Below are 70,636 nucleotides of genomic sequence, written 5' to 3' on the forward strand. Positions count from 1 at the left end.
TACGTGTATTGTATGTATATACATGTATTTGTACTATTAATANGAGGAGACCAAATATAATGCGAATAGCCTACCAAACGTAAGATTTGGCAAATGTAAATTGCTAAGAGTGCGACTCTTGTAGATCGCAAATAATTATTGGGTATTTGTGATCTATTACGTAATATTTCATCTATTATTATATGAAAATAAATGCATCAATAAATAATCATGTATCAAATTCTGCCTTTAAAATTTTAATATTTCATGAAAATGTATTTATTTTCATGAAATATAAAAAATTTAAGAGCACATTTATATATAATTGTTCGCGTTTTACATTTATCAATATAATTGTTACTTTTTTGCGTGATCCATTATGATAGTATTATATATATTATAATAATACACTAAACTATGTTTAATAATTATAAAAATATCTCACGATAGATTATAAAAGAATTAATATGCCACCAACAAAAAAAACTCTTGTAAGATCATCTCGAACCACTGCTAGCTTAGCACATACTTTAATCACCCCTCGTCTAAAATTAGGTTCTAAATTTTGATATAAAGCGCCTGATTGATGCAAACCGGACCCATAACGAAAGTGATAAAATCCTAATTGTAATTATTAATAAATGAATAGTCGCCAATTACGAATCAAATTCAAAGTAAGAGAAAGCACGTGCTTCATAAACCGGTTCTCATGTCTGGTGGGCTGACCAATAATATCATTTAGGTCCAAAAATTCGATGAAACAAAGATTACAAGCATATTAAAGTTAGGTAGCTTTTTGCCATAGATGAACTCCATAATTGCATTATTAAGGAAGTACAGGCATGTCGAAGATTCATCATAACGCAAACTAAAGGACATCGACCTTTTCTTTAGTAGTTGCAATATTTTCGATTCATATCTTCATCAGAGAGATTAAATACACGAACAGAAGTATTGATTTAATCTTGCTTGTGATCGTTCATGCCTTCCGGCTCGTGTGCTGGATCTGAAGGGGTAAGGTTGGGCTCACTGGTAACCTTTTAGTCAAAGAAGGGATGGTTATTGAGGAATCCAAACAAAAGGTGAAACTTAAAGTTAAAAAAAGGTACTAAACATGAACAAACTAACAGCAGAAGGAATCAACGATGCCCATAGCTCAAAAAAGAGGAGTTAATTATCCCAAATTCAGTTAGCTTGCAGTAGGAAGTGTTTATCTGTTATGAACATGAAGAAACTACTATTGATAAAAGCATCGAAATAAGTATCTAAAATCCTAAGATTTACGGTGTTAATTTTCATGCTGGCTGAAGTCCATCTATATTTGTTGTTCTTTTAAAGTTTACAAGGACTAGCGTCCGGCTGCAAACATTTGCGTGTTTGTAATTATTTTATGGAAAATTTGTCTTTGAGTTAATTCAATGTAATATAAAAGTTTGATAAATATTAAAATTGGCAAAAGGTAAAATATTGATTATAAAATTGTCGGGGGCTAAACAACAATTATCAAAATGCATAGGGAGTCAATGCAATCAACAAAAAGCCATACCACCGATCATTACCATGCTTATGCTTAATATAGTTATTACAGATTATAGATTTTAATCAGGGACTTCTAAGATTTTGTAACTTAAACTGCTTAAACTAACCAATGTCAGAAAGCAAAGAGAGGTAGGGGAGGCAAATAAACAATATCTGAAGACCTTGCTTTTACAATACAACGGAAAAGATTTGAAAAACACAGGAAACATATCGCTTTGGAAGTATACTTGCTAAAATTCTTCCAGCGCATTTTGTTCAACGAAATCCATTTTAGTTCAACTTTCACAGAATAAAACCAAATAAATAAACTTAATTATGATAATTATTCTTTTCAAAAACACGATGCTTAGTTTCTTTTGACCTTTGCTTAAAGACCTCCAGTAGTCTTATAAAACTCAAGAATCATCTCGATTACTGCACCAGGCAACGGTTCCTTAATTCATCAAATCACTTACGTTTTCGACTATAGTAGAGAACTTTTTAATGCAGATAATTACCATAAAGTGTGCCAGAAATTGTAATGCAATCTCAAAAAAAATATTATTTTTTTGTTTCCAAAACTAGAACGTAAGATCTTTTACATGTGAGCTAAAGCCTGGAAGACAGAATCAGTAAATGAGCTTCTGGAGGGAGATTTCACAGTTAATACTGCGAATGGGCTAATCATGAACAAATATCACTTGCATTTTGAAACAGCATGCACCAAACATTTAAATTTCAAAAATAAAAAAATACGAACTAAAAGCATAAAAGATTTTATGTAGACCTCATGCATGTCCGGTGCATTTTCTTCACGTAGTCATCGCATTACTTGATAACTTACAAAGGGGTTACGGTAAAAAGGTGTTACAGACTGGGAATTGGGCTTAGAAGGGCAAAATTGGATAGAAGCCAATTAACAGAAATGCTTACTCTAGAAGGTTTGGGTAATGCCCATGGGGAAATAAACGTGCAGGATGGGAGAACGGTTAGACATCTGGTTATTTTGTTTTCTTGAGTCAGAGTACTAGTATAGGCTAGAGAAAAGAGAGTGAAATCTCTTTGTACAGAGGATCTCCTCTGGGAACTATATTTCCAGTTTATCATATTAATTGCAGCTTCATTTCTTCTTTGTTTTGTTGAATACGGTTGATATATTGAAAGAAACTTATGGTTCTAAAAAGAGGTTGGTGTTCATGCTCACTAAAACAAAAACACATAGTCGACTGGAAAAGCAACAAGACGTATCCGAAGTCGCATACTCAAACAGCTTGGCAGTACCTCTCACAATACACCAACCGTAATGTTTTGAGTCTCTTATGGACAAATGTACATAGAACTTTTCCCCACCCGGCTATATCAGATTGAACTAATTTGAATCATTAGATGGGAAGCCATTGGTTCCAATTATTTAGCCCGAAATCTACCAAAGTCGTGATTTCACTTTGTTATAAAAAGCTTCATTATTTTCAAAACAGCATAATCTTAGACAATTGGCATACATCACGCATCTAGAAATTTCATGGACCCGAAACTTATCAAGCCAATATCAGAAAGTATAAATGCTCCACAGATATTTCAACTTTTGTGCATTATCCTTATCAGATTCTAAAGTCTAAAGTGTTTCTCATCATCATACTTCAAAGCATTTTTATCCAAAAACGTTTTTTTTTAATCTGAACAAATTTTCCAGTCACGGGAATTATCTCAAAGTGAAATTAGTGAATGATATGCTTCATTAATCGCTGGGATACTAAACAATAACAAAAACAATACTACGCAAAAAAAAAAAATTCAAAACAAGCAATGACTTACTGAATTATTAGCTTTGATGTTAGCAGATGGATTATAAGGGCAAGCAGGGGGAGCCCTCTCCGGCTTCCGAAATTCCCACCCGAACAATCTATATATCTTCGCCTGAAATAATTGTTCAACAGAAAATCGTCAATCAAGACACGACTAAAATCTCTCTACCTATACAAAAAAACAGCAACCACTTATTCAGATCTCGGAATCATACAAACCATAATGTAATCGAAGAGGATGGGTAATAAATTGACGATCGGGACGAGAAAAAGTGGCAACAAACACGCCAAACAAACCTGCCAAAAATTAGAAGAAATTATAGAATTAGAAACAATATATATAATAAATCGAAACGACGGAGGGATTTGGATATTCACCATCTTTCACTTTTCCGTCGGCAGCCGGATGGGTTTGATTTCTCGGACCAGTGAGCGTGTAAACGACGATGTTCCCCGTGTTGCGACTTTATATATTCCGTTCGATCAACAAATTGGGCTGGGCTTTTCGGCCCATCTATTATTCCATTTTAGAGTTACTGTTATTGTTTTGTTTTACCATACATCTAAGTACTATGGATGAAACCTAAATGAAATCACAAAAATTCTTGTTGGATGAAACAAGTTAATTTTACGAGATAAATATCATATTTATATTAGTTATTAAAATATTAATTTTATTGAAAATATGAGAATAATTGACTCATTTTATGAATAAAGTTCCGTGAAACTATCTACATCTACTCAAATTAAAATTACAATTGTATACCGTTCAAAAAAAAAAAAGTACAATTGTATATATACATATAATCTATACTGTCTATACTAACTGAAAATACACCAACCCTTAGATTAACTACTTTGGTAATTTAATTTAATAGATGTACATAAATAACCCAACTTTCATAAAAAAAAAGTTGTTAAGAAATTTAAAATAATTAAATTATTTATAATTTATCGATAATTACACTATATCTATGATTTTTAAAAATTTTAAATTATTAAATATTATTTTATATTTATTTTAAAATTTTAAATATTTTTTATATTTAGCTAAATTAAATTTCTAAATATTTAATTTATTGTATTATTAATTCATAAAAGTACGTACGCAGGCACACTGACCACCCGGACATAAATTTCAGATAGCCCGAAACCCTAGATCCCGAATTATTTCTCTCACCATTTGCAAATGTGGGATCCCGACTACATGAATTATGTATTGAACTACCATGCTGACCGAGGAATTGAACTTCCACTCTCATATTTCGATCACATGGACGTATTGCTAGAAACGGAAGAAGGGGGAGACGAGGAGGATAGCGAAGCAGAGGAAACCGACGACGGTGCTGGCTCGGAAGACCGCTATGGCGTGTCGACGACGGGTCGGGGTTTACATGATGACCATGGTTCCGTCACGGCTGACTCATTTCACGAAGCAGTGAATTTTAACGGTCATGGTTCTGAGAATTCTGTTGGAGTGATAGGGGATGGTGAGCGTGGAAGTAGTGGCCAGAGAAGGAATAATGCTGAGAGTAAAGAGGGTGAAGCGGCGTCTTTGGAGGGTGAGTTTAATAGCGAAGAAAGCAACAAAGCAGTGTTCGATATGGGTGAAATAGAGGGATTGTACTGTCCCATTTGCTTTGAGGCTTGGTCTTCCGGGGGAGATCACCATGTTAGGTGTGCTTTTATTCGTTCTCTATTATCACCTATGAATGTAACGATTTTTTTTTCCTTTCATTTTTATGTTATATTTGATCAATTCAATCGTGTTTTTTCATCAATTTTTTTTTTTCTAAATTTTCTGTCAAAAAATTAGTTGTTTGCCATGTGGGCATGTATACGGGTTGTCTTGTATCAAGAAATGGTTGCTTCGTCGAGGCTCAAGTAAGGTATTTTTTTAACTGCTTTATGTCACATGTTTTCTTTAGGAATTATTCGTGATTTTACTAAGTTATATCATGTTTTTATCGTGTTTATTTTCTTGAATTTTTCAATACTACAGTGTCCTCAATGTAAAAAGAAATGTGGGATAAAGGACATACGACTACTTTATGCATCTCAAATTGTTGCTATCGATGGAGAGCTACAAAAGGTGGTACTCCGGCCTTGGCTGCAAAGAAATTATCATCAGTTGAGGTCTTAGATAGTTAAATTTGATTTTTATTTGGTTTTGTGTTAAATATGCAGAAAGTTCAGTCTCTTGAGGTTAAATGTGTTTCTATCGAGAAAAAGGTGAGAGGAAACATGAATGATTTCATTCTTTTTTTAGTTCCTGGTATTCCTGGTTTATTATTATTGACTGTTGCCAAGAGCGTGTAAAAAAGAAAATAGAGATGTGGATAGCATGGCAATTGAAAGAAGTTAATAAGATGAAATTCTGCCAGGATGTTTGAGTTTTTCACGTCATCACTAAGTGTTTCCTGCTTCTTATTTACATCTACTTGTAGAATTCTGACTTGTTAAAGAAGGAAACTGAATGGAAGAAGAGAGAAGCCGATTTGTGCGATCAAGTGAAGCAACTCAAAAGGGTACCTATTTGCATGAGATAGCAGATTTGTTATCTCTTAAAGTCTTACCTGTTACTTCTGTTACCTGAATGTTGCATATCTGGACAGCTAGGAAGTTATAAATATCGATTATCGATTTTACATAGACCTGTTACCTGTAAAGGTTATATGCTTTGAGTACATTGACCTGTTACCTGTAAAGGTTATATGCTTTGAGTACATTGACATATAAACTACAAAATGGGGTCCATCATTTTGATAGAAAAACAGATGGTTCTTGCTTGATTCTCTTCTGATCTACTGTATCATGTGATAAAATGAATTTGCTTATTTTATTGTTTTTTTTTTTGCATTAAAAAGATTGGTTTTTGAAGTTTCTTGGGTTTGATTTAATTTACTCTCAATAAAGTTATTTTCATTAGTTTTTTTTATATATCTTATTATTATACTGATCAAATCTCATTCCGATGAAAAAAGATGTCTCTACGCGAGGGTCCAAGGCTTCATGCCTTGACATCTAACACTTTTTTGTCAATATCCCTTTATTTATGTGACTGTCTGAATTATTTGGCTGCCTTCACTCCTTACAGTGTGTTTGGAATGAGGAGAGAAACGGGATTTGGAATTAGAAATTCCATTTCAAGTGTTTGGTCACATGGGATCTAAAAATGGGATTGGAATTTGATGGGATTTGGTTTAACGAAATTAAATCTCGTTGTTAAATATTAATTTTGTATCATAGTTGTCAAGGGCGCAAGGCGCACCGAGGCGCACAAGGGCTCTGGAGCCTGAGGCGCAAGGCGAGGCGCAAGGCGAGGCGCGCGCCTTACCGAAGCAAGGCGCACATTTTTTATTTTTTTAAAAAATATATTTATCTTAGAATAATATATTAAAATATGAAATAATTAAGTCACAATGTCACACAAAACAACAAATAATTAATAAGTTCATAATAATAAGTAACACAATTAAAATTCTTCAATCATCTAAATCAAGTTCATCTTCTTCCACCGAATCATCAGAGTCCCTAGAACTTTCTGTTGCAGTCTGCACACTTCTGCTCTTGTCGCCTTCTGTAATTATGTTATTTAATTTGTGAACTGGGCTGATAGGGTTTGGGTTTAGGTTTGGGTTTGGGGTTGGGGTTGGGGTTGGGGTTGGGCTGGGCCTTTTACATTGTTACTGAATTTAAAAAAAAAAAAAACAATCTCAGGCGCGCCTAAGGTGCGCCCGAGAGTCTTTCCAAGGCGAGCCCAAGCGCGCGCCTGGGCTCGCCTTTGTGAATCATTGCGCCTGTGGCGGCGCAACGCCCACGCGGCGAGAGGCGCTCGCCTTTGACAACTATGTTTTGTATATCTAACTCATAAATTTTATATTATTTTTTCTTACTTAATAATATATGATATTCCTAAAATTATGTATAATTCACACTTTATTATAGATATTCAATATTTTGTTAAATTTATGTAAAAATCTAATAAAAATATTTTATTATATACTTAAAAATTTCTATAAGTTTAAAAACCTCCATTATTTTTAATATTAAAAGTTTAATTCGTCAAATTTTGATTAAAACTCCATAATGATTTTTTTTGCAATTCTTAGCTATTTAATAACGATATGGTTTGTTTGTTACTTTCAAAAATAATTTTCTTTCATATCTCATTATAAACAATATATGAATATTTACATAAATGTTATTGATACACGATATTTAAAAAATAGGCGATGTATAAATTTTTTTATGTCAAATTATATTTTTACTAACTGTCGAATCTAATTCTTAAATAACATTTTAACTTTTATGCCAAACACTAAAATGAGATTATAAATCCATGGATTCTAAATCTATGGATTTAAAATCCAATTCCAAATCCATATCCAAATCCCATTTTTATTCGTCCTAACATAGTGTTGGTCTCAGTTCTCCATTTTTATGACTGACTTTATTGCTTAATCTCAAAATTTTACTCTTGTAGAGGACATGTGACTTAGAGAATCTACTTACAGAAGTGGAAAACAGGGCTTCAGGGTCATCAGCGTCCAATTGGAACTTTCGAGGAGAATCTCCTATTGGTAATCTTGCATTATATAATTTGTTAATTTATGCCATGTATCTATGTTTAGATTTAGATTTTTGAACCCTGAGAGCAGAATTCCATTCTACTTCCCTGCAGGACTTAATGTTACGCCTATGTTTCCCATCCAAGGATGTTCAAAAAAATTTACAATGGAGGTTTGAACTCATCGAGAACTTTTAAATTTTTTATCAAACTATAGTTGAAGAGCTTTGTTACTGGAGTAATAAAGTGGTACCAGGTAAACATTTGTATTTAAAATAATGATTTTGCCTGAGGAAGGTTTTCATATTAGCCTAGTTTTTGTTTTCTTCAATTTTTACTTTCCCTGTTCCAAGAATATTCTCGACTTTCGCTAATATTTCTGTTTAGTTGGAATTTACCTCAACAATACAATTGCTTTTTTCCATTGATAATTTGGCTGTTGGCACTACCCTGCTCAAAGTAACTTTTGGAAATATTTTTTGATTTGTGAATAACATTTGATATTGTGAAGATTATAATAAATATGTTACATTGATGAGTGAAGGTTACTTCTTCCAATTGATTTCTCGAGATAATTTCTCAGTTACAGAAAAAGATTATTATTGTTGTACCTTAATTTGAATGTGTATGCACCCCACAATTTTCCGACCAAACAATTTTATTTTAAATTATCTGAGAACAATAAATTTTTTAGTCGATTTGTCATTAATTCATAGCAGGCCTTGTGGTCAATTTATATTATTCCTTTCTCTTGTTTTCACGCTCTCTTATAATTATTCAAATTTGAACGTGGTAGAAGAAGGGGTTGCCCTGCTTAAATTTTCTGCAAAATTCATTCCATGCATCCCCTAATACTCGTGGTTTTCCATTTTATAGTTGCATGATGGTCATTCCGTGCAATTTACAATTTAAAATGTCTACGCAAAATACTTCATCACATTGTTACGATTTGTTATTTTGGATCTATTTCTGCTAGACATGGTGGTAATTACCCTCCACAAGTGTGGGATTGTGACCTCATTCATATCAACATCTCTATGATGTTAATTTGATGGGGAGCGTAGGAAGTTATCGTTGATCTGCAGAAATCATACTTGATATTACTAAAATTATGAAAATTTTAATTTTATTATTATAATTTGGTTAGATTGATATATTTTATCATTTTATGTCAAGAATTTTTTCTCCTTTATAAGGTGTCATGATGATTGTGCTAATAAAATAAGAGATAATAGGCGTTCACATTTTGTGCATATGCCTGTGAATGTAGATGCTAACCTGCACATTTTTTTCAGTTCGGATATTTTATTATTATATTCAAAATGTGACAAAATTTGATATTAGGTTCCTAACCAATGTTTATATTTTTGTAGAGAGATCGTCAAGTCATTGGTGCTCGCTTCTTTGACATTGATTCTTCCAGTAAAGTTTATGTAATTGCTCGAAGGCTGTCAGGATTGGGAGGATTGCATGTGTTGACAAAAGTAAAGTTTTCATGTCTTCTGGAATTTGAATTTCTTTTCTAGTGTATATTTTTGGCTATTTGTAAGAAAATCTAGTAGTTGCCTCGATATGCTTGTTCTATACGACACATGGAGTATTTTGAGCCAAAGTATGTGCTAATTTTATTAGTTGCCCCTTAAATTTTCAGATGAGCTTATCATCATGTAATTATGACATGGAGGACATCCAGCTCCCAGGGGACACAAAAGCTGTCAAGGACTTGCAGGTTTCTCCTCATTCTGGACTTGTGCTTTTAGCTTCCTTGGGGAAAAAACTGTCTATTCTTAGGTAGAGGTCTCTCCGTCATCTTTCAACCTAGTAAAACTATCATTGTACACTTTGCAGTTTCTTCTCTGAAGGATATTTTTCATCTATTTTGATTTGTCTTTTCAGCACAGAAAGCAATAATACTATTCTCACCTATAATTTACCGGTAATAACATTCACCATTTTGTTTAGTCTTACTTTTTTCAGTTTAGGATTATTATTATTATTAAATTGGTAGGTTCTCTGTTATAAAATTTTGCCAGTTGAAGTGTTTATTGATTTTGAATCCTCAGACAGCTGCCTGGTCTTGTTCATGGGATGTGTGCAGTCAACATTACGTCTATGTGGGCTTGCAGGTTCTTAAAATTTTCTGTCTTATCTGCTATCCTATTATTTTGCATCAATCCAACTCACTTTTTTATCTCCTAGAATGGCACCGTGTTGCAATTTGACACACGCCACACCTCTAGACATGTGGAATCCTTGACTGGATTGACAGGAAACCCGATTCACACAGTCCAGTCTCTTTCACCTGATCCAATTCTCGGTTCCGGTGTCAGAAGTGTTCTCAGTGCATCTTCACTTGGCTTGTGTCATTGGAACTTTGGTTCAAATGAAGAAAGGTATCTTTCATAAATAACTTTGTAGGGTGCTAAATCACTGCATTTCCGTTTTGTAGAACGTCTTACAGATTAATTATAATTCTATGGGAGAATAAATTCTTGAGATTCTATTGATTATTGATAACATATCAATTTTTGGATGTACTCAGCCTGTAGTTTTTGGGGAAGTATGTGATTATCTGAGATTCTGTTATAAAGTATTTGATCTCTCCTACATAGCGTTTTGTTTTTCATTAAATGTCTACAGTATTTGTAATATAATCACGTATTTGTTCTTTTATTTATTTCAGATGTCATATATTACATACGAGATCAAGTTTTATACCGCGATGTCCTAATTGATTGGATTCGATCTCAGATAATATCAATTTTTTTGTAGGCCTTATTTAATTCCTGAATCCAAGGAGCAAGGAGTTTGTATATCTCTTGCTTATTGTTCTGCTACAGAAGATGTCGTCGCATCATTTCGTCCCAAAGTTGAGGTATCCGGTGAACTCGTGATCTCTCAACCAGTACTCACTGCATCTTCTTCTTTTGCCGCCGGACAAGGAGTACGGGGAAGTCATGTCCATTTCAAGAAAACAGGTTCGACATACCAAACATTAGGGGTAACTTGTGCCAATGTGAGTGATATTCGACTGCCTAAATCTGCAATCATAGATGTGGTCTCCGAGAACCCCATGTTTGCTTCTGGGGATGAGGAGACATGTGAACTCGTGCTGCAAAATTTACCATACTTTACTGCTGCCCAACATCATAAGCCTCGAAAATATCCTATTCGTGATGTCAGGTTCACCCGTGCCTTATGTTCGGGTCTGCTTGGCTGTTTGAGCGAGGATTCATTGCAGATATTCACTTCCAGACCATCCTAGAGGACTATCGTTAACTTTTTTGCTAATTTTGTGTTTATGCCTTTAAGATTACTGTGCTTCGTATGTAGATTACCAGCTGGTTCCTTTATCTATCTATGGCTTTATTTTTTCTTTAGTTTATTTTTCAGGCTTTTTTAAGAGTTACGAAGTTTGAATTTCTCGGTTGAGTTCATGTTAACTTAAGGATCTAAAATTGTCTTGTCCATAAAATTATATGGAACTCACGTAACTAAATTATTAGAATTAATAATTAGATCTTAGTGATGTTATTATTATGATTATTATTATTATTATTTAAACACATTTAAAAATGCTTTATTTACAATAATAAAAGGACATTTATAAAAAAATTACCTTAAAACGACAAGTGTTGTATTAGTGGAAACGTTTCATTTTAATGTTTGCGTAACGCAAGTTTCTTGGACTAGTCATCTCTTTTTCTTAGGTCGACGATGGAATTTCGAATATCATTTTGTGGATTGTTTGGATTGATTAAATGTAAGCGAATTTAATTGTATTAATGTGAACGTTTCGTTATATTGATTTAATTGACGAGACATTTTACAATTATCCCTTTGGTGGCTTGAATATTATAATATCAAATATTTAATGACCAAAAACAACTTTATATTTTTAAATATCTAATTCGTTTTCAGTGATATATTCCATAAATTAAACAAAAATACCATTGTGCTTCTCATTTTATACTATAAAATCATAAGCCTTGAAGAGTTCTTGCGCCTCGAAATCTCTATTTAATTACATACTTTATTTTTTTTAATAGAAAATATGGGTGATAATAATTTTTACTATATTATAATGAGTTCATCCCTCATTTTCCTAAGTTTGGTCTTTTTATTATGGCCAACCTAAAACTCAATTTCAATCTCTTTCACTCCATCCCTCATTTTCCTAAGTTTGGTCCACCTCGCATGTTCTGTTACACGAAAAGGCCCCTAAACCCTCAATTTACATGTTCCATAAGTTTCTCTTTTCATTTTTCTAATTTCGATTTTTGTTGTTAGGAAATTTTTACGTAGGATAATAATATCAATATGAATAGTCTAAAGAAAATGAGCAGAGGGTATATGAAATATTAATTTTTATTTATTTTCTATCAAAAGTTTAAAAAGAAAAAAAAAGTTAGACTAGTAACTATCCCATATTGTAAAATGGGAATTATTCCTACTTTATTATTTGTTTTTATATATAAAAAAAAACAACTTATCTTTTGTTTGACTATTAATTTGGTAGTTTTCGAAAGTCTTTTTAGAAAATTGCTAAAAAAATTAAATATTTTATCTTAGAAAATTGCAAAAAAATAAAAATAAAAAAAACATATTTTATCTTATAAAATTGCTAAAAAAAATACATATTTTATCCAAGAGAGTATCTATTTGGATTCCATGGATAAACGGCATTAGAGACGAGACAATGCGATATATGTGGTGTGCCCAATTGGAATATATCCTTCCAACGATCCATGCCAAGGAAAAAAAAATTTGATCTCTATATGGAAATCCTTCGAGCATAAAATCAACTAAAGATTTTTTATATACAATTTTCTCTAGACTTTATTTCTAGAAGTTGTTCCGCCGAGTTCCCATTTCTTGTTTTCCTAAAGCCCAACGAAAAAGAAATTCCATTGCTGAACTTCTCAAAGGTAAAACCATCTTTATTGATTTTATAAAAAAGGTTTTTTTTTTTAAATTGGTACTGTTGCTTTATTCATTTACTGTCATTGAAAATTATGGATCCCGATTGTTTTCTACCTCGAAGGAATGTGGATTTGATTGTTGACTGCGTATCACAGTGCTTGTGCGTGTGTATGTGTGTTTTCTCGAGGCCGGTTTCGAAATTACGTTGTTAAAGTCTTCAGTTGTAAGTGTGTTACTCCTTGTTCTTCATTTGGCATAAAGTTCGAATCTTTAATTGAACGTGTTAATTGTCATTAAAATTCACAGTGCCCATTCATTTTTACCTCAGAAGGTAGGTGAATTTATCGGTTATCTGGAAGTTTTTCACGAATTCACCATAAGCATATATTTATCTTCTAGTTCTTTACATTTATTAAATTTTATCTTGAATTTTAATCGGCCCACGATTTGAATATTCAGCACTTCTGATTGTCCCCGTGTTTTTTTCTAGTTTCTTGACTTTAAGCGGCTGCGGCTAAAGAAAATAGTTTTGTTTGGTATTTCTTTTTTGACTAGCAGTAAAAAATGGAGATCGATGAAGCAATGAGAGAAATCGATGATAGAAGGCTGAAGACAAAGTACAACAACGCCATCTTTGTTATCCAAAGAGCTCTTGCTCTATACTCGTATACGCCATTTCCTTTTGCTTTTAAATATAGAATCTGTAACGAATTTTCTTGTGTATCACTGTTTCTTGCTGGGAAGGAATTATTTTTTTGACGTGTGGATGAATGAACTTCAATTTTTATACGTTCAATTGGGTTTTGTTTATCAGTCCTTTGGAGGGTTTAGCTGTTAGACATTGGTACTGATTTGATGGTGGCTGTGTCAAAATGCTGTGTGAAATTGATACGCTTACATTTGGTTTTGTGGATAAAAGTTTCATTATTTTTGTTTAAAGAAGAAAACTGTTTTGAGAAATGGGATATTTTGTGTTTGAGGTCATTTCATCTTTGGGATGATTAATGGGAGTGCCCAACTGCTGTTGAATCTATTTTTCGTATATATTCAAATGCTTTTTCTATTAAAAATACCTAAAGGAAATAAGCCACATGCCAAAAATTGAAATTTGTGTAGTGATTCCGATTTATTATGTTTAAAGTTCATTTCACTGCAACATGGTAACGGTCTGGTTTGTGTCTCCTACGACCGGAATGTGGAGCACAAAACACGTGTCAATAGTCAGAATATTATTTTTCAGACTGGAGACAGTGTCGTTTGTTTAGCTTATCGTCAGTTTACCGTCTTTTCAATATTCCAAGAATCATCTTGTTCTTCGTGACCTTCATTAGTTTTTGGAATCTCAAGTTCTTGTTAACTGAGTTTGCTGTAATGAAACAGTTTCGTTTAGAATTGCGCGAATTTTCATTTATGAAACTATGTACAGTCAATCATATCTCTGTTCACTAGTGAGCTAAGTGAAACTAAAGAACGAAAGGCCCCGATTGAGATATTTCTTTAGTTGGTAACTTTCAAAGAAAACTAAGCACTAAAGTATCACATTTAACAGTTTTGAAGAGGTTGCCTTCAGCTTCAATGGAGGAAAAGATTCTACCGTAAGTTGTTTTACACTCTTGTGCCCTTTCTGCCACCCAATTCTGAAATATTTTTGCTTACTTAATACTAGAAATAAACACATCATATTTATGTTTGNATAGGGTTTGGGTTTAGGTTTGGGTTTGGGGTTGGGGTTGGGGTTGGGGTTGGGCTGGGCCTTTTACATTGTTACTGAATTTAAAAAAAAAAAAAACAATCTCAGGCGCGCCTAAGGTGCGCCCGAGAGTCTTTCCAAGGCGAGCCCAAGCGCGCGCCTGGGCTCGCCTTTGTGAATCATTGCGCCTGTGGCGGCGCAACGCCCACGCGGCGAGAGGCGCTCGCCTTTGACAACTATGTTTTGTATATCTAACTCATAAATTTTATATTATTTTTTCTTACTTAATAATATATGATATTCCTAAAATTATGTATAATTCACACTTTATTATAGATATTCAATATTTTGTTAAATTTATGTAAAAATCTAATAAAAATATTTTATTATATACTTAAAAATTTCTATAAGTTTAAAAACCTCCATTATTTTTAATATTAAAAGTTTAATTCGTCAAATTTTGATTAAAACTCCATAATGATTTTTTTTGCAATTCTTAGCTATTTAATAACGATATGGTTTGTTTGTTACTTTCAAAAATAATTTTCTTTCATATCTCATTATAAACAATATATGAATATTTACATAAATGTTATTGATACACGATATTTAAAAAATAGGCGATGTATAAATTTTTTTATGTCAAATTATATTTTTACTAACTGTCGAATCTAATTCTTAAATAACATTTTAACTTTTATGCCAAACACTAAAATGAGATTATAAATCCATGGATTCTAAATCTATGGATTTAAAATCCAATTCCAAATCCATATCCAAATCCCATTTTTATTCGTCCTAACATAGTGTTGGTCTCAGTTCTCCATTTTTATGACTGACTTTATTGCTTAATCTCAAAATTTTACTCTTGTAGAGGACATGTGACTTAGAGAATCTACTTACAGAAGTGGAAAACAGGGCTTCAGGGTCATCAGCGTCCAATTGGAACTTTCGAGGAGAATCTCCTATTGGTAATCTTGCATTATATAATTTGTTAATTTATGCCATGTATCTATGTTTAGATTTAGATTTTTGAACCCTGAGAGCAGAATTCCATTCTACTTCCCTGCAGGACTTAATGTTACGCCTATGTTTCCCATCCAAGGATGTTCAAAAAAATTTACAATGGAGGTTTGAACTCATCGAGAACTTTTAAATTTTTTATCAAACTATAGTTGAAGAGCTTTGTTACTGGAGTAATAAAGTGGTACCAGGTAAACATTTGTATTTAAAATAATGATTTTGCCTGAGGAAGGTTTTCATATTAGCCTAGTTTTTGTTTTCTTCAATTTTTACTTTCCCTGTTCCAAGAATATTCTCGACTTTCGCTAATATTTCTGTTTAGTTGGAATTTACCTCAACAATACAATTGCTTTTTTCCATTGATAATTTGGCTGTTGGCACTACCCTGCTCAAAGTAACTTTTGGAAATATTTTTTGATTTGTGAATAACATTTGATATTGTGAAGATTATAATAAATATGTTACATTGATGAGTGAAGGTTACTTCTTCCAATTGATTTCTCGAGATAATTTCTCAGTTACAGAAAAAGATTATTATTGTTGTACCTTAATTTGAATGTGTATGCACCCCACAATTTTCCGACCAAACAATTTTATTTTAAATTATCTGAGAACAATAAATTTTTTAGTCGATTTGTCATTAATTCATAGCAGGCCTTGTGGTCAATTTATATTATTCCTTTCTCTTGTTTTCACGCTCTCTTATAATTATTCAAATTTGAACGTGGTAGAAGAAGGGGTTGCCCTGCTTAAATTTTCTGCAAAATTCATTCCATGCATCCCCTAATACTCGTGGTTTTCCATTTTATAGTTGCATGATGGTCATTCCGTGCAATTTACAATTTAAAATGTCTACGCAAAATACTTCATCACATTGTTACGATTTGTTATTTTGGATCTATTTCTGCTAGACATGGTGGTAATTACCCTCCACAAGTGTGGGATTGTGACCTCATTCATATCAACATCTCTATGATGTTAATTTGATGGGGAGCGTAGGAAGTTATCGTTGATCTGCAGAAATCATACTTGATATTACTAAAATTATGAAAATTTTAATTTTATTATTATAATTTGGTTAGATTGATATATTTTATCATTTTATGTCAAGAATTTTTTCTCCTTTATAAGGTGTCATGATGATTGTGCTAATAAAATAAGAGATAATAGGCGTTCACATTTTGTGCATATGCCTGTGAATGTAGATGCTAACCTGCACATTTTTTTCAGTTCGGATATTTTATTATTATATTCAAAATGTGACAAAATTTGATATTAGGTTCCTAACCAATGTTTATATTTTTGTAGAGAGATCGTCAAGTCATTGGTGCTCGCTTCTTTGACATTGATTCTTCCAGTAAAGTTTATGTAATTGCTCGAAGGCTGTCAGGATTGGGAGGATTGCATGTGTTGACAAAAGTAAAGTTTTCATGTCTTCTGGAATTTGAATTTCTTTTCTAGTGTATATTTTTGGCTATTTGTAAGAAAATCTAGTAGTTGCCTCGATATGCTTGTTCTATACGACACATGGAGTATTTTGAGCCAAAGTATGTGCTAATTTTATTAGTTGCCCCTTAAATTTTCAGATGAGCTTATCATCATGTAATTATGACATGGAGGACATCCAGCTCCCAGGGGACACAAAAGCTGTCAAGGACTTGCAGGTTTCTCCTCATTCTGGACTTGTGCTTTTAGCTTCCTTGGGGAAAAAACTGTCTATTCTTAGGTAGAGGTCTCTCCGTCATCTTTCAACCTAGTAAAACTATCATTGTACACTTTGCAGTTTCTTCTCTGAAGGATATTTTTCATCTATTTTGATTTGTCTTTTCAGCACAGAAAGCAATAATACTATTCTCACCTATAATTTACCGGTAATAACATTCACCATTTTGTTTAGTCTTACTTTTTTCAGTTTAGGATTATTATTATTATTAAATTGGTAGGTTCTCTGTTATAAAATTTTGCCAGTTGAAGTGTTTATTGATTTTGAATCCTCAGACAGCTGCCTGGTCTTGTTCATGGGATGTGTGCAGTCAACATTACGTCTATGTGGGCTTGCAGGTTCTTAAAATTTTCTGTCTTATCTGCTATCCTATTATTTTGCATCAATCCAACTCACTTTTTTATCTCCTAGAATGGCACCGTGTTGCAATTTGACACACGCCACACCTCTAGACATGTGGAATCCTTGACTGGATTGACAGGAAACCCGATTCACACAGTCCAGTCTCTTTCACCTGATCCAATTCTCGGTTCCGGTGTCAGAAGTGTTCTCAGTGCATCTTCACTTGGCTTGTGTCATTGGAACTTTGGTTCAAATGAAGAAAGGTATCTTTCATAAATAACTTTGTAGGGTGCTAAATCACTGCATTTCCGTTTTGTAGAACGTCTTACAGATTAATTATAATTCTATGGGAGAATAAATTCTTGAGATTCTATTGATTATTGATAACATATCAATTTTTGGATGTACTCAGCCTGTAGTTTTTGGGGAAGTATGTGATTATCTGAGATTCTGTTATAAAGTATTTGATCTCTCCTACATAGCGTTTTGTTTTTCATTAAATGTCTACAGTATTTGTAATATAATCACGTATTTGTTCTTTTATTTATTTCAGATGTCATATATTACATACGAGATCAAGTTTTATACCGCGATGTCCTAATTGATTGGATTCGATCTCAGATAATATCAATTTTTTTGTAGGCCTTATTTAATTCCTGAATCCAAGGAGCAAGGAGTTTGTATATCTCTTGCTTATTGTTCTGCTACAGAAGATGTCGTCGCATCATTTCGTCCCAAAGTTGAGGTATCCGGTGAACTCGTGATCTCTCAACCAGTACTCACTGCATCTTCTTCTTTTGCCGCCGGACAAGGAGTACGGGGAAGTCATGTCCATTTCAAGAAAACAGGTTCGACATACCAAACATTAGGGGTAACTTGTGCCAATGTGAGTGATATTCGACTGCCTAAATCTGCAATCATAGATGTGGTCTCCGAGAACCCCATGTTTGCTTCTGGGGATGAGGAGACATGTGAACTCGTGCTGCAAAATTTACCATACTTTACTGCTGCCCAACATCATAAGCCTCGAAAATATCCTATTCGTGATGTCAGGTTCACCCGTGCCTTATGTTCGGGTCTGCTTGGCTGTTTGAGCGAGGATTCATTGCAGATATTCACTTCCAGACCATCCTAGAGGACTATCGTTAACTTTTTTGCTAATTTTGTGTTTATGCCTTTAAGATTACTGTGCTTCGTATGTAGATTACCAGCTGGTTCCTTTATCTATCTATGGCTTTATTTTTTCTTTAGTTTATTTTTCAGGCTTTTTTAAGAGTTACGAAGTTTGAATTTCTCGGTTGAGTTCATGTTAACTTAAGGATCTAAAATTGTCTTGTCCATAAAATTATATGGAACTCACGTAACTAAATTATTAGAATTAATAATTAGATCTTAGTGATGTTATTATTATGATTATTATTATTATTATTTAAACACATTTAAAAATGCTTTATTTACAATAATAAAAGGACATTTATAAAAAAATTACCTTAAAACGACAAGTGTTGTATTAGTGGAAACGTTTCATTTTAATGTTTGCGTAACGCAAGTTTCTTGGACTAGTCATCTCTTTTTCTTAGGTCGACGATGGAATTTCGAATATCATTTTGTGGATTGTTTGGATTGATTAAATGTAAGCGAATTTAATTGTATTAATGTGAACGTTTCGTTATATTGATTTAATTGACGAGACATTTTACAATTATCCCTTTGGTGGCTTGAATATTATAATATCAAATATTTAATGACCAAAAACAACTTTATATTTTTAAATATCTAATTCGTTTTCAGTGATATATTCCATAAATTAAACAAAAATACCATTGTGCTTCTCATTTTATACTATAAAATCATAAGCCTTGAAGAGTTCTTGCGCCTCGAAATCTCTATTTAATTACATACTTTATTTTTTTTAATAGAAAATATGGGTGATAATAATTTTTACTATATTATAATGAGTTCATCCCTCATTTTCCTAAGTTTGGTCTTTTTATTATGGCCAACCTAAAACTCAATTTCAATCTCTTTCACTCCATCCCTCATTTTCCTAAGTTTGGTCCACCTCGCATGTTCTGTTACACGAAAAGGCCCCTAAACCCTCAATTTACATGTTCCATAAGTTTCTCTTTTCATTTTTCTAATTTCGATTTTTGTTGTTAGGAAATTTTTACGTAGGATAATAATATCAATATGAATAGTCTAAAGAAAATGAGCAGAGGGTATATGAAATATTAATTTTTATTTATTTTCTATCAAAAGTTTAAAAAGAAAAAAAAAGTTAGACTAGTAACTATCCCATATTGTAAAATGGGAATTATTCCTACTTTATTATTTGTTTTTATATATAAAAAAAAACAACTTATCTTTTGTTTGACTATTAATTTGGTAGTTTTCGAAAGTCTTTTTAGAAAATTGCTAAAAAAATTAAATATTTTATCTTAGAAAATTGCAAAAAAATAAAAATAAAAAAAACATATTTTATCTTATAAAATTGCTAAAAAAAATACATATTTTATCCAAGAGAGTATCTATTTGGATTCCATGGATAAACGGCATTAGAGACGAGACAATGCGATATATGTGGTGTGCCCAATTGGAATATATCCTTCCAACGATCCATGCCAAGGAAAAAAAAATTTGATCTCTATATGGAAATCCTTCGAGCATAAAATCAACTAAAGATTTTTTATATACAATTTTCTCTAGACTTTATTTCTAGAAGTTGTTCCGCCGAGTTCCCATTTCTTGTTTTCCTAAAGCCCAACGAAAAAGAAATTCCATTGCTGAACTTCTCAAAGGTAAAACCATCTTTATTGATTTTATAAAAAAGGTTTTTTTTTTTAAATTGGTACTGTTGCTTTATTCATTTACTGTCATTGAAAATTATGGATCCCGATTGTTTTCTACCTCGAAGGAATGTGGATTTGATTGTTGACTGCGTATCACAGTGCTTGTGCGTGTGTATGTGTGTTTTCTCGAGGCCGGTTTCGAAATTACGTTGTTAAAGTCTTCAGTTGTAAGTGTGTTACTCCTTGTTCTTCATTTGGCATAAAGTTCGAATCTTTAATTGAACGTGTTAATTGTCATTAAAATTCACAGTGCCCATTCATTTTTACCTCAGAAGGTAGGTGAATTTATCGGTTATCTGGAAGTTTTTCACGAATTCACCATAAGCATATATTTATCTTCTAGTTCTTTACATTTATTAAATTTTATCTTGAATTTTAATCGGCCCACGATTTGAATATTCAGCACTTCTGATTGTCCCCGTGTTTTTTTCTAGTTTCTTGACTTTAAGCGGCTGCGGCTAAAGAAAATAGTTTTGTTTGGTATTTCTTTTTTGACTAGCAGTAAAAAATGGAGATCGATGAAGCAATGAGAGAAATCGATGATAGAAGGCTGAAGACAAAGTACAACAACGCCATCTTTGTTATCCAAAGAGCTCTTGCTCTATACTCGTATACGCCATTTCCTTTTGCTTTTAAATATAGAATCTGTAACGAATTTTCTTGTGTATCACTGTTTCTTGCTGGGAAGGAATTATTTTTTTGACGTGTGGATGAATGAACTTCAATTTTTATACGTTCAATTGGGTTTTGTTTATCAGTCCTTTGGAGGGTTTAGCTGTTAGACATTGGTACTGATTTGATGGTGGCTGTGTCAAAATGCTGTGTGAAATTGATACGCTTACATTTGGTTTTGTGGATAAAAGTTTCATTATTTTTGTTTAAAGAAGAAAACTGTTTTGAGAAATGGGATATTTTGTGTTTGAGGTCATTTCATCTTTGGGATGATTAATGGGAGTGCCCAACTGCTGTTGAATCTATTTTTCGTATATATTCAAATGCTTTTTCTATTAAAAATACCTAAAGGAAATAAGCCACATGCCAAAAATTGAAATTTGTGTAGTGATTCCGATTTATTATGTTTAAAGTTCATTTCACTGCAACATGGTAACGGTCTGGTTTGTGTCTCCTACGACCGGAATGTGGAGCACAAAACACGTGTCAATAGTCAGAATATTATTTTTCAGACTGGAGACAGTGTCGTTTGTTTAGCTTATCGTCAGTTTACCGTCTTTTCAATATTCCAAGAATCATCTTGTTCTTCGTGACCTTCATTAGTTTTTGGAATCTCAAGTTCTTGTTAACTGAGTTTGCTGTAATGAAACAGTTTCGTTTAGAATTGCGCGAATTTTCATTTATGAAACTATGTACAGTCAATCATATCTCTGTTCACTAGTGAGCTAAGTGAAACTAAAGAACGAAAGGCCCCGATTGAGATATTTCTTTAGTTGGTAACTTTCAAAGAAAACTAAGCACTAAAGTATCACATTTAACAGTTTTGAAGAGGTTGCCTTCAGCTTCAATGGAGGAAAAGATTCTACCGTAAGTTGTTTTACACTCTTGTGCCCTTTCTGCCACCCAATTCTGAAATATTTTTGCTTACTTAATACTAGAAATAAACACATCATATTTATGTTTGTAGGTTTTATTGCACCTTCTTAGGGCAGGCTATTTTTTGCACAAGGCTGGAAAGAATATGTCCACTGGAGACAGCAGAGATGCTGAAATCACATTTCCAATACGGACAATTTATTTTGAAAGCCCGTCTACTTTTCACGAAATAAACTCATTCACCTATGACACTGCGCTAGCGTATGTGATTATTTCCCTTTTTAATATAATTAGTTTTATTTTTTTCTCCTTTTCCGCTCGATCCCTGTCTCTCCTTCATGGTTATGTCTGTGTTACACTGAATTTATAACATGTATTACATACTGTTGGATGTAGATTTATTCTTTCAACTAGATTCTGTGGAGAACTGATGATTGATGATTTTGGTTCTACTTTGGCAGTTACAAATTGCAAATGGACATAATTCGCCAAGACTTCAAGTCCGGTTTAGAAGCTCTTTTAAAAGCTAACCCTGTTAGAGCTATTTTTCTTGGTGTCAGAATTGGTGATCCTACTGCGGTAGATATAGAACTTCTTTATTACCAGATTTCCAATCTAAACACGAACAAGTTAAAAGTACGGGCAGAGAGATTACACTTTGTCTTATTATAATTTTCAGATAGGGCAAGATCAGTTCTCCCCTAGCTCACCTGGATGGCCACCTTTCATGAGAGTGAATCCCATCTTAGATTGGTCATACAGGTTTGTTTCCTGTATTGAAGTTGTATACATGCTTTTGAGATCATTGTGCATCTGTATTTTCTTGATACAAGTCACAAGAGTTTTTAAAGTGGTGTTTCTTTCCTATTGAATTCAGTGGTCTTACCTTTCACTGTTTATACAGAGATGTTTGGGCTTTTCTCCTGACCTGCAAGATTCAATACTGCAGCCTGTATGATAAAGGGTAAACTACGCCAAATCCCTTTCCAGAAGCTTATTATGAAATGTGTGATTCTTGCACTTTTTCTGTCAAACATTTTCTAAATTTTACCTGTGTTTCTTTCAATAATTCTTTGGGTCTAATCTGAGATTTAATTTTTAACTTCCCATATTTTGTGTCATATGGTATTTGATGTCTATATAATTGGTGACATGGTGTATTGTTATGAAATGTTGCAGCTACACTTCAATTGGTAGCATTCATGACACTATGCCTAATGCACAGTTGTGCCATGGAAAGTCGAGCAATAGTGAAGAAAGGTTCAAACCTGCCTATCTGCTCCAGGACGGAAGATTGGAAAGAGCAGGGAGAGTCAAAAAATTTACTTGCCAGCCATTATCGGCTGCTAGCAATGGCTTGAAATGTGAGAATTCACATTGGAAAAGCTTGCTCACAGCCTCAGTTATTGCTGTAGGAGATGAAATTCTGTAAGTTATCGTTGATATATTTTTTCATTTGTTCATTTTTCAAAGCCATATGATATTTGTGATACCTTTTTTGTTGTCTTGAAGGTCGTCATTAGATAGGCTTTGTAATAGTTGTCAAAAGTCAAGTAGGCTGAATCCACTCTTGCTTTTTCTATTTGTCTGCTCATTGCTCGTGCTCTCCCAGTACTATCATTTGATGATAATTTACGCTCAATGAGTCAATGAAATATGTTTTGTTCTTCAAATTTATTTTTCCCTTCCATCAAGACACTTATTTTTTTAAAAACCCAAGTGTCACGTTGGATGCTATTAATTGCGTTCAGCTGTTGAACAAAGTATTGATTGGCAACCTTATCAATGACCATTTTAAAGAAATAAATATAAAATACCAGTGCTACACTATCCTCTTTCATCTCTCTGCTTACGAGTCTCCTCGTAGATTCTTTTTGCTTCATCATTGGACTCTTATGATGCATGTATGACTTGTAAACCTCAAGTCTTTGGGTGTAGTGGTCCTTTTGATGTGACAAATTTTGATTTAAAAAAGCAAGTTTACTTTGCATTCCTATTGGAAAAAAATATGTTTTAACCGAATTAGTTATCTAGATTTACCTCTACTACCAATTTGATTCCTGTCATTTTGTAAATAATATTTTCTGTTGGCTCCATAGCTCAGGTTTGGCTCTGTTGAGGATCATTTGAGTACACTATTGTGTCGAAAGCTTCATTCCATAGGTTGGGCTGTTTCACATGTTGCTGTCACCCGAAATGATGTAAATTCTTGTTAATTTTAACATTTATTATTGATGCATGTGAAGCTTTGAATCCTTCTGCCGTTGACATTTTCATTCATATTTGTAGAATAGATAGGATGCATCTGATATGAAATAGAATTCTCTGTTTGATTTTTATTAATATTAGTACGAAAGGCATAAACTATGCAATTGGCTATTTGACTTAGCTTTTTTATGTTAGAGCACTTAAGCCATGCTGAAAATCGTTCAGTGATGTTCTGTATCTCTATTTTTTATGTAAGAAAAACGTGACTCATTTTGTAAATATAGTAGGTACAATTGAAGTTTAAATCATCCTTTTGACCAACCTTTTGAAATATAGATTGATAACCGAATTTACATACCTAGTCTCGACACCAACTAATTATCTTGTGATGTTCTGCATCCTATTACATATCCCTTCATGGTTCTAAAAAAAAATTGAGATATAGAAAAATGTGAAGATTCCGTTATGTTGCCTCATGCTGCGTGCTTTGACTTATTCCCACTGTTCTAGATTGATTCTGTTGCCGATGAGGTTGAGAGATGGAAGTCTACTAATGATATGGTAAGCATTTTGCATTGTAGTTAGTTGTTTGTGCCTTTGGTTTATATTGAGGTGGGGTAGTATGAAGGGGTGGTTCTACAATGGGGACAAGAAGGGGCGAATCGTCCTCCAAAATTGAAATTTTTTTGAATTCCGTTTATCTAAGTTTCATGCCCAACTCTCCTTGATCTGCCACTGGCAATGTGTTGTGTGGTAGCATTCAGATTTGTGATTCAACTTTAAATGTCATGAAGCATGATATGGTTGCTGCAGGTTTTCATATATGGAGGGTTTGGTCCGTTACTTTCAGATGTCACTGTTGCTGGTGTTGCTAAAGCATTTGGTGTCCGTATGGTACATTTTTTCCACTGCCAAGATTTTCAACTCGTCAGATTTACGCGAGAAACTTTATATATTTTTCTCACCTTTATTTGCATCATCATTTCTTGAAGGCCCCTGATGAAGAATTTGAAGAATATTTAAGGCATCTAATAGGTGAAAGTTGTTCTGGAGATAGAAATGAGGTAATACAATTTAAAGTTTGATGGGAAGTGAAGGGCACATTATCTTTTCCTATCCATTGTTCACTATTAACCTCGTCTGTTTTTGTCTTCCAGATGGCTCAGTTGCCTGAAGGCATCACTGAGTTGGTGTGTCACGAGAAATTGAAAGTACCATTGGTACGTTGAATCTTGTTCTTTGAATAAATACCATAACTCTAGAATGTTTTGAGTATCGTGATGCCATATGGATTAGCGTACTCTATTTATTTTAGCTTGGGAAATATCTTGTTTTCACTACTTTTATCTGGTTAGTAGGTCGCTATGTATAATTTTTAACCTACTCTTTCCAAATTCAATTGCTCCTTCATATGTTTTCGTAGGTAAAATGCCAAAACGTGATTATTCTTACTGCGACAAATGTGGTCGAGCTGGACTGTGAATGGAATTGTTTGATTGAATTGATGACATCTAATGGGCTTTCAGTCACAGAAAAGTTTTTGTCAAAGAAACTGGCAACTGCTCTTTCTGACGTGAGTAGCTTCTCTCTTTTTAAAAGAGGATCGAGCTGATTCTTCGACCTCTAACTCGAACCCCTATGATCAGTGAAGTATTGCGTACAAGGTTGTCACATAGATGAATGAAATCATGTTATTGTGTAATAACAAGTACCCTGCCCTGCATGCTTGCTTATGAAGCACAATGATTTAAACACCACATCCTAGATTTGAATAATTGAGCTGCTTTTGTTACTATGAATTATGGCTTTTTTGGTACGACGATGCACTCTGTCTCCCAATATTCTTGAAGCGATGACATTTTAGCTTAGCATATGACTGGCAAATCATCTCTGATGCAGGTGGAAATTTCTCAACCACTTTCAAAAATTTGCATGGAATTTCCCGACCTATACATCGGTAAGAATCAATTACTTTCAAATTACGTCTTCTTCATGCGAACTCTGCAATTACATATTGCTGATTATCTTTTCCGGTTTCTTGGGACTTGAAGGGGCATATCGTGAATCAAGAGAAGGCCCTCTGATCATCACCCTTGAAGGAAAGGCAAGGATTTCTATTTGTGTTCAAAATACCGAACCCTTTTAAGAAATAGATCATACGGTAAACGATGTATAAAAAATATACCACCTTATCATCATCATCTGCAGGATGAAGCAAGAATCATGGCAGCTGTAGAAGCATTACACGAGAAGTTTAAACCACGGGCGCTGTCTGAACTTGACCGAGCAACAGACTGACTTTTATTCAGGTTGTACACCGACGAACCTCCATATTATAGCCAGGGGGAGTACATACGGCACCGGCGTTAACTCATGTAGGGAAGAATTTTGCATGATCATTGTTAAAGGCTAAGGCAAGTGGCCTTGCAAAACGACTGGGAAAAATGGATCCTCATATATGATCAGGAGGACAATTAAACTTATTTATGAATATAAACAACATAAAGACCATTTAATATGTGTACCATGATGCAACATTTTCAAGAATATGCGAATGAATTGAGTTCATTTTCAATTTTATTGACATGTGTAATAATTCTTGGCATGTCTGCATAGTTAGCATACAGATCAGATCATCTACATTTGTTTATTAGTATTATTATTTAGTTTTTGAACATCTAAATAAGAGTTAAAAAAATTATTTAAAATATCCCATGAAAATATTTTCATAACTAAAAAAATCATATAAAATACTATTTTTTTCCCAAATAAAAGCACCCCTCGCAGAAAAAAGGTAATCAAGCAAACTTGGTAAATTTATGCACAAGTTGCCCTTGCTGATTAAAGTCCTAGAATTTAATAGAAATATAATCATATTGACAAAAAAAGTTCTGTATTATCAAATGATTCAATTATTTTCAAATTAAATAAATAATTTGTACATACTTACATTATTATCTTAAAATAAACATAATTAAATAAAAATGTATGAAGATATATTTCTAATAAAACTAAATTATTTGCTACTGAATAATAATACTTTTTAACAGTACAATTATAATTCATCATTTTATATATATGTATATGTATATGTACACACACACACACACACTAGTGTACATGTGTATATAATATAAATATTATTTAATTTATATGATTTAAAATCAATATATATAAATAGGGATGTGTAATTCATTGTAGAACCAAGAACCAAAGTGTCCAGAAATTCCCAAGCTTCATATATTCTTCACGGTTCGCATTCAATTTTATTTATATCATACTGTCTATAATCAATCTATCATGGAGACCAAGCATCACTTCGATTTTCAGATGCATTTCCCGAGGCCGAAAATCTCCAATGAAACCAAGGGAAGAGATCGTGCCTGCGATCATGAAGATCAGCGATGCAAAAAAATCGAGTTCCTGAAAACTTCAAGAATGAGACCGAATATGGGAGAGCCGACGAGTATGAAGTGTTGAACGAGATCGGTAAGGGTATATACGGCATGGTTTACCGAGTCCGGGAGAAGAAAACTGACCAAATTGCGGCGATGAAGAAAGAAGTCCATGGATTATGTAGATATCATTGAGAGAAATGGATATCCTACCGTCCCTCGTTGGTCGCCCGTAGTTTGTTGAGTTTAAACAAGTTGCTGTGGACGAATATGACGGCGTTTACGTAGTGATGGAGTACATGGAAAACGACCTCAAAGGGTTTATGGATGGAATTATTGGGACTTTCATACTATGGGAAGTCAAGTTCCACCACGAAAACGGGATCATGCATAGAGATTTCAAGCCCTCGAACATATTTTTGTGCGGAGCAATGGAAAACTGAAAATAAGGGATTTTGGGTTGTCTAAACGGTTTTAAAGAAAGTTTGATTGCCATTCTCATCGTGTGGGCTCTTTATGGTTTAGCGCCCCGGAGCTGCTTACTGAAGCGAAGAGATATTCGTGCGCCATAGATATGTGGTCAGTGGGGCTGAACCAAGTCCATGCATTTCCGAGGGGATTCTAAGAATGTGTGCAGCTGCAGAAAAAAACCAAGGTGATGACCAAGCCCGTATTTGATAAGAAATTTTCTGTGCTTTCTCAAAAGGGACTTCATCGGCTGGAAAGGTTTCTAACTTACAATCCTCACAGCAGAATAACAGCCGGTGAATCACTCAAATCATGATTGGTTCAGAGAAATCTGAATTCCCAAATTAGAAATTCCTCAATTTCAAACAAATCACTTTTTCTTTTTATGTATGTCATGTAAAGTTTAGCTATCATCGTTGAATGATAATAAAAATGCCGTAATTTGAACTCTCCTTTCACTTTACTAGTCTCAATCTTATAACATATATATGAATGATTGTAACGAAAAGTTATTTATAATTTATATATATTATGAAGAACAATTAAAATGTCTACTATTTTGGGTTGAAACATTTTCAAGAATATGCGAAATGAGGAAGTCAAGAAATCACCTCAAACCTTTATCGTCTTTACTCGACTTCTTGTCGCTCTCACGTTTCTTTATACTCAGTATAGCTGTTTCATAATTTATTTTGGAGTTCTTGTTGTGATTAAATTTCTAGTGGTTGGTTATGTTATACTTTTGGCCACTTGGATTTTTCTTTTGTGAACTATTTTGTGTGTTGAAACATTGAAATTTTGGTGATAACCACCAATATCGTAAAAATTCAGAAGCAACAAAATTCGACAACGTTAGCATAAATCATAAGCAAATAAATTCAGTACTCTGGTCAGAATCGATCGTAAGGACTACCGATTATTTTGGAACACCGATTTTTTTATAAAACTATTGATCATTTAAAAGGTCATAAATGATAAAACATTTACTCAGTAGACCAAATATTCAAAAGAATGTTTGGTACGCTAAATGAGGAAGTTATTCTGACTACAATTGACAAGTTCGTATCACAAGCATTAAATGTCACATTCTATTTCAGATTCTACCGTTGGAGATCAACTATAAAATGCCATAAACATCTTTCAGTAAAGACATACAACATTCACATACAATCAATTATCTTATACTCAGAAGCACTGATAAAAATAAATATTAGAAGCACACATTCAAAAATGTATCAGATTCTCTAGAGATCAGCATGTGCTATTGAAACACTCACTGTAATTCGTATATCTTTATCAAGTGTGAGTTGTTGTAAACTGATAGTAGTACTTCTAATGAGACTTATGTGAGAAATCTATTATTGCACTAAGAGGTTCGATGGAACATTGTTAAGTCTTACTGAAGTGGGTAGTTACAAAATACTATGATATCAATGAATACATTCTGAAAACAAAATAAGACGAGACGTAAAATGATTCAGCCTTCGAACTTCCAGAAACAATTTCTCATGTTTTATTTTATACGAGACTGAACTACGTTGTTCACAAAGTCTCGACAGACTTCTTCCGTATTGAATATCAATTGTCTATTAAGCTTTGACGGTCAAGAATCAAGACTTTCGTTGCTAATTCCAGTAGAAGTCATCTGAATACAAATCTAACGAAACCGATGAGGTGTTTATTCATCCCCTCTAAATCACTTCCGTCGATCCTAACATTGTGGATGAACATACAAAAGTAAACGACATAAAAAATGTGCCGGATGGAACAGTTTTGGAGGGCTTCATCGTCATGCAAAACCTTCAAAGAGATTTTTAAACAGGAAGAAATATTAGTTGGATAGATTTGATTTTGGACTAGTATTCTCTTTCCATGAGGGTTTTCACTCAAACGAATTGAATTTGAATTCACGTTCTCGACTCTACTACGTCAAGAGATTCTTTAATAGTTACTTTCATTGAAACCCACAATGAGCTAGCATATCTCCAAAAAAATGAGAGGACCCGAGAGAAAAACCATTAAACAAGTGGTAGAACTGTGAAATGTTACGGTGTCATAACGTGACTTATTTTCAATGCCAATAGAAAGTGGCTCATCTAAGAGTAGTTACACAAAGAAGTGTCAAATAAAATGTGTCTCATGCCGAAATATCACAAATATTCTCTCGTCCCAAGCCATCGCAGCCCAATCATTCCAAATAATTCATGCATATACATACATATATATGTGTTATCGCAGCCGCTGACAAAGTTGATTTTAAATTCCTAGAATTTACATAGAAATATGACTGATAAAATATCGGCACATATTTTTCTATATAATAAAATGATTCAATTATTTTCAAATTATACTTCATCATTTAGTTCTCAATTAAATAAAAAATAATTTGGTTTGTAAATTGTACACACACACACACAGAGAGATATATATATATATATATATATATGGACTTTTGTAGGAAAAAAATTGTTAAAATTATAACAAAATATCAAAAATAATATAATGGTTTACATGACCTAAAAATTAATTGCAAGTCAACTTTAGATATGCAACCTCTTTTATTACAGTTTTGGCTAATCTTCCCACGATTTATCTTATCTTTAGATACATAGATTTTATTAGAGTTTTAGATAATCTTCCCACAATTTTGTCTCATCTGTAGATACATAGAGTTGAGAGAAATCGATATCCTACAATCCCTTGTTGGTCGGCCCGTGGTTTGTTGAGTTCAAACAAGTCTTGGTGGATGAAAATGGTGGTGTTTACGTGGTGACGGAGGACAAGGAAAACGACCTCAAAAAGAATCAAATAGTGGTGCTAATCACAAAAAGCACATCATAAGTAAAATTTTGAAAATTTAGAACTCGAACAACCATCTCAGCCGATCGAGCAGCAGAATTGCTATGCATGTAATAGATGATTGTATGATACATGATCAACTTTCACAAATAAATATTCACCAATCAACTTTTACTAAGGACGAGTACACAATTTTATAAAAAAAAAATTGAAACAAACGTATGAGTGTTTCAAAGTACACAGGAACATACAACTTTCAAATGACAACAACCGAAGAAACAACACAGAAAAAATGAAAACACGAATCCACATTTTCTCATGGTTTCACTATCGCTCGGCTTAAAGACAAAAAAATAAGAGTTCCCAGGAATCCTACGAAAAAGAATAATATTGTTACTATATCCTTCCAATCGTTTATTTGTCTGCAAACTGTATCGTTGTAGAAGTGTCATTAAGCTGCATCCCATGAACTCAAGCCTTAGGCTTCAGAATCTTGACAGTTTCCCAGGTGAAGTCCGTATCATCACGACCAAAATGACCATAAGCAGCAGTCTTCTGGTACCTGAAGTTGCCACCTCTCTTCAAGTCGAGGTTAATGGCAATCATTCCAGGCCTGAAGTCGAAGCTCTCCTTAATAAGAGCGAGTATATCCTTGTCTGGAATCTTCCCCGTCTTGTAGGTGTCAACGAACACTGAAAGTGGTTCTGCTACACCAATTGCGTAGGAAACTTGGACAATGCAACGGCGAGCAAGTCCTGAAGCCACCACACTCTTTGCTGCCTGCCTAACGACATAAGCACCGCTCCTGTCCACCTTGGTTGGATCCTTTCCAGAGAAAGCACCACCACCATGAGCACCCCAGCCACCATAGGTGTCGATGATGATTTTCCTACCAGTGAGTCCTGCATCTCCATGGGGGCCACCGATGACAAATCGGCCAGATGGGTTGAGGTGGAAGATTGTGTTTTCATCGAGATACTGGGAAGGAATCACAGGCTTGATAACATGCTTTTTCAAATCGCTTGCAATCTGATCGTTTGTCACAGTCTCGTCATGTTGGGTTGAGATGAGGACAGTGTGGACTCTGAGAGGAACCATGGCACCACCATCATTCCTGTACTCAACAGTAACTTGTGTCTTACCATCGGGTCTCAACCATGGACAAGTCTTGTTCTTTCTCACTTCGGTAAGCTTGGCTCCAAGCTTGGTGGCAAGGACATGTGTGAGTGGCATGAGCTCTGGTGTTTCATCAGTGGCATAGCCAAACATGTGGCCTTGATCACCAGCTCCGATTTCCTCTGGTTTCTTGGTGAGATGACCGTGAACTCCCTGGGCAATGTCAGGACTTTGCTGTTCGATATTGACAAGGACCTTGCAGTGGTCAGCATCGAGACCAACATCTGGAGATGTGAACCCAATGCCTCTGCAGGTATCCCGAACTATCTTTTCGTAGTTTACATTAGCCTTGGTTGTGATCTCACCAAAGACCATCACCATATTGGTCTTTGTGCATGTTTCACATGCAACTTTACTTTCTGGATCCTGCTCTAGGCAAGCATCAAGAATTGCATCTGAGACTTGGTCGCAGAGCTTGTCGGGGTGACCTTCATTGACAGACTCAGAGGTGAACAAGAAGGTATCCATATAGCGCCTGAAAAACATTTGGAATCACAAACAAGCTTCTGCTATGCTTCAGTCAGTTTTAATAACTATGAAACACAAAATGTTTCTTTTTCCAAAGTGACTCCGATATAAGTCTAAAGGGAACAACGAAACATTTAGTGGAAGTGATAGTTCTTGAAAGTGTAGCTACTGATAGCTATAATCATTATTACACACAAAAGCTATAAAGAGGACAATCTGCAGTAAACTAGGTGACAATCCTTTGGATCTTCACAAATATATATAAAAAAACTACAAATGCTCAAGTCAGAGAGGTCACCTCTGGATCCATAGATACTCAAAAACCAAAAAGGAAATTGAATCTGAACGAAATTCATAGATCAGTACCTTTGCTGAATGGATGAACATAGCATGCTAAATAGCGAAGAGACGTTAAATCTAATGGAGAAGATTACTTTTGACAGCAGATGTTTCGAAAAATAAACTTTTCCAATGATTATACAACATTTGTCGTATTAATCGGCAACACGCTTCATTAGAATATGAAATGCAGAAATCCTACGACGCCAAACTCGTGATAATAACAATATCCATCAAATGTCCCATAATTTGCCATAAATGCAACGCTCCACAAGATCCGCATCTCAGAAGCAAGAACACAACAATCACAATTCACAAAATCTGACGACATCCTCCAATTTAAATAACTCTAAACAATAATCGAAGGAAAACAAATTCAAATCAATCCGAAAGCACGACACCACAATTCATTGACACAGAAATGAGAAACGGGTTCAGATCTAACCAATAACAAAAGCATCATCAGCAGATCTAATCGAAAAGAATTCGCACCTTTTTGAGAAAATAATAATTGAAGCCTCAGATCTGCAGAGAGAGAGAGAGATATTGAAGCGCAAATGAGAATGGCTTTCGTGGGTGCAAACGAGGTGATATATATATATATATATGCATCCGAAGACAAAGGGGTGCGGCTGATTCGCTCCCACTTTCTCTCTCTAGTTTTCATTAAGGCCCCACTTTCAAGCGGTTAGTTAAAAATTGACATTTACTTATTGTGAATAAAATATATTATATATAAATAAACATCTGACTAATATTCAATAATTCGATTCTGATTGTCGATATTTTTTAAGATGAATTTGTCATACATTATTTGTTTAATATAATTTATTTAATTGACATGATTTACATGTTATTATATTAATTAAAATATTTAACCAATGTACATCAAAAAATAACGTATGTGAGTTGTATCCTCGTCATAAAAAAAACATGGGATCAGCATCCACCATCCTCAGACAAGTAGATAGACTTGGGAAATGACAGTGGAAATAAGTAGGTGTCAATTCGGATGGGTTAGTTCGGGTTGAACATTAGTATTATTCAAAAATTGTTCAACCCGAACCCGAGTCAACTCGATCAACCCGATTTTGAATTTTTTTTAAATAAAATTAAAAAAATAATTAAACACATAATAACTAAATATTCATCGTATATATGATTTAAATTTGAAAATCTAATTGTAGCAAAAAATAACATATATTTACTAAATCAAATAAACAATTGTTTAAAAAATAAAAAAATGTTCAAAATAAATATTAAATTATGAAAATTTATGATAAAAATACAGAATAAATATTTTTTCAGACATACAATATATAAAAATATAGACAATATTTATTAATTATATTTTTTTAAAAAAAAATTAAAATTTTCAGGTCAACCCCCGAACTCAACCCAATCCAACCCAACCCGATTATTTTTTTCGGGTCAAATATCGGGTCCAACTCGATCTGACTCGAATCCGAAAATTTTAAACTCATACATAATTTTTTTCGAGTTGAACCGGGACGTAAGAGCTAAACCTATCGATCTGGTCGAGGCGGGACTAACATCTATTAAACACTCCTAAGTGGAAAGGTGGATCAACTTGTGTGGGTTTGGTAACTGTCAGTTAGGATAACAATTCTTTGAGCACTTGTACTACGTGAAGCACCAGTTGTACGTCAATTGAGTGGAGGAAGAGGTCTTCTCCATGGAAACTGGAAATTTAAATCCCGTGTTCATTTTTGTGTGTGTAGGCTGGAAATTTAAATCCCGTGTTCATTTTCGTGTGTGTACACACACATATATGTATATTCATGTATTTTCCTAAATCATGTTACAAATGTTTCGGTCATTTTAAATGTGCGATTAAATTGCCACCCTCTAAATACAATTATTACATGGTATTTTACACTTGTTTATTATTATTTATTTATTTATGGTAGTACGACACTATTTTATTAGATAATTAGTGAATATTAGTATTCGGACGTACGCGCTGCATGCTCGTATAATTTTTTATTTTTTCAAAAAAAAAATTTGGAGTTCAGTTTTTTTGTTAATTAATTTGATTTATATCAAAAAAAGAATAATATTATGATTATAAAAATTGATGAATTGCAATTTTATTTGAGGACAAATTACAATTTAATAAAGGTAGTGGTTATTATGATACCCAAATTTTTAATAAGATAGTTTTATATAAGCAAATCATGAATTAATAAAATTCGCGATTGGGATGTGAACTATTACGTTATACGTACATACTGTAATTATCTGTATTTCTTAATAATATTTGATTTATGGTTTTTTGGTGTGTGCTTTTAATTGTTATCTCTTGTTCATAATTGGAAATTATTTTAATAAAGTTAAAATACGTGCTAATTTAATTAGAGAGTGACATTTTTATACTTGCCTTTTTAGGACACGAAAACTTCAGGAAATCTAGGGTTTAAAAGTTATTTTGTGTAGATTCAATTTTTTTTTAATAAGATATGGTTATATTAGTTAAGAAAAACCACAAATCGTATGTGTTAAACCATGTTTCACAAAAACTCTTAAAAAACTGTCTCACAAATCAATTTTATGAAACAACTCGCATATTCAATCTGACACATGAAAATATGATTATTAAACCAAAAATATTACATTTCACTGCAAATATGGATCGGGATTCAACCAACTCATGGAAATAGACCCGTAAGATTGTATCACAGGAGACATATTCAATATATTTTTATCACAAAAATTTATAACTCAATGCAAAATTGTTTTAAACCAAAAAAGAAGAAGTAAAGTTATAATATTGACTTGTGTTTTCTTTTAATAGTTTGTTGTGCTTACACAAAAATTAATATGAGATGGTCTCAGATGTCAATTGTGTGAGGTGAATCTCCAACACGACCCAATCTTTGAAAGCGTACAATTTTTTGTGTAAAAAATCTGCATATATAGACCGAATCTACTCATTTCACAAATATATATAATAAACGTACTCATGTACTTAATAATAAGATAATGCATGCGCATTTTCAAAACGCATACTTCATGGACCAGACATGTTAACAACTTAACTCCATCCAATTGGTAGGAAGTAATAGAAAACATGCAATTTTATTGATTTTTTTCTAAATACATTTTGTTTATGAATTATTGAAAGTTTGTAAGATCTAAGTTCTTAACTCCATCCAATTGGGTGAAACTTGCATTTAATGAATTTACATGCACGTGATTTGCAAGTTGTCCAAAAATTAATTAGTCTTTAATTTCGCTACAATATAAGACGAGAATTAGTGCTTAGAAAGTAGTCGTGCATGTGCATCTCACTCACGATCAAGCACTAACCGAAATAAAATTATATTATCATATTATAAAAAATTAATAAAATATGATTTTATTCTAAAATCGTACAAAACTTTGCTAAAATAAACACATGAATGTGACTTGGATGCATGGCCATATATTCATGATAAATCACTTATAATTTAAATATTGGGGAAAAAAAAAGAGAGAAGAAAAATTCATTTTTTTCCCCGAATGGACGTGACTCACGCACATGTACTTTTCCGTACATATATGAAACAAAAAAATAAATTAGGAAAAAAATTAATCAAAAGGAAAAACTATGAAAATTTTGGGCATCAAACCAGTTGACCGACCTTGAAGAAAGCCCAAATAAGTAAGGACACTATGTCCATCTATGGATCATATATGAATAATGGGCCGTTTTTCACGTTTGTGGGCCCAAATGGGCTTTATTTACTTTTAGAATGGACTGTTTTAACTAGAAGAAGAGTTATTTAACCTAATTAATCTTTTTTATAAGCAATTTTAGATGTTTCCCATTGAATTTTTCCCTCTTGTAACTTGTTTGAAATGTTTTTTTTATTTAGAAGAGAATAATCAATTGAGAGAGGATATTGTGTAAACTTGGATATGTTTAAACACAAAAACTCTTGTGAGACGGTCTCACGGATCAATTTCGNAAAATACAGAATAAATATTTTTTCAGACATACAATATATAAAAATATAGACAATATTTATTAATTATATTTTTTTAAAAAAAAATTAAAATTTTCAGGTCAACCCCCGAACTCAACCCAATCCAACCCAACCCGATTATTTTTTTCGGGTCAAATATCGGGTCCAACTCGATCTGACTCGAATCCGAAAATTTTAAACTCATACATAATTTTTTTCGAGTTGAACCGGGACGTAAGAGCTAAACCTATCGATCTGGTCGAGGCGGGACTAACATCTATTAAACACTCCTAAGTGGAAAGGTGGATCAACTTGTGTGGGTTTGGTAACTGTCAGTTAGGATAACAATTCTTTGAGCACTTGTACTACGTGAAGCACCAGTTGTACGTCAATTGAGTGGAGGAAGAGGTCTTCTCCATGGAAACTGGAAATTTAAATCCCGTGTTCATTTTTGTGTGTGTAGGCTGGAAATTTAAATCCCGTGTTCATTTTCGTGTGTGTACACACACATATATGTATATTCATGTATTTTCCTAAATCATGTTACAAATGTTTCGGTCATTTTAAATGTGCGATTAAATTGCCACCCTCTAAATACAATTATTACATGGTATTTTACACTTGTTTATTATTATTTATTTATTTATGGTAGTACGACACTATTTTATTAGATAATTAGTGAATATTAGTATTCGGACGTACGCGCTGCATGCTCGTATAATTTTTTATTTTTTCAAAAAAAAAATTTGGAGTTCAGTTTTTTTGTTAATTAATTTGATTTATATCAAAAAAAGAATAATATTATGATTATAAAAATTGATGAATTGCAATTTTATTTGAGGACAAATTACAATTTAATAAAGGTAGTGGTTATTATGATACCCAAATTTTTAATAAGATAGTTTTATATAAGCAAATCATGAATTAATAAAATTCGCGATTGGGATGTGAACTATTACGTTATACGTACATACTGTAATTATCTGTATTTCTTAATAATATTTGATTTATGGTTTTTTGGTGTGTGCTTTTAATTGTTATCTCTTGTTCATAATTGGAAATTATTTTAATAAAGTTAAAATACGTGCTAATTTAATTAGAGAGTGACATTTTTATACTTGCCTTTTTAGGACACGAAAACTTCAGGAAATCTAGGGTTTAAAAGTTATTTTGTGTAGATTCAATTTTTTTTTAATAAGATATGGTTATATTAGTTAAGAAAAACCACAAATCGTATGTGTTAAACCATGTTTCACAAAAACTCTTAAAAAACTGTCTCACAAATCAATTTTATGAAACAACTCGCATATTCAATCTGACACATGAAAATATGATTATTAAACCAAAAATATTACATTTCACTGCAAATATGGATCGGGATTCAACCAACTCATGGAAATAGACCCGTAAGATTGTATCACAGGAGACATATTCAATATATTTTTATCACAAAAATTTATAACTCAATGCAAAATTGTTTTAAACCAAAAAAGAAGAAGTAAAGTTATAATATTGACTTGTGTTTTCTTTTAATAGTTTGTTGTGCTTACACAAAAATTAATATGAGATGGTCTCAGATGTCAATTGTGTGAGGTGAATCTCCAACACGACCCAATCTTTGAAAGCGTACAATTTTTTGTGTAAAAAATCTGCATATATAGACCGAATCTACTCATTTCACAAATATATATAATAAACGTACTCATGTACTTAATAATAAGATAATGCATGCGCATTTTCAAAACGCATACTTCATGGACCAGACATGTTAACAACTTAACTCCATCCAATTGGTAGGAAGTAATAGAAAACATGCAATTTTATTGATTTTTTTCTAAATACATTTTGTTTATGAATTATTGAAAGTTTGTAAGATCTAAGTTCTTAACTCCATCCAATTGGGTGAAACTTGCATTTAATGAATTTACATGCACGTGATTTGCAAGTTGTCCAAAAATTAATTAGTCTTTAATTTCGCTACAATATAAGACGAGAATTAGTGCTTAGAAAGTAGTCGTGCATGTGCATCTCACTCACGATCAAGCACTAACCGAAATAAAATTATATTATCATATTATAAAAAATTAATAAAATATGATTTTATTCTAAAATCGTACAAAACTTTGCTAAAATAAACACATGAATGTGACTTGGATGCATGGCCATATATTCATGATAAATCACTTATAATTTAAATATTGGGGAAAAAAAAAGAGAGAAGAAAAATTCATTTTTTTCCCCGAATGGACGTGACTCACGCACATGTACTTTTCCGTACATATATGAAACAAAAAAATAAATTAGGAAAAAAATTAATCAAAAGGAAAAACTATGAAAATTTTGGGCATCAAACCAGTTGACCGACCTTGAAGAAAGCCCAAATAAGTAAGGACACTATGTCCATCTATGGATCATATATGAATAATGGGCCGTTTTTCACGTTTGTGGGCCCAAATGGGCTTTATTTACTTTTAGAATGGACTGTTTTAACTAGAAGAAGAGTTATTTAACCTAATTAATCTTTTTTATAAGCAATTTTAGATGTTTCCCATTGAATTTTTCCCTCTTGTAACTTGTTTGAAATGTTTTTTTTATTTAGAAGAGAATAATCAATTGAGAGAGGATATTGTGTAAACTTGGATATGTTTAAACACAAAAACTCTTGTGAGACGGTCTCACGGATCAATTTCGTGGGTCGAATATCTTATTTAGGTCATTAATGAAAAAAATATTACTTTTTTTGCTAAGAGTATTACTTTTTATTGTGAATATCGGTAGGGTTGACCAGTCTCACAGATAAAGATTCGTGAGACCGTCTCACAAGAAACCTACTCAAGTTTAAAATAGAACTAAAAACGTATTGATTGTTATTATTAAATTTCATTTCAAACATTAAAATATAATTAATTTATTTGTGATTAATTATTTAAAAACGTGAAAAAATAATTAATTAACGCATATGCACGTTTCTTTCCTCTATACATTTTCCAGACTGGAAAGGATGTTCGGTTCTCCATTTGCATGATTTTCTTGCATTGAACTATTTTAGGCCACAAAGGGTTGGATCGAAGATGGTCTTGATACCTCTTTGCTAGAAATGTGGAAGTACAATGCGTGGAACTTGCAATTCTAGAGCAAGTGTGATCTTTTTTTAATGAGCTTCACTTGAAATGTTTTCTCAATCTTAGGAATAAAAGAAGCATTGATTGCCCATCCATTGTTTTAGAGTATCTCAAAATCTGAATCGTATGCATCATCTTGGTATATTTGATATCGTGATTTTCTAGCATTTCTTGATTAAACCAGTGAGAAAATAATAAAAAATTATTCTATAATTACTGGTGCATTGTGTGATACAATGACTAAATTGTGTCGTTTGATATTTGGTTAAGTATGTATGAGTAAGAGTGGTATTGAGATGAGTGATCTCCTAGAAATTTATCGTGCGTCAAGGTACTAATATTGTGCCGCTTGATCTGGTTGGCTAGGTGGACCGTAAAAGAGTGGCAGCGTCATGTCGTAATTGGGTAATATTTTCTCTGCTATTGATAGGGCTAAACAGTAAATAAAAGTTAAGACCGCTCTCTAGAAGATATGAGACAACACCATTAGATAGACATACACCTCCTCAGACTCATGGACCTAACAGACGACCAATTAACATCCAAGTAGGTGCACTTTACGTTGCCACGATTATAAATAAATGAAATTGTTTATTGATTAACAGGTATAGTTTTTGGCCTAATATGGTAATCGATTGATCATGACAATTGGTATTAGAGTGAGATCATATATTCAAGTCTCACAAGGACTATTATTTCTTGGGAAGATATTGTCGAGTTAAACTTATATGAGTGAGAGTAATACTGGGATGAGAGACTTCCTGAGAAGTTCTCATGCGTCAAGCTGCCGACGTTGCGCTGTGATATGGTTGGCTAGGTGGGTCGTAAAAAAATGATGTCACATCTTAACGGGTAATATAATCGTTGTTGGGGACATAGTCGACGATAGAGAAATAGTAAGATCAGCAGATAGATACGCACCTCCTCTGAATCATGGGCTTAACAGTCCGACTCATTAGCACTCAAGTATATGCATTTTCTGCAAGCCACAAATACAAGAAAATAAAATTACGTTTTGACTAATAGATATAATTTTTCGCGGTGCTTAATCCTAACATTTGACAATTCACATATTTTGAATCACATGCATGACTTCTATAAATCATGATTTACGATACAATTACAAACGCTCGGTTCTATAATTTTAGAAAATAAATATTGGCTCTCGTCATGTGACTCAACAACATGGCTACTTAAAGGTGAAGACCGATTCATCGAATCATGTGTGCGAAAACGTCAGGAATCAATGGAGAGCAGCCGATCGACACGGAGGTGAACATGGTTGATGGACAACATAACAAAACTATATATGTTATGGCTGGTTAATAAAGAAATTAAGCATAATACTATTATCCTTTGTCGAATGATATCTACAGCTTGTTGAATGTAAAAAAAAATGTCGAGTTTGTCACCGACCCTCAAGATTTTTAAAAAACAATTTAAATAATTAATTAATTGCTGAAGCCTTTTGCTCTACTTTGATGCAAGTCAATGCAAGCTAAGAAATTTGTCTTGTTTCAAGCTTTTAGGTGGATGCCCATTATTTAAGCTAGTCGCTGGCACACAAGTTAGTTGAAAAATGTTGTGAAGGAATCAAAAAATTAAAAATACAATAAATAATATTACTTTTAATACCCTATTAATTAGAATAATTGACAAAAAAAAGTCAAATTATAATTATAGTTCTTTTAAAAAATAATAATAATAATNTCAAATAAAGATTCCTTGGCAAACAGATTAAGACACAACAAGATATCAATAATGAAACCTAATTTGTGCCAACTTTGTTGTGAATTGTTAGTCAGTTTCGTGTCAAGATTCTTTTCATTTTACATAACATATTGGTATTCTCGTTAATAATTAAATCATATAAAATTATATCAATTTTGATAACGAATAAATTTAGTTATATAATTGTAAGAAAAAAAACTATGCATGTGTATTAAAAAAACCTTAATATATAATAGTCATTAGAAGACATTTTTGGTAATATCATTACAAAGATAACGGACTAAAACTCATCGTTTGGTCCCATAAATATTTAAAATTTCATCTTAACCGAACAAGTTATAAGATGGTTTTAATTCACTTTTAGCCCTTTTCTCTCGGAGCACTGATGGACATATCCGAACCGGAAAAATAAAAATCAAAAATTGAAAAACAAAAGATCGACATATTGGACTAGCGTCAAAATTTGACGAATTACTATACCAAAACTTACACGATGAACTTTGTAATTTTGATCCTTACGTGACGAAATTTATATTTTTGCCTTTGTATACATATAACTTTTTTGTTCATACTTGTGTTTTCTGGCAAATGAATTAGTTCATGCATTGAGTGTGCGTGTTGAGGAGATGATCAATATATGTTAGTTGTCCCACATCGGTTGGATAAAATAACTGAGAGTTGTATATATGGGCTTAGACAATCCTCCCCGCTTGAGCTAGCTTTTGGGGTTGAGTTAGGTCCAAGTTCCAATCTTAACATGGTATCAGATCTCAGGTTCCACCGTTATGTGTTGGACCACCCGTTCTGCCCATAGTTGGGTCATTTGTAAACTTCACGCTCCAAATGTTCATTCTTGGACGTGTTCTGCCCATAGTTGGGTCATTTGTAAACTTCACGCTCCAGATGTTCATTCTTGGACGTGAGGGGGTGTGTTAGTTGTCCCACATCGGTTGAATAAAATAACTGAGAGTTGTATATATGGGCTTGGACAATCCTCCCCTCTTGAGCTAGCTTTTGGGGTTGAATTAAGTCCAAATTCCGATCGTAACAATATCAATAAGACGATTTGCATGCATCACCAAATATCTGGTTTGCTTTAAATTGTTACGTTCTTTTGGACACAGTCTAACGTGGAGAAGCTGATTGAGGTAAACATTTGGACTTATAAGTAATTTCTGTTTGGGAATTTTATTAATTGAGTAATTTAATTTAAGCATATGAAATAATAGCTACGATGACAAGTCTAGCTAGAGTAATAAACAAGTGAGTGATCACAATTATTTCTTAATTATTTAGTTTCCTTTCGGTGGTTTATAAGTAGTTCCTAATTTCCATGTGGATTATATTTTTAATCATTTGCTATCATTGTTTAATGAACGTAATTCATCTAAATGCATGTGACACCAATTTAGCTACCTTTTTAATAATAATTTTAAACAATATATCTTTGTCTCTATATGTTCTTGATAAAGTTTTGAATTGAGAAAATTGTTTTTTTCGTCTTGTATATTTGTTTTTTTTTGTGTTTTGATCTTCTACGTTATCAAATTTCAATTTTAATCCGTTATTCTATGTTAGCAGATCGAACAAATAAATTAAGTATAATTATGTTAGCCTATCGAACAAAGGTCAAATTTTTTTATAAAAATCAATGCCATCACTATTTGACCGTCCAGAATTAATCATTATAATAATTTTTAATACTTTAGTACTATATGTGGAACATGCATGCTATTATAATTTATCATAAAATAACTTTATAATTTATATTATTAATTAAACATTAATCGAATGATTGGATATGTCTGTCTACTATTGATTTCAAGCTATTGCCAATCTTGTTACGTATGATTAATGTTTTGTGATTTCAATATTTTATGTTATCAAATTTATTAATCTTATTCATTGATATATCTTTTTATTTTTGGTAAGTTCGGTTTTTTTTTTCACGGTAATATTGATATGATACTGCAAACATCAATCTCGTTTTGAAATCACATCAGCATCGCAACGTCAAAAAAACTAAAATTGAGGAAAAAAATATAATGAACTAAGATTAAAATTTGAGAACATTAATTGATGTCATAACGAGATAAATACAGAAGACCAAAAATTCAATTTTTTTCTCAAAAAAAAATGATAAACTTTCAAAAAGCTCATGATCTCAAAATTATTTGTAAAATGTTTTTAAATTCTATTTATATTAATATATTTACAGCGAACATAAAATTATTATATAAAACTAATAGTTTTAATAATTGCATCCATTTTTCCTAAAGCAGATGTTAAATCCGTGATCCAAGAAGCTAGGCTTGATTTATTTATACCCCTAATTTTATTGCCTCTGCCAGTTATTTTTTAGAAAAAAATATCAAAAAAGTCATCTAAGTTGACATATTTTGAATTTTGGTTTTATAATTAGTTGATTTTTTTTGTTATTAATTGTTCTTAATTATTTTTTTGCCAATCTTGTTAGCATTTTCCGATCGACCTCATGTCATTACTTCTGCAAAATAAGACTAAAAACAAAATAAATAAATAATTTTACATGACCAATACTCAATTTTGACTATTTAAAGATTGATCATAACCTAAAATAGGCAAACTTAAAATTAAAGAACAAATTTGGTTATTTTCCCTTTGTTTTCCCATTTTTCTTTCTTGTATCAAGGATTAGTTCGTGTAGTTCTCACACTTCGGTTCCACTCGATCGAGCATCCTTTTACCTTTTGAGATATGCCAAATTTCATATTTTGAGCATAACTAAGATATCGACTATTTTGTAGATTACCGAGTGTTAGTTGGTTTAGTGTTAGCTAGTCTACATAAAAGTGTTACATAGAATAGCACGTTTCTATATATCTTTCTACTTGTATATATATTCCTACAATTGTATATGCAAGTTTATGCGCGTGAATAAGACATAGAAACATTTCCTTCACAGTAGCAAACTCTACATGATATCAAAGCTCATGTTCCACCGTTATGTGTTGGTCCACCCGTTCTGCCCATAATTGGGTCATTTGTAAACTTCACGCTCCAGATGTTCATTCCTGGGCGTGAGGGGGTTTGTTAGTTGTCCTACATCGGTTGGATAAAATACCTGATAGTGGTATATAATGGCTTGGACAATCCTCCCCTCTTGAGCTAGCTTTGGAGTTGAGTTATGTTCAAGTTCCGATCTTAACACTGAGACTTTGGCTGCTATTTTCTGATACTTTAATGTTTTCGAGACGAATTGAAGAAACTTCTTGCAATTAATTTACTTATCAATTTGCATTAAATTTCTCAACAAGAATACTATAACGTTTCAATATTTATTAGATAAACGGGTCTTGCATGTAAAATTATTTCAAATTGTTCTTTACAAGAAATATTCATTCATTTCTTAATTATATGTAAATTAATTATTTCAAATTGTTCTTTACAAGAAATATTCATTCATTTCTTAATTATATGTAAATTAAATATTGTATGTATTTATGTAGTGTGAATATGTATATGAATAATATATTTTAATTTAATGATTAAAATAATATAATCTCACATTGAAGGAGTGGATGAATAAATAAATATTATTGTATTAGCTAATGACTAAAGTTGAATTAGATAAGATTAGACAAGTTGATAATTGAAATTAGTGTACGTACTTTGACTTGTGCATCTGTATCTCCATTAGTAGACATTTCTGTATGTATGTAAAGTATATACATATGTAACACTATGTTGTACAGAGAACAAGTCTTCTACACACACAAATCCATCTTCTAAAAGCATCAAGACTTTTTCTCCAAAGTGAAAACAACTTTCAGAAAGAAAAATATGGGAAGAGCTCCATGCTGTGATAAAGCAAATGTGAAGAAAGGTCCATGGTCACCTGAAGAAGATGCAAAACTTAAGGAATACATAGAGAAACATGGTACCGGAGGGAATTGGATTGCTCTCCCTCTCAAAGCTGGTATGTATGTGTATGTGTATGTGTATCGGCTTCTATCTAACGACTAACTAGTCCAAAAGTGGAGTTGTTTGTTGATATTTTGAAAAGTTAGATTAGATTCTTGCAAGGTTCGAAAGTGGTAGCTTGTGAGTTTCGTTTTTATTGGTTTGTTAGTCTTTTTGTGGTTTTTATATGATTTTGCTTTTGGAGATTAGATCTCAGAAGATGTGGAAAAAGTTGTAGACTGAGGTGGCTGAACTATCTCAGACCAAATATCAGACATGGGGAATTTTCAGATGATGAAGATCGAGTCATTTGCAGCCTTTTTGCTAGCATTGGAAGCAGGTATACATAGATTGACTCACTCTAAAAATTTAGCAGCAGGGAATGTAGCATGAAGCCGGGGTAATTTGACTAATTTTGGTTGTGTGTTTCTTTTTTTTTTTCTCCCCCAAAAATAAATTATATCTTGCAGTGTCAACCACTAGAGTTTGCCATTAAATCAACGTCGAATTTCGAATTTTCATATCCGTCTTGTATTTTATATATTTAGGGTTCTTGATCATCGTTCGTTTGATCATGCAGATGGTCAATAATAGCAGCTCAATTACCAGGGAGAACGGACAACGACATCAAGAACTACTGGAACACGAAGCTGAAAAAGAAAATCTTGTTGGGGGCATCCAAATCCTACCAATTTTTATCCAAGATAAATATCAATCCCATCCAGCGAATCTCTTCTCCATATCCATCTCTTGAGACCCCATTTGAATATGGTGAAAACACATCATATCCCACCAATATTTCCGAAGATATTAAGGTTTTCTCCAATGGTACCGATCCCATATCTCCCACTTTTCCCACAACTGTTTCTTCAAATCCCACCACCCATTCAGTATTTCTAGCTCAAAATCATGGATACTCGAGCTTAACACAGTATGATGAGGCGAAAAATTATAACAATAATAATAGTAACTATATCATGTTCGGAGGGGAAGCTAGCTGCACTTCATCCGATGTGAGCTCCGATGGTGAAAACCTAAATCTACAGAAATATCTATACAATAATGGGATTGATATTGAAGGTGATCAGAAATTCTTGATTAATAATCCTGGTGGCTTTGGTGCTGATCTTGAGAACCCGTTGGATTACAGTATTGAGGAGATTAAGCAGCTGATTAGCAGTAACAGTATTTGCAGAGATGATTTATTTGTTGATGGAATCAAGACAGAAGAACAAGTGTTGTACTACTGACAAAAAAATTACTTATTTCATGAAAACTCTGTCTTTAATTTCTTTTTATTTAATTTTTTAGTGTGCATAATTATTTTAGGTATGTGATGTGTTACTTTACATTTTATTTGAAATTAAATGTTAAAAAAAATATTGAGCTAAATTTTTGTGCTTGAGACTTGGCTCCACCACGAGGGGCAATCATCATTTCTGCAAAATAATGCGAAAGATAATCTTATTCTTTACACATAGTTTCCCGTGTATATATATAATACTAGAAATAATGCACGTGCAACGCACGTGAGAAACATATGTTGAAGTAATTAGAATTTGAAATAAAATTAGTTAATTCGACAAAAGATAATGATAATAGTATTGTAAATTTTGAAAATTCGTGTTAATTAGCATATGTAACTAATTTGGAAAAAAACATATTTTTTAAATTTTAAAAAAAGATTTGGACTACTAAAATTTGCTCATATCTTTTTTATCATATTGTTTTTTTTTGTCATATTCTTTCAATAATGCATATATTTTATTACAATATTCAATTATTACAATCTTTTTTGACAATCATTGATATGAAATTTTTGTTTACAATATTGTTTGATTAGTATTCTCTTTCATGTAAATTGACAACAATTTTTACTGAATGCTATTACTTTCCTAGTCACCTTTAATTTATTACACTTATACTTGATAACATATAAACTACACATTATTATTAAGGGTGAGCAAAACTTCGGTTAAACTGAATTAACCGACCGAACCGAGTCAATCCGAAAATTCGGTTCGGTTATTTCGGAAATTCGGTTTTCAAATTAAAAAAATTCGGTTAATTTGGTTCGGTTACGGTTTTCAAAATTTTGAAATCGGCTAACCGAATTAACCGATATAATAAATAATATTATTTAATACATTTTTATTATTTATCAAATTTAATATATTTTTTAATTTTTAATTTTAAAATCAGCCCTAATTCTAAAGAAAAATTTGTGATGTATGTGTTTTTATGTTTTTATGCATTTGTATCGACTGTAGTGTTCAAAAAAATTACATATATAATTAAAGTTAAATCAGAATTTTTTTTAAACTAATCGGTAATTCGGAAACCAACCGAATTATCGATTTTAATTCGGTTCGGTTTTCATCGGTTATGAAAATTAATTCGATGGGTTTGGTTATTGCTAAATATTTCGGTTCGGTCAGGTTATGACTAATTACCGACCGAATGTTCACCCCTAATTATTATAACAATCTATCATCACATAAAAAGTATTGATGGATTGATTTAAAAAAATATTGATTAAATGTTGTGATTTATATGTAATTTATAATAATAATAATTTTGAAAATAAATCATCTTTTTACCGACTCTTATGACACTTATTTTAATATTTCATATTAACTTATAAGTATAATTAGCACAATCAAATTACTAATGTCGTATTGGTATTATCTCCAGAAAAATAATATATTTAATTTTTCTAATTGTTTAAATATCTTAACAGGATCATTTGTGTACCCTTATCTTGAGAAAAATTCATTGCATTTATAAAGTTTGAATGATAAATATAACTTTATAGTATACATTTAATTTGGAAACTGAATTCATTATATGACAAATACTTCTTCCATTTCTATTTTTTTTTTGTAACCCAAAAGAGTTAATATTTTTTTCTCTTTTAACTTCTCCAACTCATTGTAAAAAGTTATTATAAAATATTTATATCTAGAAAAATATTTTTATTTTTTTTCTTGTCTATATATTTTGTTATATATGAACATATATTCTACTTCATTATCTTAATTGTCATATATCTTTACTATATAATTTGTGTACATTGAAGATGAATAAGTTCATTTTGTAGTTTTTTTATTACCTAGACTTATGTTGATATATTAATATGTAATATACATAGATATAAGAATTTTCAAATTCAATTTATTCACAATGATTTTTCATAACAAAGGCCAACTCAAAATAATAAAAATTAAGATTTATAATTATTTTAAATATGATATAAAAATAATATGGGGAAATTTTTTTTGACATTTTAGTTGCAAAATATAGTGATAAATGCATGTATGTGCACTATTTCATTGTGGCAATTATAACTTTATTTAAATATCTTATTTCTCACTCAAGGATCAAAATTTTTTTATTTCTTATTTTGATTATCGACAAATCCAATATTTCATTTAAATATTTTTGTTAATAATATTTACATGAGTTTTATTGTATATTTATCTAATTTGAAAGGGATAAATTATAATTCAATATATAATAATATTTGAAAACTGTAGAATGGTTCTAAATTTAAAAATCGAGTAACATGTAAGGGATCAATTCAAAACGAAAAGTTGATGCAACATGTTTCTTCTAGCTTTACAATCGAATAATGTAGGATTGAGCGTTTGTCGTTTTACCAAAAGCTATAAATGATGGTAACTATGCAAATCAAATCTTTAAATCATACAACAACTCAAGCGCCTACCCATCTTGGACAATTATTGTATCAGACAATCTATCTCCTAATAGTTGCACCAATTGCAATCAATAAAAATCAAAACATATAGATTATGTAACCGCGCAAATCAAACATTTTAAATAGTACAACAACCCAAACACAACATTTCAATCAATCTACCCGACATGATCAATTATTGTACCCAACAAATTAGTTTATGCAAATAACATTTTACTATATCGTATGAATTTATAAGACATTTGAGTAGAATATATACTTGATATTCTACATAAGTAGTAGATAAAAAAAACATTTTTCATCAATTTGAAAATTTAAAATTTAAAACAAAAGAAAAATCAGAATATATAGCATGTTGACAAAATCCCAAAACTCAAATTGAAAGTTGAATTAATACATTCATATTCATCATTAAATTCTACTATTTAATTTTAATAGATTTAACATGTTTATACACTAAAAATATTGAAAGAATGGTTTATACAATTTAATAAAAAAAAGTCAAAGAACATCATTTTCTGATTCCGAATACGATCACATTATTATCGAACGTAGGATGTTAAAAACATTTTCGAACGTAGGATGTTAAATTTAAAATTGACATTATATAATTATAGTATTAATTCTAACATTCTTTTTTTATTCTTCTCAATACATTACTTTTTCTATCTTCAAATATATTAATCTATTTATTATTGTAAAAGTATAATAATTATTTGGTTAATTGATCACATTTAAGATTAGATGTTTGGAAAAAAATGCTTATAAATCTTTGAAGACCAATAGATGATGAAATTAAATTTGAAATCAAGAGAAAAATTAAGAAAATGTAGAACACTACAGTGCATGAACTTTTGCTTTGTACAGTGACAAAACATAAGGTGAGATCAAGTGAGATACTTATATATATAAGTCTCATTCAACTTAACCCATTATAATATTTTTATTAACTCGCTTTATCCTTCGTTTTTACTTCAACTAACTTTGCAGTGTGACTCATTCAAGCATTAATATTTTATTTTTTTAGTACATAGTGGCCTCCACTCTCACCGAATTCAATCTTTAGAAATCGGTATTAGTAGTTTATAGGTAATAGACAATTATTTAGTTTTTATTTTCTGTCTTTTGATTAATTGTGTAATTTTTTATGTTCTACCTAATTCATTTTTAGAATTTTTATTAAATTTTTATACTCACGATTAGAAGTGTTGCACGCATGCAATATAAAATTAATATATTTTAAAATGTTAAAATCGAAGTGTCGAATAAATGTATTAAATCATTATTTGAGAACTTTTAGAAAAACAATATACATCATAATTCAGATTTAAAGATTAACATACAAATAAAGAATTGCGATGAATATCTTATAAAATAAATGGTGTTAGCCCAAACAGATTAAATATGATTATTGTAAATAAATTTTTCTTAATTAATTAGAAAATGTTCAGCAAATGCGCTGAATTAATTAGAATGTTTTCAATATAGTATGTTGATAAATGTTTTTTCATATGAGTTAGTGATTGAGTCCTTATGAACATTTAAAAAAATGTGTCTTTAGTTATATTAACAGTGTCTTATAATTTAAAATATTAAATGAAACAAATTATCAAGATAAAAAATTAATTAGGAAATTCAAGAATATGTGATTACTCAATTAGTTTAATTGACACGCTCTTTAGTTTGCTGATTTAATAGATGATAAATCCACAATCACTGAGTTTTACAAGAATTCTTGTAGAATAAAATACAATTATAATAAATTACTTGATTGTATATGTAATAAAATTTTGTATATTTCATATATGTTTGACTTATTTCGTTTATAATGTTGAAATTTTATATATTATGGTATAAGATTTGTGACACATCTTAACATCAATAAATTTACTAAAAATTTATATATTAATTTTCGCTACCATATAATTCTGGTTTCGCCCCAGATTTTAATTTTTGTATTCGTTTGTTTGAATTTATTGTTCCTCATTTTACCAAGACTCATAATATGTCAAACATGAAAGTGAATATTAATTTAAAGATATGATAATATTTATATATTGTAATAAATATATTTACCCATCACGATACTGATAAAACTAACTTAAAAATAATATGTTGACGAACATATTGTCAGGAATCCAAAAATACAACTCAAATGTCAACTTTGACACTCAATTTTGAGTGACTGTCAAATTGTCTCAACAACCCACAATTTTCGGACAAGATATTAACATCACAATTTTGAAATCAAAATGATATTTTCTATTCTATATCAAGAATTCATAATCGAAAATCGATAATATTAGATATATAAATATTTAATATAAACTCGTGCAAGCTCATTTAGGCTCATCTTTAAATGAGTCGACAAAATTTCAACCCAACTCACTCAGACTGTTTGGTGGTGCAGGCCAAACCGACAGACCCAACCCACATTGATGGCTCAAATCACAACGATCTTTTACCGTGTTTTATTTAAATAATTTATAAATATAAACCGCAAAAAAATTTTGGTTGCAAAAAACTTTAATTTAAACACATAAATTCTAGCAAACTGTCACATGAGGACATGAAAAAAAATTAATAAGATACCAAAGAAAATTCACAATTCGATAATGAGTTATTTCTAAACTTTAATTAATTAAATTAATGTACATAATGAAAAGATAAATAAAAATCTAAATCATTGAATTAAAAACAACATATTATAATGTGCGTAGACATAAGAAAAAAAACAAAATACTAATTTACATAATGAAAAGATATCATTAAATAAAAATAACATATTATAATGTGGGTAGACATAAAAAATTAAATACTAATAATCACACATATTTAAAATATAAATAAAGAGAAAGAAAAGACACATTTAAAGTAAGCAATTAATGTAAAGTAAACAATGAATAAAGAGATAAATGTAAATTCACATATAAAATCACATATTTATATATTTTAATTAATTAAATCAATTTACATGGAGATTGAAGTGACATATTTATAGTAAATTCATAATTAATAAGGGTGTCAAAATAAATTCACAATTGAAATGACATAAATTCATAATTAATAAGGGTGTCAAAGTAAATTCACAATTAAAGTGACATATTTATATATATAATAGATATATTTGATTTGATTTGATGAAATTAAATATATTAAAACTGTGCGCATGATAGATGTGTGAAACATTATTGTGCTCACATGATTGTGCATATAGCACACATGATTGTGCATAGGATATGCAGTATATCAAAATTATATATATATATATACTAGAAATAATGTACGTGCGTTGCACGTGAGAAACATATGTTGAAATAATTAGAATTTGAAATCAAATTAGTTAACTCAACAAAAGACAATGATAATAGTATTGTAAATTTTGACAATTCGTGTTAATTAGTATATGTAACTAATTTGAAAAAAAACATATTTTTAAATTTTAAGAAAATATTTGGACTACTAAAATTGTTCTCATATCTTTTTATCATATTGTTTTCTTTTGTTATTTGTCATATTCTCTCAATAATGCATATATTTTATTATAATATTCAATTATTACAATCTTTTTTGTCAATCAATGATATGCAATTTTTTATTTATAATGTTGTTTGATTATTATTCTCTTTCATGTAAATTGACAAAAATTTCTACTGGATGCTTTTACTTTCCTAGCCACATTTAATTTATTAGACACGTATACTTGATAACATATAAACTACACATTATTATTAGGGGTGAACAAAATTTCGGTTAAACCGAATTAACCGACCGAACCGAATCAATTCGGAAATTCAGTTCGTTTATTTCAGAAATTCGGTTTTCAAATTAAAAAAAATTCGGTTAATTCGATTCGGTTACGGTTGTCAAAAATTTGAAATCGGCTAGCCGAATTAACCGATATAATAAATACTATTATTTAATAAATTTTTATTATTTATCAATTTTAATATATTTTCTAATTTTTAATTTTAAAATCAGCCCTAATTCTAAAGAAAAATTTGTAATGTATGTGATTTTATGTTTTTATGCATTTGTGTATATTGTAGTGTTCAAAAAAATTACATATATAATTAAAGTTAAATCACAAATATTTTTTAAAACTAATCGGTTAATTCGGTCAACAACCAAATTAACCGATTTTAATTCGGTTTGGTTTTCATCGGTTATGAAAATTAATTCGGTCGGTTCGGTTATTGCTAAATATTTCGGTTCGATCCGGTTATGACTAATTCGGTTCGGTCGGTAACAGAACCGATCGAATGCTCACCCCTAATTATTATAACAATCTATCATCACATAAAAAGTACTGATGGATTGATTTAAATAAATATTGATTAAATGTTTTCATCTATTTGCAATTTATAATAATAATATTTTTGACAATAAATCATCTTTTTACTGACTCTTATGACATTTATTTTAATATTTCATATTAACTCATAAGTATAATTAGCACAATCAAATTACTAATGTCATATCGCTATTACCTCCAGAAAAATAATATATTTAATTTTTCTAATTGTTTAAATATCTTAACGGGAACATTTGAGTACTTTTATCTTGAGAAAAATTCATTGCATTTATAAAGTTTGAACGGTGAATATAACTTTATAGTATACATTTAATTTAGAAACCGAATTCATTGTATGACAAACACTTCTTCCATTTCAATTTTTTTTTAACCCAAAAGAGTTAATATTTTTTCTCTTTTATCTTCTCCAACTCACTGTAAAAAGTTATATAAAATATTTATATCTAGAAAAAAATATTTTTATTTATTGTTTTTCGTGTCTATATATTTTGTTATATATGTGAGCATATANTTTTATCTTGAGAAAAATTCATTGCATTTATAAAGTTTGAACGGTGAATATAACTTTATAGTATACATTTAATTTAGAAACCGAATTCATTGTATGACAAACACTTCTTCCATTTCAATTTTTTTTTAACCCAAAAGAGTTAATATTTTTTCTCTTTTATCTTCTCCAACTCACTGTAAAAAGTTATATAAAATATTTATATCTAGAAAAAAATATTTTTATTTATTGTTTTTCGTGTCTATATATTTTGTTATATATGTGAGCATATATTCTACTTCATTGTCTTAATTGTCATATATCTTTACTATATAATTTGTGTACATTGAAGATGAATAAGTTCAAGTTTTTTATTACCTGGACTTAGGTTGATATATTAATATGTGATATACACAGATATAAGAATTTTCAAATTCAATTTATTCACAATGATTGTTCATAACAAAGGCCAACTCAAAATAATAAAAATTAGGATTCATAATTATTTTGAATATGATATAAAAATAGTACGTGAAAATTTTTTTTGACATTTTAGTTGCAAAATACAGTGATAAATGCATGTAAGTGCATTATTTAATTGTGGCAATTATAACTTTATTTAAATATCTTATTTATCTCTCAAGGATCAAAATTTGTTTATTTCTTATTTTGATTATCGACAAATATAATATTTTATTTAAATGTTTTTGTTAATAAAATTTACATGAGTTCTATTGTATATTTATCCAATTTGAAAGAGATAAATTATAATTCAATATATAATAATATTTGAAAATTGTAGAATGCTTCTAAATTTAAAAATCAAGTAACATGTAAAGATCAATTCAAAACTAAAAGTTGATGCAACATGTTTCTTCTAGCTTTACAATCGAATAATAAATGATCGAGCGTTTTTCGCTTTACCAAAAGCTATAACTGAAGATAACTATGCAAGTCAAATCTTTAAATCATACAACAGCTCAAGCACCTACCCATCGTGGACAATTATTGTACCAAACACTCTATCTCCTAATAATTGCACCAATACTTGATATTTAAAATCAAAGTCTCGATCTTAGCTCTGATACCAATTGTAGGCTCAAGCGTTTACTATTTTATCAAAACCTATAGATTATAGTAACAATGCAAATCAAATATTTTAAATAATACAACAGCTCAAACACAACATTTCAATTACTCTACCCAATATGATCAATTATTGTAACCAACAAATAAGTTTATGCAAATAACTTTTTAATATATCATATAAATTTATAAGACATTTGAGTATAATATATACTTGATATTTTACATAAGTAGTAGAGAAAAAAAATAATTTTTCATTTATTTGAAAATTTATATTTTAAAATAAAAGAAAAATCAGAAATATAATTATTTGGTTAATTGATCACATTTAAGATTAGATATTTAGAAAAAATTCTAATATATCTTTAAAGACCAATAGATGATGAAAAATTAAGAAATGTAGAACACTACAGTGCATAAACTTTCGCTTTGTACAGTAACAAAAGATAAGGTGAGACCAAGTGAGATACTTATATATATGAGTCTCATTCAACTTAACCCATTATAATATTTTTATTAACTGGCTTTGTCCTTCGTTTTTACTTCATAACTTTGTAATGTGACTCATTCAAGCATTAACTTTTTATGTTTTTAGTACAGAGTGTCCTATACTCTCTCACCGACTTAATATTTAGAAGTCGGTATTAGTAGTATATATGTAATAGACAATTATTTAATTTTTATTTTCTGTCTTTTGATTAATTGTATAATTTTTTATGTTCTACCTAATTCATTTTTAGAATTTTTATTGAGTTTTTATAATCATGAGTATAAGTGTTGCACGCATACAATATAAAATTAATATATTTTAAAATGTTAATATTAAAGTGTCGAATAAATGTATTAAATCATTATTTAAGAACTTTTAGAAAAACAATATACATCATAATTCAGATTTAAAGATTAATATACAAATAAAGAATTGCGATGAATATCTTATAAAATAAATGGTGTTAGCTCAAAAAGATTAAGTATGATTATTGTAAATGAATTTTTCTTAATTAATTAGAAAATTTTCAGCAAATGCGCTGAATTAATTAGAATATTTTTAATATAGTATGTCGATAAATTTTTTTCCATATGATTTAGTGATTGAGTCTTTATGAACATTTTAAAAAAATGTGTCTTTAGTTATAGTAACATTGTCTTATAATTTAAAATATTAAATGAAACAAATTATCAAGATAAAAAATTAATTAGGAAATTCAAGAATATATGATTACTCAATTAGTTTAATTGACACGCTCTTTAGTTTGCTGATTTAATAGATGTTAAATCCACAATAACTGAGTTTGACAAGAATTATTGTAGAATAAAATATAATTATAATAAATTACTTGATTGTATATGTAATAAAATTTTGTGTATTTCATATATGTTTGATTTATTTCATTTATAAGGTTGAAATTTTATAAATTATGATATAAGATTTGTTATACATCTCAACATCAATAAATTCACTAAAAATTTATATATTAATTTCCGCTACCATATTATTCTGGTTTCACCCCAGACTTTTGTGTATTCGTTTGTTTGAATTTATTATTCCTCATTTTACCAAGACCCATAATATGTCAAACATGAAAGTGAATATTAATTTAAAGAGATTCTAATATTTATATATTGTAATATACATATTTACCCCTCACAATACTGATAAAACTAACTTAAAAATAATATGTTGACGAACATATCGTCAGGAATCGAAAAATACAACTCAAATGTTAACTTTGACACTCAATTTTGAGTGACTGCCAAANAACATGAAAAAAAATTAATAAGATACCAAAGAAAATTCATAATTTAATAATGAGTTATTTCTAAACTTTAATTAATTTAATTTACATAATGAAAAGATAAATAAAAACTCTAAATCATTGGATTAAAAATAACATATTATAATGTGAGTATGCATAAAAAAACCAAATATTAATTTACATAATGAAAAGATATCATTGGATAAAAATAACATATTATAATGTGAGTAGACATAAAAAATTAAATATTAAAAATCACATATATTTAAAATATGAATAAGAAGAATGAAAAGACACTTAAAATAAGTAATTAATATAAATCAAACAATTAATAAGGAGACAAATGGAAATTCACATGAGTAGACATAAAAAATTAAATATTAAAAATCACATATATTTAAAATATGAATAAGGAGAATAAAAAGACACACTTAAAATAAATAATTAATGTAAAGCAAACAATTAATAATGAGATAAATGGAAATTCACATATAAAGTCACACACATATATANATATATATGGTAGATATCTATATATGCAACAAATCAAAATTGATATATATAGAGTTTTAATATACTGGTCACTCACCATGTGTGCATCGATGTGGTGACTCTCATTGTTAGATGTAATTTTTATACGGAGAGGACTTTATTTTTTGTTAAAAAAACATGGAAAGAACTTTCAATGCATTTGGTCTATGTGGTAATTTGAATCTTTATTTATATATTACTACATTATTATCTTACTAATTATTTTATTTCGGTCGATACTAATCCTAATCTCTGTTCTCCGACAATCGTTACTATAATTTAACACCGCCATGAATTGTTTATTTTAATGATTGAGATATCATGAAACATAGCTTATTTAATAATGTACGTCCCTGTCGAGGATCAATTGTGATTTCGTTTTACTAATTAATAATAAAATCCAAATTATGCTCGCCATATAATTTCACGTTTCCAAAAAGCTATTGTTTCTATTCTATTGTGATTTTAGTACGATATATTGTCAAATTTCAATATCGATTCGATATATTTAGTTTTTTGACAATTTTAGCCCGAATTTGGCAGAAAAAATCCTACTCGCAGGAATCTAATGATTTAGCGTTAGAACTTGCCAATGTTGCATAAAAATTGAGGAATTTTCAAAATGGAGGAAAAATTGTCCTACATTGCACATAAATAGGTGGAACGTGTGTTTTTTTGACCAAAATACGACTAAAATTCAAAAAAAAAAATTTAAATATGCCATACTAAAATTTCAATTTGACTATATATATAGTAGAATAAAATCACAACATGAAAAACATAATGGATTGAAAAAGAAAATTTCCAAAATAATAATCACAACCATTGTGTTTTCTACTATATTTTTTTTAAAATAATTGTAATAATATATACTTCTCTGAAAATCGATTTATCAAAAATTCGTTTTTTTAAATAACGGTCCATTTCCAACGGTTGCAATAGCTACATCTGTCCATATTTAAATAAGCCATTATTTATTACTTTTTTTCTATATATATATATATATATTTNGTTGCGGTCAAAATAAATAAATCCCACTTGGGTGAACAAAGACTTTAGCAAATGGGAAATTGAAGTCCTCTTAATTAATCATTAATTAGTTGAATTTAGGTTCCATTGGAAACAGTCCACTCTAAGACTTCGAGAAAAATGTGAACATGATATATATCACCATATAAAAATTATTGACCAAGTTCTTTTTTAAACCCATAAAATTCAATGAGAAAATTAAATTTTATTTTGAAATTTTTGTGATCAAATATTTTAATTCTTTTTTTAAAAAAATTAAATGAAAATTTTGGGGAAAATAGAGTTTTAGGATTAATGACCAGTATTTCAATATATGTTTGAGGATTACGACGTAAGAAACATTACATTTTGGCAAAAACTTATGTGAGACGGTCCCACGGATCGTATTTTGTGAAACTGATTTCTTATTTGGGTCATCCATGGAAAAATATTAATTTTTATGCTAAGATTATTACTTTTTATTGTGAATATCGGTAGGTTGACCCGTCTCACAGATAAAGATTCGTGAGACCGTCTCACAAGAAACATACTCTTACATTTTTTATATTTTTTGTTAATTTGGTCACATATTGTTAAATTTCAATCTTAGTTCGCTACCTTTGTACTTTTGGACGATTTTAGTTCTTTTCCGACATGATAGTGACGTGGCATTAATGCGGCTCTGATGTAGCACTGTACTTAGTAATGTCATATCAGCATTCTCAATGAAAAAAGATTAAAATTATCAAAAATCGGAATATAAAATACTGATATTGAAAATTGATAACATAGAAAACAAAATTGGTAAAAAAGCTTGTAATGGACACAAATTCAATTTTCCCTATTCAATTTTCATATAAAAAAATAAAAACTTTGTCTCCAAATATTAATAAAAATGTACCTGTTTTCTCATCCCAGTCCTAATTTCTAGGCGCATCCGGCAGCCGCCCCTATTTGCCTTGATGAAAGATGCATATCGACAAACAAAGAATAAGTTTAGCAAAGATTATTAATAAAACTTTAGCTCCTTTAAAAAAAGTTGATTAAGAAAATTAAGCAAACCTTTTTATAAAATAATTATACTTTGACCTATTCACTGACATGTCGGATAATGTGATTATTAATTATTGATGAAGTACTAAATTGTTTTAATAACAGCTGTTTGTTATTTGTCATTGGTGGATATCATATTTTATGAATAGGGATTCACAACAACTGGTAACAGGAAAATATTATCTTCCATACCATAATTGTATTTGTTGAGTAGAACAATCGAAATATGTTGTGTGAGCTGTTGTATGGTTTAAAAGATTTGATTTACATCATTACCATCAGCTATAAATTTTGGTAAAACGACAAACGCTCGGTCTTATAATTGATATCAAATCCTAGGTAATAAGTTCGATTTTCATTATTTCAAGAAATATAATTATTGGAAGATATATTATTGTGTGCAATAATTATGTCTGTCAGGATGAGCAATTCAAACATGACGCTTAAAATATTGTATAATTTAAAATATTTGAGTTGGATCTTTACCACAATATATAACTTTTGCTAAAGCGATAAACACTCACTTCTACATATTCATTATGTGATTATACATAAATTTCAAAATAATTTTCGAATTTAAATTTTTAAAAAAAAAACACATTTATTGAAAGTCACGTTTAATATATTTCAACGTCGATGTATAAGTTTCAGTCATATCGGAGCTAAAAATCGCATTTTGGAAGGAAAAAAAAATGGATATGAGATTTTTATTTGAAATTTGGTTCAATATAATTTTACGAGGTTTTAGTCATCTAATTAGTCTATTTCGGTCTTTGTATAATAAATTTGATTCTTTTTAATTATAAGACTTCGTATTGAAAATTTAGAACCTATAAGTCAAAAAAAATATCACACAAAATAATTATTCATGTTCCACTTTTGTATTTCCATAAGTTGGAAAAATCAACGTAGATTTTTTGTCAATAGCTTTACGATTAAGAAATTTACATGTTTCTTTTGTAAAAGTAGCATAAACTTCAGAAACAATTGCATGTACATTTTCCTTTTAAGTTCTTCCCTCAGGCGGAATCAGTGGTAGAGTTGGTTGGTACGATATATCGTATCGAAAATTTGGATATCATATACCGTATCGAAAATATCAGTATGAGAAAAATGATTTCATTACTGTATCGAATTTTCGGTATACCGAAAAGTTGGTATGCTGAAGCTTCGGTACGATATCAGTAAAATATCGTCATATCGAAAGTATATATAAAAAATTTGTTATCTTGTAATTCCAAAGCCAGTGATCACCAATACTAAACAAATCTCTCAAGACAGTCAAATAGTCCAAGAAAGATATACATAAACAAATCCATCAAGACAATAAATACCAACGGCAACATGTGTCTGGAGATCCAAGACATCAATGAACACCAGTAAACTTCAACCGTAACATGTGCGACTTCTTCATTTGCTATCTTTGCAACAATGTCTAAGGTCCTGTGATTTCTGAAGTCTGTCAGCTTTTTAACAAGCCGAGGATCAGCCTCCGGTCCTCTAGCTAGCTGTAAGGTTAGACGACAGAGATAAGACTTCTCAACAGTTTAAATTCTCAACTATGAGTTAAGTTGCTTCACTGAACTTTGATTTGGATTATTTCAACGTGATGAGTTCAAATAGAAGTTAAATTCTTTATTTTAGTATTGTATCGATATATGCTGATGTGCTGAGCGCGGTTCTTAGCGTCTACTATAGTCTAGATAACACTTATATGATTAAGGAAATTGCAAGATATTGTTACCTTTTAATCGGGGTTTCATTCGCTGCACTTATCTTCAATGCATTGCAGCATTTTTTCTGGGATGTTGTGGGCGAGAACTTGACAAAATGTGTTCGTGAGAAGATGTTAGCGGCTGTTCTAAGGAATGAAATGGCATGGTTCGATCAGGAAGAGAATGATAGCTCAAGAGTTGCAGCGAGACTTGCCCTTGAAGCAAATAATGTTAGATCAGCGATTGGGGATAGAATCTCTGTTATAATGCAGAATTCTGCTCTTATGCTGGTTGCTTGTACTGCCGGATTCGTCTTACAGTGACAGGTCTGTATTCTGAAAAATCCTAATTTTTCGCTTTTTTGAAATAAAGTATTCACTGATGGCAATGCAATTTCGGCAGAAGATGTTGATGAATGGATTCTCCGGGGACTTGGAATTGGCTCATTCGAAGGCCACACAGTTAGCAGGGGAAGCTGTGGCGAATGTAAGAACAGTGGCAGCCTTTAATTCAGAATCGTTGGCCTTTTGATTTCCAGTCTCAAGCCTCCATTGCGTTGTTGCTTCTGGAAGGCTCAGATAGCCGGAAGTGGATATGGTATAGCACAGTTCATGCTCTTATCAAGGGTGAGAGGCGAAATAGAGTTCAAACATGTGGACTTCTCATATCCCATGCGACCTGATGTTTTGATCTTTCATGACATGAATCTTCGAGCCCGAGCTTGGAAAACATTAGCCCTCGTTGGACCTAGTGGCTGTGGTAAGAGCTCAGTCATCTCCCTCATACAGAGATTCTATGAACCCTCTTCCGGGCGTGTTATAATTGATGGAAAAGATATCAGGAAGTACAATTTGAAGTCACTGCGACGCCACATTGCTGCCGTACCACAAGAACCCTGCCTCTTTTCAACAACCATCTACGAAAACATAGCTTATGGGTACGATTCAGCCACTGAATCAGAAATCACTGAAGCAGCAACATTTGCTAATGCTCACAAGTTCATATCCTCATTACCCGATGGTTACAAAACATTTGTTGGGGAACGGGGAATACAACTCTCTGGTGGACAGAAACAAAGAATCGCCATTGCTCGAGCTTTACTGAGAAAATCCCAGATAATTTTGTTCGATGAAGCCACTAGTGCACTTGACGCCGAGTCCGAAAGGTGCGTACAAGAAGCTTTGGAGCGCTCCTGTGCAGGAAAAACGACAATTTTAGTCACACACAGACTTTCAACTATCAGAAATGCGCACGTCATTGCGGTTCTTGAAGATGGGAAAGTAGCAGAACAAGGTTCTCATTCTCATCTATTGAAAAATCACCCCGATGGCATGTATGCGCGTGTGGTACAATTACAACTACTCACTACCGTTAATGGCACCGCATCAGGTTCTACAGCTACTTCATTTCCACCACACGATCAAGGTCAATGAAGTTAAGCTAAATGACACCTGAATAGAAGTATACTCGAGAAATTTTGATAGATCCCAAATTGATTTCCTGGCTCTCGTGTTTTCTTGGGATTTTGATGTTGTATATAGCATGATTATTAGCTAAAATAACGATGTAGATAAGTTTACACAAATATATCTAATATATATATAGTTGTAGTTTACCCTTTCAAACACCTAGTCAAATTTAACTCCTTGCTCTACATTGATAAAAGTGATGAACAATTAAATTTTATTTTCTTTCGTACTTCTTAATCTTCTGAGTAAGGAATTTTATAAACGAGTAACCCGAGGGAAGGAAACAACGTTCCTTCACGAATTTAGATCCTTGCAAGAAACAGTGCAGCATCGATGATGAAACGTCAAAATAACCCACACGGGAAGAACACCATGTGGATCAAACTCATGGAAGGAGACCATGTCTGAGCATCTTTCATGTTCACGAAGACAGTGATTTGAGTACACAAAGACGTGGGAAACAACATCATTGGCCAACTTCACGTGGTGGTTGCACAAATGGAAAGCAAACTTATAAAAAAGAGAAGCAAATAAAAAAAGAACAAAAATAGGACAAGGGATTATTAGTCTCATCATTATATCGTGAAGTATAATGTGGCTCAAAGTCTAGTGATACAGCTGCTAGTTTGTCAAAAAACAATGCTTTTGAAGCTTTTAGTTTTCATTCACCTGTGTATTTGGTGCATAATCACAATCATTTCAATTTTCAAGTTCGGAAATGCCTGTGGGTGAAGCATTTTAAAAAAGATACCTGTATTTTTATCATCGATTAATCGCGAACTCAATTTCAATGTGTTGAGTGCAATAATTGTCCTTACTTGATAGAACGATCGAACCGTGATGCTTGAACTACTATGTGGTTTAAAATATTTGAGTTGCACCATTACCACTAGCTATAGCTTTTGGTACAACGGCAAGCCCCCACTCCTACACAACGGCTATATTTTTATCGTCGATTAATCGCGTACTCAATTCAAGTCCTACTTTTATCAAGTTGTTTACTCTCAAATTCTAGTCCATCTACCGAATTTGAGTCATTTTTATATTTATTTATGTGCTTATTCCTTCTTCATCTATGTATATTCAATGCTTATATACTGCTCGAATGTAACAGAAAACCATTATTCAAGAATCAGTTTATCTGGAGTCATGACCCATGATACATAAACTTCATAAACCAACACAGTATAAGTTTACTGCATTTCTCATGCCATATCGATACACAAGATGTTCTCATGTAACCGGAAAAATCACTCAGTCAAAACCTCAGGGTCGAACAAGAGGCCCATCATGCTGGAATTAGCATCACACAATCATATCAGAAGCTTCTCGATGGCATCCTGCATCAGGCAATATCAATTTAGAAATAAAAATATCATAAATTAACGTCAACTAGTACAAATTCTGAATATATCGTATCAAATATATGAATAAACAGACAAAAGAAAAAAAGCTGGAGGCACCCCCACAAATTACCTTCAGCTGCTGTATTTGAGATTTCAACTGGCTTCCTTCGTTGCTCGTCACTGAACAAGCAATAACTGGTCTGGTAACTCCACATGCCCGACCAAGAGCTTGCTTTGATGGAACGAAAACATAAGGCACATTCTGCACTCAAAAGCAAAAGGTCGGATACATTGTTTAGCCTCTGAAATAACCAATATATCGAGTTTTGAGTAACATGACTTGAAGTATATTTTTGTACTCGGACCATTCCAAGTAACTCATACCTCATGCTAATTAAGTTTTGAAAGTACCATTAGTTATTTAATTTAAATGATGATTAACTATTAAGTATGCCAACCTATGTAATGCCTGCAGAAAGAAATATTTTTGAAAAAGATCGTCCATTATCATTGACTACAACTCATTAAAATAGACCTACGGCCACATTATAAGTATAACACTATGTTACGGTCCTTCAGTTTTAAGGGTAATTGCATGGTTTTTGGAAATGATTAACAAGTCAGAGAGAGTGTCCACACAAAAGGGTAGTCATTTTGCTCTGGCTTCATGGGACAAACAACTACGGGGACCCATTTTCGAAGTATATTTCAAACAAAATTTCCAAATTAGGAGACCAAGGCATTTGGCCTCGAGTCGCACTCCCCACCCCTATAATTCCAAAACAAAAAAAAAATTCTGAATTAGAACAGTTACCTTATCTTCAGCAAGAAGAGGAAGGTGAAGAAGAATTTCAAGAGGCTCAGTGTCAGCTGCCATAACAATGAACTCGGAAATTCCTCTGTTGAGAGTCTTAGTTGCTGCAACAAACAAACACACAGATATGCATTCCATCGTCGAAATTATATCAATAAACATAGCGATCAAATAACGACAACATAGAGACAGTCCCGATAGAGCAGGTGGGTCTACTTCTGAAAAGAATGTTTCTGCAGAAACACACAGAAAATTTCACCTTCGTTAGCACCCTTCTTAAGTTGTTTGTAATTTGCAGCTTGTTGAACGAGATCCATAATTGTGATGGTCAGCTGGGCATCTGCCAATGGATATGCTTTGGGATTCACAGCTTCTCCAGTCTATACACACACACGCATAACATATCAAAGTATTTTAAGGAAAAAACATAAAACTTTTTTTTTAAAAAAAATAGAAGTTCGGACAAAATCAGAGAGAAAATCACGAAAGAATTACCATGATTGCTGATTGACTGGATAAATTAGGGTTTGAGGGGGGTGGATGGATTAGGGTTTAACTAGATTGATCAACTTTCTTAGTATATATACATCCTCGAGGAACCATGGCTGCGGCTGTGTCTAAGTTTTCATTAGCCTACTAGCCGCGAACTTCACTGCTCTCTTCTGAGTTTTCGGGCTGACCCGCTAATAATCCAACACCAGGCCCAATACAAAAAATAGATGAAGCTTTGATCAACTGGTAAACTTGTTAGATTCGTTTGTTTTCAATGTTATGAAATTAACGTAAATAAATTCATCTTATTACCTTTTTTAAAATTATAAACTTTTATAAGATTATTTTACAACTCAATTTCTTACAAAAATATTTTACTCGATTCGATCTATTAAAAATATTATTTTTTATATCAAAAATATTAATTTTTAACATGGATCGACCTTATCTGAGAAGACACTCAATTTTTATTATTTTGCAACATATTATCATTTTAAAAAATACAATTTATACGTATGTTGAGAGCTAGATCCTGTAGAGTGGAAATTACAATTTGATATGCATACGTATCATGTAGGTTAATGTTATTATCAATTTAAAAAATAAAAACGAGAGAAGATAACATCTAAATTGGTACAAACTTTCTTCGGTGATTCTATAGATAATTCTGAATTTCTAACAAAATCTTCCTACGTGAATTTTAGCCTTACACGTGAGCTCGATCGAGCATAGTGCGATCGCTAATAATTCAATATTTAATCCCAATGCGGAATATCCTTAATACAGAGTTCGACATCCTTGACAAGGCCTAATTCAGAGTTCGCAAAGTGACATATATAGTAATACTACATAAAACTCCAAAATTACCCACAAAATACAATTTCCGGCGTATCTCCAAAAAAACTGATTCGAGCCGAAGTTTAGAAAGAGCGAAAAAACTCCATCTTACAAACAAACAACATAAACAGGCCATCTCAGGAAATGAAGCACCAACATGAAGATATATCACCCGAATCACATGAAAGTTCTTAGAAGAACTATCGAATCCATTTGACATAGTATAGCACTACAACCGACAGTAAAACAAATTATTGAAAAATGCAAAAACAATAATCTAGTTTGGTACCCTGTTGCATAATACCGCTAAAATCTCTCAGGCATATATATGATATTTGGGATAGTCGTGCTATATTGTTAACCCAAGCCACCAATTTACATTGACATTAACTTTGGACCATTATCTGGCATGCCCATACCAGCAGCTAGCTCTGCGTCTAGTTGAGTGTGAGGAGCTGGCCCCGCCATTAGCTTTAAACTGCCAAAAATAGCACTTCAGTTAAAAAGCATGTAATATCAATCAATCTATTTTATATTGCCTAAACATAAATGCTTATGCAAAGAGGTTGCATAATTTTCTAAGTAAACATGTTTTTTGAAAAATCAAAAGAAAGCACAAAAATGAAAAATGCTTTCTAGTTGAGCTTTTTTTACTTTGACACATCACCTAAACTAAACACATTCACAGATATCCATCAATCAACAAAGCAAAGCATAGAGGAGAACAACATAGCATATACCTTCCAGCAAATTCATAATCTCACAACTATGCCCAATTATTCTGGAATTTGGTATATCAAATATAAACTCAGTATACACTGTTCGAGTACAAAGCATTATGTTTCACATCTATATCCCACCATCATTAGTGGGTACATTCTTAACACCTGGCCTCAAAGTTCATGTAATGGGACACTAGAATGGCGAAAAAAATCCAAAAGATTATCGAAGATAGTGATGCTAACATTCATTTGGGAATTACGAAAAGAAAGAATCAAACCAATTTGAGGGTGTATCAGACAAGACAGATCTCCACTATGAAAATATTTCAACTATTAGGTTGCACTTTGACCACAGGTGCACAACTGGACAAAGATGTCAAAGGAATTCCATCTAATTCACTCTTAATCAGATGACAACCTATATTTAGCTCATTAGCTGAATCAATGATTGTGTAATATATTCATATCGAGAATTGAAATCCAATCAGATTGTTAACTTATTTTTCATTAAACTGGTTTTTAAGATAATACACCTTTCATTTATACATTTTATATTTGTTGATAATTTTCATTCGTCTAATGAGATAACCTAGATGAAAGTAGACCATTAACCTTCGATTAAATGAAATTACACAACTTTCATCCAGACTACAACAATATTTTGCAACCACATTCATCCACTAATCACGAGAAGCTCCAACCAAAATGTTAATCTTGAATCTTCCTTTGTAAGCTTGAATGAGAAAATTCCTAAAAGCGGCAAATTTGATAGAGATATAATGAAGCACGTTTACAAGAAAGGTATGAGGAATAACAACTAAGCCGCCTTATTCCAAAGAATCTAATATAACAGCCAGTAATTCAACTTCCAATTCCTTATTATTCTATAATATGAAACACTATCTCCACGTTCTTATAAAACTAAGACACCCCAGAGTAATAAAAAGAATCGAATGTGCGGAAACGAATAGCTAATGATAAAATAACCGAAAACAGAATATAGAGCAATTATTTCTGTACGCATACCGCTTCCTATGGCGTTTGGTCTTGAAATGATCATCCCTCACACTCGTATTGGCAAAATAACGACTGAAGTTGCAAAGGAAAACAAGCCAAAAATCAGTTCCAACAAAAAAAAAGATCAAATAAGATGTAAGAAAAAAATAAAATTTCAAATTACTCGCAGTGTAAACAGTAATACTGCCCCATCCCCGGAAGATCTTCATCCACGGGCAAGAGCTTCCTATCTCCCTCCGCTTTCTGAAGTTCATCATAAACCGCGTCGTCGCCTTTGAGCAGAAATTTGTTTCGGCGGAAGGTTTTATGAGAGTATCGGCGCTTCTTCACACTCCGGTGCGGACACTTCCCGCCCATCCTTCGTTGACAGGAACAGTGAAATTCGATCCCTTGCGAAAGAGAACGCAGAAACCCTAGATTGAGAAAGAGATTATGCCGTATATAATGGGTCAATTGTTATTTGGGCAACACAGCCCACAAAAATAAGAGAGCCTTGGTTTACACTAGTGATAATTGTAGTCCAAGTCCAATTCAAAGCCCATGTTGGCCCATATCCAATGTGTTTTAGTTCGAACCCAAACAATTTCGGGCTAGAGCATGGCAAGATCTGCTAACACAATGATATGCACATGCAAGCATCGAGTTTCCCTTCGCATCCATAACTCGTCGGATGCATGAGAGAAGTGGAGCACCCAAATCTAAATCTTTTTGATAATGTTTTTATAAATACTTAATAACTTTTTTAAAAAACATTTCTAAACACTACTTTAGTATGATAATGAAGACAAAAACTTGTGTGAGACGGTCTCACGGGTCGTATTTTGTGAGACGAATCTCATATTTGGGTCATCCATGAAAAGTATTACTTTTTATGATAAGAGTATTATTTTTTATTGTGAATATCGGTAGGGTTGACCAGTCTCACAGATAAATATTCGTGAGACCGTCTCACAAGAAACATACTCTAGTATGAAATAAAAAACGTATTAAAATCAAGAATACATTATTTTGAATTATAATTAACAAAAATAATCGAGATTTTATCTTTCTGTTTGTTTTTTTATTATTATTATTAAATATGATATTTTGAAACCCTCGAATAGTTCGACCTCGTTTTGGGTTACCTACATAATATAGTGGACGTAGAGTTGAATCCAGAAATGTAAAGGAATATCAAAGTGGTCCAAATCCGAAACCACTACTATCGCGAAGTATCGATTGGCCACCAATTAAAACTTTGGACGGTCTCATGGATTTATATCTATGAAACATATATATCGGCTCGATCANATTTATACGAGTAAATTTTTATTTTTTACAATCTTGGTCTAGAAATTAATGTTGATTCGAATTTAGAGCTATAGTGGATTAAAACTAGGCCACAAAACAACTCATGATGTATTGGTTAAGTGGTTAAAGTCAAGGCCTTGGTTGAGGCGTTCATAAACTTATTGGTATCAGATTCGAGTCTCACTCATTGCAGGTAATTTTCTTAATTTATTTAGATAAATTTATTTGTTTATTTATATTTTTAACTTATTTGAGATAAGTAAGTCATGAGTTCCTGTCTAAGTTTCGTTAATAATAAGATAATTATTGAAAGAATATCATACTTGTCTTTTAAAAAAACTATGACACAAAACGTGGTAAAAAAAGTCAGACGTGTCAACTTCAACTTTAATTTTCCACCTCACTAATTTTCAAAGTGACTAATAATTCCAAATTCTAGCCAACTTTCGTATATACATTTTTTTTCCCAGAAAAAAAGTACGAGATACTGGCCTTGCGATGGCTCGACCATCTTATTATCACCAATTTTATTTCAAGAATTAGGAAACTAGCCTTTCATCATCTTTTGGGGAAAAAAAATAGATTTACATAATATGGACTTATACAATAGATCGACAGTAAAGCCATCACGAGGCTAGTAAGTACGATATATATATATATATATATAATTTTGATATGATGCACACTCATTTTGCTTATCTATGTGAGCACCGTTGAGGTGTTACTTACTTATTGGATGTGATAAAACATATCAAAATTATACATAAACACCCCGACGATTTTTACATAAGTGTGCACGATATGTTTATTATGAGATATACATAGAGTACCGTATATGTGTATGCTAAGTAACGACACAACTTGGTCTCGTGTAACCACGGGCGTAGCCAGGAGCCATGTGTTGTTCCGCTCGGACGGTAGCTCGAGTGGCTTGTTTTTTTTTTGATCTTTTGTATACATAAAATTTTGTCTTATTTTCTGACAGTCCGGTGCTTCATTTGTCAATATTAGTTCAACCATGGTTTAAAAAATTCTAGTCGGCCCAGATAGAAATGAAAACCTTACTCCGTCACTGCGTGTAACGGCTTGAATAAGTTGAGTTGAAACCTCCGATAAAATAATTGATTGGTGATCATGCATAGCGTTTTCCACACTTCGATCATTTTTTTTTTATGGAGTCGGATGTATATTGACTTCACAATGCTTAGAATTTTCTGTAAGTAAACTTGAAAATCGATATGCATCGTGAGCTGCGGGGAACGTGTGCCTACCACATAGTTGAAAGTCTTCATCCTTAATAACACGATTTCCATCATTTTATGGGATAAAATAGAAATATTGTGCAATTTTAGTATTTGTTTCATGTATTGTTTGACTCGAATTTTATAACAAG

At 31.6% G+C, this 70,636-nt stretch overlaps 9 protein-coding genes and 1 long non-coding RNA gene across 15 annotated transcripts; 6 read left to right on the forward strand and 4 right to left on the reverse strand.

Moving 5' to 3' along the window:
* Positions 1 to 716: 716 nt before the first annotated feature.
* On the reverse strand, positions 717 to 3,819 carry LOC140990959 (uncharacterized). The gene is made up of 4 exons (XM_073460851.1): positions 3,681 to 3,819; positions 3,522 to 3,599; positions 3,313 to 3,414; positions 717 to 1,016 (listed from the first exon to the last, which is right to left on the reverse strand). The coding sequence occupies exons 1-4, from the start codon at positions 3,681 to 3,683 to the stop codon at positions 939 to 941; spliced, it is 261 nt and encodes an 86-aa protein (XP_073316952.1). The 5' UTR covers positions 3,684 to 3,819; the 3' UTR covers positions 717 to 938.
* A 599-nt stretch (positions 3,820 to 4,418) lies between these two features.
* LOC140991474 (uncharacterized) lies at positions 4,419 to 11,347 on the forward strand. 3 transcript variants are annotated; one of them, XR_012177918.1, is made up of 13 exons: positions 4,419 to 4,979; positions 5,119 to 5,191; positions 5,305 to 5,394; positions 5,490 to 5,534; positions 5,750 to 5,830; positions 7,789 to 7,885; positions 7,987 to 8,045; positions 9,246 to 9,356; positions 9,524 to 9,663; positions 9,769 to 9,808; positions 9,881 to 9,998; positions 10,072 to 10,265; positions 10,645 to 10,871. XR_012177918.1 is itself a non-coding variant. In XM_073461437.1 (13 exons), the coding sequence occupies exons 1-13, from the start codon at positions 4,492 to 4,494 to the stop codon at positions 11,135 to 11,137; spliced, it is 2,004 nt and encodes a 667-aa protein (XP_073317538.1). In that variant the 5' UTR covers positions 4,419 to 4,491; the 3' UTR covers positions 11,138 to 11,347. The 3 variants fall into 3 exon arrangements, 2 of the variants coding, with proteins under 2 accessions (XP_073317538.1, XP_073317539.1); XM_073461437.1 differs by having other exon boundaries at positions 9,906 to 9,998; positions 10,645 to 11,347; XM_073461438.1 differs by having other exon boundaries at positions 9,936 to 9,998; positions 10,645 to 11,347.
* A 1,169-nt stretch (positions 11,348 to 12,516) lies between these two features.
* Positions 12,517 to 14,400, forward strand: LOC140991706 (uncharacterized). Its single transcript, XR_012177942.1, has 3 exons — positions 12,517 to 12,800; positions 13,354 to 13,460; positions 14,345 to 14,400. It is a non-coding gene; the product is annotated as an uncharacterized lncRNA (long non-coding RNA).
* Positions 14,401 to 14,996: 596 nt separating this feature from the next.
* On the forward strand, positions 14,997 to 18,918 carry LOC140956342 (uncharacterized). Of its 3 annotated transcripts, none has more exons than XM_073413054.1 (8): positions 14,997 to 15,456; positions 15,558 to 15,616; positions 16,817 to 16,927; positions 17,095 to 17,234; positions 17,340 to 17,379; positions 17,477 to 17,569; positions 17,643 to 17,836; positions 18,216 to 18,918. In XM_073413054.1, the coding sequence occupies exons 2-8, from the start codon at positions 15,575 to 15,577 to the stop codon at positions 18,706 to 18,708; spliced, it is 1,113 nt and encodes a 370-aa protein (XP_073269155.1). In that variant the 5' UTR covers positions 14,997 to 15,456; positions 15,558 to 15,574; the 3' UTR covers positions 18,709 to 18,918. The 3 variants fall into 3 exon arrangements, with proteins under 3 accessions (XP_073269155.1, XP_073269156.1, XP_073269157.1); XM_073413055.1 differs by having other exon boundaries at positions 15,004 to 15,456; positions 17,507 to 17,569; XM_073413056.1 differs by lacking the exons at positions 14,997 to 15,456; positions 15,558 to 15,616 and having other exon boundaries at positions 16,811 to 16,927; positions 17,095 to 17,172.
* Positions 18,919 to 20,104: 1,186 nt separating this feature from the next.
* Positions 20,105 to 26,753, forward strand: LOC140991525 (uncharacterized). 2 transcript variants are annotated; one of them, XM_073461514.1, is made up of 19 exons: positions 20,112 to 20,371; positions 20,522 to 20,589; positions 20,672 to 20,697; positions 20,925 to 21,031; positions 21,916 to 21,961; positions 22,062 to 22,231; positions 22,432 to 22,549; positions 22,650 to 22,732; positions 22,875 to 22,934; positions 23,150 to 23,398; positions 24,075 to 24,171; positions 24,689 to 24,739; positions 24,992 to 25,072; positions 25,171 to 25,242; positions 25,336 to 25,398; positions 25,602 to 25,751; positions 26,078 to 26,135; positions 26,230 to 26,282; positions 26,387 to 26,753. In XM_073461514.1, exons 4-19 carry the CDS (start codon positions 20,931 to 20,933, stop codon positions 26,474 to 26,476), a joined length of 1,542 nt encoding a protein of 513 aa, XP_073317615.1. In that variant the 5' UTR covers positions 20,112 to 20,371; positions 20,522 to 20,589; positions 20,672 to 20,697; positions 20,925 to 20,930; the 3' UTR covers positions 26,477 to 26,753. The 2 variants fall into 2 exon arrangements, with proteins under 2 accessions (XP_073317614.1, XP_073317615.1); XM_073461513.1 differs by lacking the exons at positions 20,522 to 20,589; positions 20,672 to 20,697 and having other exon boundaries at positions 20,105 to 20,371.
* A 4,228-nt stretch (positions 26,754 to 30,981) lies between these two features.
* Positions 30,982 to 33,494, reverse strand: LOC140991546 (S-adenosylmethionine synthase 1). Its single transcript, XM_073461552.1, has 2 exons — positions 33,316 to 33,494; positions 30,982 to 32,491 (listed from the first exon to the last, which is right to left on the reverse strand). The coding sequence occupies exon 2, from the start codon at positions 32,482 to 32,484 to the stop codon at positions 31,312 to 31,314; it is 1,173 nt and encodes a 390-aa protein (XP_073317653.1). The 5' UTR covers positions 32,485 to 32,491; positions 33,316 to 33,494; the 3' UTR covers positions 30,982 to 31,311.
* Positions 33,495 to 45,354: 11,860 nt separating this feature from the next.
* Positions 45,355 to 46,889, forward strand: LOC140991763 (transcription factor RAX1-like). Its single transcript, XM_073461912.1, has 3 exons — positions 45,355 to 45,602; positions 45,797 to 45,926; positions 46,167 to 46,889. The coding sequence occupies exons 1-3, from the start codon at positions 45,467 to 45,469 to the stop codon at positions 46,834 to 46,836; spliced, it is 936 nt and encodes a 311-aa protein (XP_073318013.1). The 5' UTR covers positions 45,355 to 45,466; the 3' UTR covers positions 46,837 to 46,889.
* A 14,361-nt stretch (positions 46,890 to 61,250) lies between these two features.
* On the forward strand, positions 61,251 to 63,375 carry LOC140956253 (ABC transporter B family member 1-like). The gene has a single exon (XM_073412952.1). The coding sequence runs from the start codon at positions 61,868 to 61,870 to the stop codon at positions 62,687 to 62,689; it is 822 nt and encodes a 273-aa protein (XP_073269053.1). The 5' UTR covers positions 61,251 to 61,867; the 3' UTR covers positions 62,690 to 63,375.
* A 458-nt stretch (positions 63,376 to 63,833) lies between these two features.
* On the reverse strand, positions 63,834 to 65,537 carry LOC140991705 (uncharacterized). Its single transcript, XM_073461820.1, has 5 exons — positions 65,381 to 65,537; positions 65,145 to 65,265; positions 64,886 to 64,989; positions 64,202 to 64,333; positions 63,834 to 64,065 (listed from the first exon to the last, which is right to left on the reverse strand). Exons 1-5 carry the CDS (start codon positions 65,381 to 65,383, stop codon positions 64,039 to 64,041), a joined length of 387 nt encoding a protein of 128 aa, XP_073317921.1. The 5' UTR covers positions 65,384 to 65,537; the 3' UTR covers positions 63,834 to 64,038.
* An 822-nt stretch (positions 65,538 to 66,359) lies between these two features.
* Positions 66,360 to 68,390, reverse strand: LOC140990871 (uncharacterized). The gene is made up of 3 exons (XM_073460710.1): positions 68,117 to 68,390; positions 67,963 to 68,025; positions 66,360 to 66,692 (listed from the first exon to the last, which is right to left on the reverse strand). The coding sequence occupies exons 1-3, from the start codon at positions 68,308 to 68,310 to the stop codon at positions 66,590 to 66,592; spliced, it is 360 nt and encodes a 119-aa protein (XP_073316811.1). The 5' UTR covers positions 68,311 to 68,390; the 3' UTR covers positions 66,360 to 66,589.
* Positions 68,391 to 70,636: the final 2,246 nt, after the last annotated feature.

This window comes from Primulina huaijiensis, chromosome 13 (assembly GCF_012295235.1).
Source record: "Primulina huaijiensis isolate GDHJ02 chromosome 13, ASM1229523v2, whole genome shotgun sequence".
NCBI classification, from domain to species: Eukaryota; Viridiplantae; Streptophyta; class Magnoliopsida; order Lamiales; family Gesneriaceae; genus Primulina; species Primulina huaijiensis.

Coding starts and splice junctions, on each gene's coding strand:
- LOC140990959 (XM_073460851.1), bottom strand. Junction 3,415..3,521: donor TCCTCTTCGATTACATTATG/GTTTGTATGATT, acceptor CAATTATTTCAG/GCGAAGATATATAGATTGTT. Junction 1,017..3,312: donor ACATCAAAGCTAATAATTCA/GTAAGTCATTGC, acceptor TTTGACTAAAAG/GTTACCAGTGAGCCCAACCT.
- LOC140991474 (XM_073461437.1), top strand. CDS start 4,492: ATGTGGGATCCCGACTACATGAATTATGTATTGAACTACCATGCTGAC. Junction 5,395..5,489: donor TCGATGGAGAGCTACAAAAG/GTGGTACTCCGG, acceptor TTAAATATGCAG/AAAGTTCAGTCTCTTGAGGT. Junction 9,999..10,071: donor ACGTCTATGTGGGCTTGCAG/GTTCTTAAAATT, acceptor TTTATCTCCTAG/AATGGCACCGTGTTGCAATT.
- LOC140956342 (XM_073413054.1), top strand. CDS start 15,575: ATGTTTCCCATCCAAGGATGTTCAAAAAAATTTACAATGGAG. Junction 17,235..17,339: donor AAAAAACTGTCTATTCTTAG/GTAGAGGTCTCT, acceptor TTGTCTTTTCAG/CACAGAAAGCAATAATACTA. Junction 17,380..17,476: donor TTCTCACCTATAATTTACCG/GTAATAACATTC, acceptor AAATTTTGCCAG/TTGAAGTGTTTATTGATTTT.
- LOC140991525 (XM_073461513.1), top strand. CDS start 20,931: ATGGAGATCGATGAAGCAATGAGAGAAATCGATGATAGAAGGCTGAAG. Junction 21,032..21,915: donor AGAGCTCTTGCTCTATACTC/GTATACGCCATT, acceptor CACATTTAACAG/TTTTGAAGAGGTTGCCTTCA. Junction 21,962..22,061: donor ATGGAGGAAAAGATTCTACC/GTAAGTTGTTTT, acceptor TTATGTTTGTAG/GTTTTATTGCACCTTCTTAG.
- LOC140991546 (XM_073461552.1), bottom strand. CDS start 32,484: ATGGATACCTTCTTGTTCACCTCTGAGTCTGTCAATGAAGGTCACCCC.
- LOC140991763 (XM_073461912.1), top strand. CDS start 45,467: ATGGGAAGAGCTCCATGCTGTGATAAAGCAAATGTGAAGAAAGGTCCA. Junction 45,603..45,796: donor TGCTCTCCCTCTCAAAGCTG/GTATGTATGTGT, acceptor TTTGGAGATTAG/ATCTCAGAAGATGTGGAAAA. Junction 45,927..46,166: donor TTTGCTAGCATTGGAAGCAG/GTATACATAGAT, acceptor TTGATCATGCAG/ATGGTCAATAATAGCAGCTC.
- LOC140956253 (XM_073412952.1), top strand. CDS start 61,868: ATGCTCTTATCAAGGGTGAGAGGCGAAATAGAGTTCAAACATGTGGAC.
- LOC140991705 (XM_073461820.1), bottom strand. Junction 64,990..65,144: donor TAAGAAGGGTGCTAACGAAG/GTGAAATTTTCT, acceptor TGTTTGTTGCAG/CAACTAAGACTCTCAACAGA. Junction 64,334..64,885: donor CTCTTCTTGCTGAAGATAAG/GTAACTGTTCTA, acceptor TTTTGAGTGCAG/AATGTGCCTTATGTTTTCGT.
- LOC140990871 (XM_073460710.1), bottom strand. CDS start 68,310: ATGGGCGGGAAGTGTCCGCACCGGAGTGTGAAGAAGCGCCGATACTCT. Junction 68,026..68,116: donor TATTACTGTTTACACTGCGA/GTAATTTGAAAT, acceptor TTGCAACTTCAG/TCGTTATTTTGCCAATACGA. Junction 66,693..67,962: donor ACCAAACGCCATAGGAAGCG/GTATGCGTACAG, acceptor TATTTTTGGCAG/TTTAAAGCTAATGGCGGGGC.